Source organism: Ananas comosus, linkage group 4 (genome assembly GCF_001540865.1).
Source record: "Ananas comosus cultivar F153 linkage group 4, ASM154086v1, whole genome shotgun sequence".
Taxonomy (NCBI): domain Eukaryota; kingdom Viridiplantae; phylum Streptophyta; class Magnoliopsida; order Poales; family Bromeliaceae; genus Ananas; species Ananas comosus.
In genome coordinates, this window is record NC_033624.1 from 8,862,711 (window position 1) to 8,934,799 (window position 72,089).

The following is a 72,089-nucleotide window of genomic DNA, read 5'->3' on the forward strand; positions in this document are numbered from 1 at the left end:
AGGGGCGGGCGGCGATGCCCTAGGAGAAGGGAGGCAGCGAGCGACGGCGGCGGCGGCACGCAGCTCAGGCGTGGCCACCCGAGCTTGGCTCGGTCTTAGGGCCGCAGCGGCAACGCCCTAGGCTTGCGGCTGCGCCAATCGCACGGACCGGAAGTGGGGGTGCCGGAGGGCCACGAGGGTGGTTGCCGGTGCAGCTTCGGGCAGTGGCGGTGCTGGGGAAAGAAAGCAGCTTAGCTCGGCCCGAGCTTGTCCAGGGAGACTGCAGGGCTGCAGCAGCGCGGCAGTGGTGATCGGGGTAGCTGAGGCTAGTAGGGGAGATCATCGGGGCTCCGGGGGAGGCGACTTGAGCGACCTCAGGCGGCGGTGGCGCGAGGGGAGGGAGCTGAAGCTCCATCGGCCCGAGCTGCCACAACTTGGCTGCAGAGTGGTTGCAACGCGGCAGTGGCATTCGGGGGCAGCAACGACCGGCCGTGGGAGGTCGCCGGAGCTCAGGGGTGATGCCGTAGTGGGGCTAGAGGGAGGGGAGTGCCGAGCACCACCTTCAGCCAAAGAAGACAAGCAGGAAAGTAGTGGAGGAGACAAAAAAGAAGGAGGAAGTGGCTGAGGCTGCGGCTGCCGGCCGCGGTTCGGTCTGTTGCGGCCGGAAGGCGCGCGGCGCACGAGGTGAGGGGGAAGAGGCGGCTGGGAGTCAGCTGGGGGCTAGGGTTAGAGTTTGCATTGTGCAAATCCCTAGAAAACTATATATACAAAACTCTAAATTGAGCAAAAGCCCCTGAAAATCCGATATTTAACACTAAGTCCCTCACAGCACAAGTAAAACGCGCAAACCCACTCTTACATTCAAATTCACGCAAAACAGTACATAAAATGTAGAGCTTATCGCAAAATTACCGTTTTTCCATCTAAGACCCCTTCTCGATCAATGCACGATATCAAGAGATCCGTCCATCAGATTTGCAAACGGATCGCACCAGTTCGATTAGCATGACAGAGACATCAAACCCCCAATTTTGTTTCGCCTGATTTGGTCGCGGATTCGCAACGAAACCCATTCTTTCTCCGATAGGCAAAGCCACACACAAATACATAAAATATTTGTATATCCAGTTTTCTCGAAATTCGCACGCCAAACCTAAAATCCGTCAGCGCCAATGGTTCCAGGATAGTTGAACCATTGAAAACGAGCTATTGGATCACTATGAATGGAGTCCGATACGCGCCAGAAGCCATCTCTACACCGTGGCCTCTCCGGAAAATCAGGTTACTATTCACTTTAAGTGAAAAGTAAAGTTCACGTAAAATCTCCATTGTAACTCATTTTCCCCCGAAACATGGCGAGTACTTTTGTAATTAAAATACATACAAAAGCATCGTCAACAAAGAGTTTAATTATGTTGCGAAATCTCAGTCCTTACATGTCAGGACCACAGATATTGAGTTTTATCGAGATAAGTTATATCAGCAGAGAGAGTCCCAGGTACATATTAATGCAACCATCTTTTTCAATATTATACAAACGTATTAATGCATCCAGCTGACTATTGGCTTGTTCACATATTATATGGAGGCCGTACACAGATGCTATTATAGTCACGCTACTGGCATTTTGTGTACAGGGCAGTTAGGTCTGCCGATCGAGAACTATGTTGATTTATTTTCATATTGTAGAGATGCATGTACCGAATCGAGTCCTACGACGGTTTGGTCTTCTCTGGCCATCATATACCCATTAACATGGAGACCATCCATTATGTGACTTCTCAGGGGCGGCAAGACGAGGATTGGACAATCTTTCATGCTGCACACATCGAGAGATAGGGAAAGAGATTACAAAAATTTTCGACCACCTGTCGATTGTGTCACACCCCAATAATCCCACATCAGATATGAATGGAGATGTGATTGGGTATATAAGAAACTTAGACGCTAGTAATAATAACTGGACTTAAGCATTTTAGGCCGGTGGTTGGGCCTAACGAGTTATTATTGCTAGTGGGCTGGGTCGTTATATTTGGTATCAAAGCTAGTTTACCAGTCAAAAATGTGTGGCGAGTCTTTGCTGAGTCAAGGTCTAAAAGACAAGGTGATAGGCTATGCCGGAGTCTGAATGACAAGGTAACCAGCTATGCCAGGGTTTGGATGACAAGACTAGCGAGACAAGTCTCACATCGCCTGGTGATCTTGGACAGTGTGTGTGATTGGACTGACGAGGACGTTAGGGCCTTAACGGAGGGGAGTCTATCACACCCCAACAATCCCACATAGGATATGAATAGGGATGCGATTGGATATATAAGAAACTTAGACATTAGTAATAATAACTGGGCTTAAGTATTTTGGGCCGGTGGTTGGGCCCAACGAGTTATTATTGCTAGTGGGCTCGGTCGTTATAGATTGTTGGTAATAATCCAATACAGGCTTCCTCCATTTACATGCAGTGGTATTGGGCGATAACGAGGAGATGGATTTCTCGTCCAATACAGCGTCCTTCGTTGACTTTCCAGCCTCATGGGCAGACCGAGAGAGTTTTGATATAATTAGTCATATATTAATTATTATTTTAATTTTATAATTAATATAAATTAGAAAAAATAAGTTTTTATCTATAATGCACGTGGACGCATTATGATAGACTCACTACAGTATCAGACAGCTAGTTGATGATCCCCCTGCGACCCATACGATGCTAGAGACTCTGACGGGCATCTGTGCCGATATTGAGACGGTACTGGAGTATGTTCTTGCTATACCTATTATTAGGGATACAAGAGGTCGAGATTTTGCTCACGCCTCGACATCCGGTCATCAGATGCGACAGTCTCCGTCTTCTATTGGATCTCATTCGACATTGAGCTAGTGAGTGTCATAGTCTCCATCTCCCACTGACGTTGGAGTTATACCTAACGCCCTTTCGACATTTTTCTTTGACGTTTGACTAGCTTCTGCCACCAGTGTCGCGTATGTATTTTAGATCCATGTATTCTCGTCGTCGTGGCCTGTCATCATCACAGCACCGCCCAGCATCTACATCGGCCCCTATCAAGGGTGATCGACCAGTGCCAGAGGAGACTCAGGCAATTCCAGAGTATCATAAGGGCATCATTATCGCGGATCTTGATCAGATGGCAAGTATTGAGCCACTTGATGACGGACCTCCTGTTGAGCTCGATGTTGATCGTAGGTGTAGATGTGGACGTGGGCGTGCACGCGGATGTGGCCGAGGACGTCGAGGGAGAGGAAGATCTCAAGAATGACATTATATGATTTAGATCGAATACGTTGTATAACATGTCAATATTATATACCTCTTTATTTAGTTCATATTTGTATAACTTTCTATATTTTTGTTGATATTCCTATTCTATTTGTTGTATCTTGTTGTTCTTCTCGTCTTGTTGTTTTTCTTGCTGAAATTTTTTTCCTTGTGAAAATTCTTGCTCCAAACTTGTAAAACTTGTTGTTAAAGACTTTAGAAAAAAAAGGGTGGATCAGTTTGCATTAAAGACGATAAACCATTCACTGCATTCAAGAAGACGGTAAATAGTTCACCGTCTTATCTATGTTTCAATGCCAAGAAATTCTTCTCTGAAATTTGTAGGGTTGTACTAAAGGCAGTGAATGGTTCACCGTCTTAATGAAGGCGGTGAACCATTCACCGTCTTATCTATGTTTCAATGCCAAGATCAAGGACTTAGAAAATCTTTTCCGAATTTGTAGAGTTACACTAAATGCGATGAATGATTCACCGCCTTAGTGAAGGCGGTGAACCATTCACCGTCTTCAGTCTAAATATTACAAAGACGGTGATTCGTTTACCACCTTAGTGAAGACGGCGAACGATTCACCGTCATTCACCGTCTTCAGGGGAAATAGCTGATCTGGTGCCTACGTGGTGAAAAGAGGGTTAACTTTTTAAATATAAATTTTAGAAGATTATTTCACAATTTATAAATTTTAAGAGAATTATTTTGTAAAAAAGTTCCAAATATGTCCCAAAATAGAGGAAAATGAGATTGGCTTCGAAACGCCATGTGGTTAGAAAGCCGTTGGCACATTTTCACATTTTGGTGCCACCTGTCACGGACTTAGTGTTTTTGTTCGCAAAATCCGTGCGGCGCCCACCTTTCCTGCTTGAAGATGGACAAGCCTTTGTCCCTATTGCTAGCCCGGACCTTCGCGTCCTACTACTAAGTATGCAAAGGAATGAAACAAAAGAAAGAGGCAGAGATTCTCTCAAAAAGCTAAGTACTACACTACTTAGAAAATGAGAATTACAGCATACAAACATACTATCTCTTGTGTGTTTTGGCCTTAGCCAACCCTACTATTTCTAGGCTAAATGATATATTGAATCTAGCCACATAACTCACCCACTATCTCATAGTAATAAGCCCTCATAATAGCCAAAAGTCAAAGAGTCACACCATAACTCCCATGAGTTTCATAACTCTTGATGTCACGACTCGAGACCGCTACCAATTTGGCACGGCTCGGGCGCGTCGAACAGACGCCGAACGGACAGCACCTCCCCTGTCCGCCCAAGGCCAACAACCCGATCATGTACAAGAATTTGCCCAGGAAATAGGAATTCATACATACACGATTACGAGGGCACAAACAGTGCCAACAAACAAAGAGCAAGAATCCACAAGCATATACAAGTGAAATAAAGAGAGCTTTTACTAACTATTACATCCATTCGTTCACAATTTAAGGCTCTTTTACATTTACATCACATCGTTCCCAAAATGAATACATAATCATTTTTCCAAATACATAGGTGGCTCTCCCAAAATATAAAGCATCTAGATACATAAGGGTACTCTAATGCAAAAGGAAAGCTACTATGCTACAGCTCGGGCGCTATGCCCTTGCCGCGGTCCTCGCCCGGCGCACTCGTACTAGGCCCTGCAACAAAGTGGGGTGAGAACTATTGTCCATAGTTCCCAGTGGGTTCGGCCGCCGACTCCGCCGATCTCCCCACTAGGTCCGAGTGGGCAAAAGCAGATAGATAGATAGATAGATATCAAAGCTGTAAATGCAATAGTAGGAAAACTATGCTACTATGCCCAATCATATGNTGTCATATATGCATGCATCATATAGTAAAAGGTTTACTAACATGCTACTACGTCCACTATACATGTCCAACAAGCAAATGTTCAAGTAACAATGCTATTCTCATGTTCAATCAATCCTTGGCGATCCACTTGAGTTCGCCCACGACTCACCTCAAACCTCGTATGGTAAGGAGACGCACCTCGCTCTCAAACCCGAGGCCGCCTGCAGGGCATCAACTCTGCTCCTGTCGCACCATACTCCGGAGTGCACGAAGACCCGGGTGGTGCGACCACCACAAGTATGAACAGACTGTGAGCATGATCAATCCTCTCAACTCGAGGATACCCTATCAACTGTAGGGTTACAAGTCACTAGGGAATCCACCTATCCCAAAGTCCAAATACAATGTTTGGCTACATTATATTCTTGTCCAACGAGTCATTTACTAGAGAATTCACCTGTCCCTAAGTTCACATGCCACTAGTGTCATTATACACTACATTATATGCCACTCATTCTTGTTTATTTAACAGTCAATGCCACTCATTACGTCTTTAACAATCATCAAGTTCATCTCTTTTCTCGGCACTATAGAATTCAATGTCAAGATCCAATCCTCATCTAACCATCACCATGCATTCAACTCATACATAGATATCATTAGCAAGCATAAGGAAAGGAATCACATGCAATTCTACAATGCTACATGCAAGAAATGCAAATCGTGAAGTTCTAAGACATAGAGAGGAACCCGGTTGCTTCGGGATGACACCACCCACCTTTCGACGATGTCGGGGTGCTAGAATCACTTCTCGGCACTTGTTACGACGAAATCTCCACCTCCAAGAAGAAAATGAAGCTTGCTCGGCCTTGTTTTGCCGATAACTTTTCACCGGCTCGACGAATGCTCAATCTGTCATCGCCAACGCGTTTAGACACCTAACAATTAGATTTAGATGCCCTTAAATGAGATCAATTTCATAGATTTCCAAAAACCCCAAATTGGAGCCCTAGGTTTGCATCCATGCAAAATGCTCCAACAAAATTCTAAATTCTAGCATTAATCAACTATTTAGCATGCTAGGAGTCCATTTGACCCATTTACAAAGCTAGAAATCCAATCCCTAGGTTCCTACCATTGTTGAGCTCAAAAGCTTACCTCTAAGCTAGCTCCAATGGTGTGAGCAGGAAGAGGAGATGGAGATGATCTCTTCCCAAGCTTGCTTCTCCTTCTTCTCCTTTTTCTTTGCTTCAAGAGAGAAGGGAGAGAGCTAAGAGAGAGAGAGAGTGTGTGTGTTTGGGGTGGAAATGAGAGAGAAAAGAGGGCCCAACCCCTCTATGCCCCTCAACTAATGGCATAATTACAGCCAAGCCCCTCTACTTTGCACTCTGTGCACTGCTTGGATTGGGCAGTTTTCGCGCCCAGGGACCGGTCTGTCCCTTAAGGGACCGGTCCCCGAGAGCAGTCCATGCAGGCAGAGGGCTCTGCCCAACTCCTACGCGCACGGGGAAGGGTCTTCCTCGCCAGGGATCGGTTTCCGAGAGCAACACTCTCAGGCTGCGTTTGGTTCGGGTATAAGTAAGAACTGCTAGTTCCAGGGATAGGTACAAGTTCAGATATAAACAAGAACTAGACCAATTTTGCGTTTGGATGAAAATTGGGTTGTTTCTAGGAATAAGGTAAATAGTGTTTGGATGTTTAGATTGGAAAAAGAGGAATAACAATTATAATTTGAAATTAAAATTATATTATGTAATTAATTAACATCAAAATATTATTTAAAAATAAATAATAAATTAATTATTAATAATTAATTATAAATAATAATAATTATTAGTAATTAATTATAAATAATAAATTAATAATAATATTGATTATCTAATTATTAATAATAATTAATATTAATATTCATTAATAATTATTAATAATTAATTATAAATAATAAATTAATAATAATATTGATTATCATTAAGAATAATAATTATTAATAATTATTAATAAATAATAATAAATAATATTAATTATTAATAATTAATTATAAATAATAATAATTATTAGTAATTAATTATAAATAATAAATTAATAATATCGATTATCTATTTAATTATTATTATTATTATTAATTATTAATAAATAATAATAATTATTAATTATTCTTATTAATTAATTATAAATAATAAATTAATTAATTAATTAATTATTAAAGCAATAAATAATGATTTAAATATATTAATTAGATTAATTAATAATGTACTGCCATTAAAATTAAATTTAGATTTTAATTAACCTTGTTCTCATCAAGGAACAAGCTAGTTCCAGGAAACGGGTGGAACAGCAGTTCCAGCCTTATACCAGCTTGTTCCAGAAACCCGGAAACTACTGTTCCCGGGAACCAAACATACCGTTTGGGAACAAAGGGGGGAACAAGGGCTTATTCCCCTCTTTATTCCTGAACCAAACGCTACCTCAGGACTTAGCCGATTTTCCACTTCTCTTCACTGGCTGCGCGTACGGGGACCGGTCTTCGACTGAGGGACTGGACCTTCAGGGACTGGTCCTCGCCCGAGAGACTGGACCCTGAGAGCAAATATCGCGCGCAGAGTTCTCTGTCTCGTTTTCAGCTTACGGGGACCGGTCTCTCCCGCCAGGGACTGGTCCCAAGAGCAGAATTTGCCAAGTGCAGATTTCGCACTGTTTGCTCTCGCGGATCCAACTCCAATGCACTTTTTGTGTTTTGGACACCTTCGGCTTTTCCGAAGCCTACCCACTCGACAATTAGTTGATTCTGAGCGAAATCTAACTCTTGGATTTCGAAAATTTATTTTCTTACACTTGAGTTTTCCATAATGGATTGGGTTTGGATCTCCTTAATAATCCGATTCAATCTGTTTTCAACCCGTTTCGCTAGCAGCCAGGACCGGGCTGCTTAGAATTTTTTCTAAGTCCCCGACAAGCCGCCGTTTGGGATAGTAATTCTTCTGGTCCACCGCTCATCAGCGTGCGTAAGCAGCTCCAAAGCTAACGTCTGAGAGCGCCGATGACGATCGAGCTCCTACCCTCCATCCGTCTCATCTGCATCCCACTCACATCTCGAGCTTTTCTTCTTCCTCCCCCTCCCTCCTCTCTCCGTCTCCTGTCAAATTTCGTGAGGAACCCTCGAGGCGCGAGAATCCTCCTTACTCCATGGAAGCTGGGTCCGCTCGAACCACCTCGGAGGAGGGTCTCAGTGAGCTGCTCCTCCTCCTCCTCCTCCTCCTCGGCCGAGCACCGAGACGGCGGAGGAATGGCCTGGTGGGCTTCTTGGATTCCTCGCGGAGGCAGCGGCAGCTTTGTCGCCCCCGAGAGGATTCTGAGGCTCATCTCGGGCGCCACTTCGAGCCCCATCTGTCAGTTCGTTGACTCACCTCGCACCTTCCTCCACTTTGTCGACCCACGGATCAAATTGGTATGTGGGCATTTTTGCTCTTGGCTATTTTCCGTTGTTCCCAAGATAAGGTCAAGTGTTTTCTACCATGTATTTTATTTAATTACTTTGTAGGATTACTTCTTAGTGATTGACACAGGCTTAGCATGATAATGCTTAATCAAAGGAAGCAGCTGTGGCTGCATGCATCACTGAAACGAGATATGAGCGTCCAAGCAAGCTCTGATGGGTGTGGTTGGTAGAAAATTTCGCTGGCACACATGGTGCTATCCGAGTTGTCTGCCGACGGGTTTGTCGTTCCATGCTAAAGGCGTGATTTGACTTGAGTTCAGATGCAGACTGGAGAGGGAACTGTTTGCTCGGGTTTGAGCTCAAGGAAAGGCCTCAAGATCTTTGCCAGTGCGAGTCGAAGGTTCAATGCTTTGGCTTCTGAGCTTTGGCTGCTGTTCGGGTTGAAGTGGCGAACCGGACTGCTGTACAGCAACAATCCTGGGGAATCGGTAGGTCGGTGCAGATAGGCGCAGGGGGGTACGTTCGGAGTGGTACGGTCATCGAGGACGATGTCAGTGCGGGACTGAACGGTGGTGGAGACTATGTTAAGGCTACTCCTAGATTACGTAATAGCTACTCCTAAGCTATGTTATGGCTATTCCTAGTCCTTGGATGTGAGATGTAGACTGACGTCTGTGATGTGATGTTCGGATTCCCTGCCATGTTGTTGTCTTCATCCTTTATAGGTGCATCGGCGCAATCGACAAAGTAACTCCCGCAATTCATCACCTTTTTTTCTCAACTGCTCCTCTAACTCCTTGCCTTTGATCGTGGCCATTTGAATTTTGAATCACTAAATTCAAATGAGCCTGCCTTTTGGTTGTTGGAGTAAGTTTGGATGTGACACTGAAGGCCAAATTGGCCACTCGAAATCTTGCTAGGCCCTTATTCTAGCTAGTGCTCATTTTCGGTGTTAACAATTGCCCCCCTTGGCAGTTACTTTTGGGAGAGGGACAAGTGATCATCAAATTTTCTGCTGCTGCCATTTCGGTTTCAAAATGATGTGGGGCAACACACTATCTTAGGTTTTCGTGCGCCTATTAAATTCACCTTCATCATTATGGTGGTGGCGGGAGGCGAACCGTCGCATCATGGGACACGTGGCCTACCTGCTATTGGTTGGGCCATTGTTATAAATGTTGCTGGTGTCTCACGCCTTCTCCTGATTGAAACCCTAGTTTTGTTCACCGAGAAAGCTTATTTTCTTCGTCTTGTTCCTCGGCCCCGCTGCTTTTTTCCTTTCTCGTTCCCTTGCTCTCGTGGCTTCGTCTCCCGTATCGATTCCTTCCGATGACACTTTCCTTGACAACCCCACGGTCAAACGTGAGGTTCTCCATTCGCTCCCAGGCTCGGAGTCTCGAAGTCCCGTTTCATCCTCGGGGTCTTTTATCACCTCCTCATCGTTTTCGAATGGTTTTGCCTTTCTTCTTTCGGTTCACATTCTTTGGGTCCTAGATGATTTCGTACCCGCTGTGTTGTGCCATCATCTTTCCTTGACCCCATGTATTTCCAGTTCGAATTCCAGAATATATAGAAGTTCTTCCTAGTGTCTGCTTGTGATCGCGACAACCTGACTACAAAGTCTAGAGTGATGTTCTCCTATAGTGATGTTCTTCTATTTTCAGATGGGAATACGTACCCGTCAGTAGTTGATGTTATTCCTTCACTTCTTGGCATATTAAAGCACCGAGCCACATATGGCTCAACATCTCTCTTCATTTCGGGCCATCAATAATGAGTCTTCAAGTTCTTATACATGATAATGCCGAGTGGATTATAGCGATCAGTGAGCTTCTCTCAAGGCTTTTTCTTGGATCTCTGTATCATTCGGTACGCATAGTCGGTTTCGGAACCAAAGAATGCCACAATTTTCAATTCAAGCTGTCGCATTTCTTCTAGTAGTGGGAGTCGACAATCATAGCTAAATTCTCCACGGATTTTTGACTCCATGCATCTGCCACCACATTTGGTTTGTTGGGGTGATATAAAATAGTGATGTCGTAATACTTAAACAACTACAACTACTAGCGCTACTTCAAATTTAACTCCTTTTGTGTAAGTATTTGATGCTCTTGTGATTCGTGTAGATCTCACAATGCTTGCCGTAGAGGTAGTGACGCCACAACTTAAGGGCGAAGATCACTACGGCTAACTCTAAATCGTGAGTGGTGTAGTTCTTCTCGTAATCCTTTAATTGACGGAAGGCATAGACTTCCCGTTTTGCATAAGAACACATCCAAACCCACTATGCGATGCATCACTATATGCTACGAAATCCTCTCCCGTGGTGGGCAACACAAGAACTAGAGTTGTTGTTAGCTTATTCTGCAATTCTTCAAAACTCTTCTTACAGTCATTGCTCCCTTTATGTATAAGACTACTAAGCGGAGTGGTATCTTTGCAAATCCTTTAGCAAATCGTTAATAATATCCCGCGGGACCAAGGAAGCTTCGCACTTTGATGATGTTCGTCGGTCGAGGCTAATATTTGATTGCTTCTATCTACTTAAGATCCACATAAATTTTAGCTTTGGATACCACATATCCCAATAAGGCAACTTCGCAAAGCCAAAAGTTGGACTTCTTCAATTTAGCGAATAGCTTTTTCCCCTGAAGAACTTGCAACACTTGCCTCAAATGCTCTTCGTGCTCTTTATCACTTCGGGAGTAAATCAAATTTTGTTGATGAAGATCACGACGAAACGATCCAAAAAGGGCTTGAAGACATGGTTCATCAGATCTATAAATACCGTCGGGGCATTTGTGAGCCCAAACGACATAACTATAAACTCATACTATCCATACCGTGTTCGAAACGTCATCTTTTGCAGATTCTTCGACTTGATCTTCAACTAATGATAGCCCGACTGGAAGTCAATCTTTGAATACACCCGATATCCTTGAGGTTGATCAAAGACATCATCAATTCAGGATAACTAATACTTAATTACTTATTCTTTATTGTGACTTTGTTTAACTCACGATAGTCCACACACAATCATAACGATCCATCTACACCAAAACTCCCTATGGTGACATACATGGTTTTATAAAGTCTTTCTCGAAAAGATTCTGAAGTTCTGCCCAAGGATTTAAGTGCCCATTGGCACGGACCGTATCTACTGTGCTGTATCGTGCCAACAAGATATTGACATGATGTAGCCTCCGTACCGTGGTACAGCTTAAAACCCTTTATTCTTAAAATTAGTAGGTAATTTTCTCAATAAAGTTCAAAAGCTTTAATAAAAATACATAATAAATAGTTAGAATATTTTATTGCTAAAGAAAATAAATATTTCATGCTATTATGTGTCGGCACATGAATTTTTTGTGACCGGCACGGCCCGGCACGCACTTTGCCGTATCGTGCTAGCAAGTTTTCGGCATGACCCCGTGCCACGACACTTAAATCCTTGGTTGTCCTTTTTACTCTTTCAACTCTGCAGATGTCAGTCATCCTATAAGGTGCTTTGGAAATAGGATCTTGTCCTGGTAACCAAGTTTTTGACAAACTTGATCTTTTGGTCTTGCGGCATACCCAGCAACTTTGTTGGAAAACACATTAAGAAACTCTTCTACCACTGTTGCCAAAAAGGCTACGAATCCACTATCCATCAAGCGCTTGGCCCAAAATGTAGAAATCGTTGTGGTGAAGCGAGAACTTCTATAACCTTGGTATACAAACTCTTCTTGACCCAGCTCATGAAAGGTCACAATTCTACTTTCACAATCAATCATAGCCAGTGGCGGATCCACCTTAAGTTCAGTGGGGTCTATTGACCCTACTTAACTAAACCCTATGTTGCACAGATACGGATACGGGGATACGGATACGACACGATACGGATACGGTGATACGGCAATTTCTAAAACTTCTAGGATACGATACGCGGGATACACTTAAATAAAATATTATTTTAAATATATTTAAATGTATGTTGATTATATGTAATGATATATTGAGAACAATTAGAATATCTAGGCTATATTAAGGAATATATTCTAATATGCATTAACTTGTATAATTATTCTACATATGTTCATAAAAAAAGATAATCAATCATATAAAATAATAATTCAAAAAGTATCAAACCAACTATCATTCAACTTGATCAAATGATAACAATAAATATATAGTCGCACAAACTAGATAATTAGCCATTCAATATATATGTCTGATTTGTTAGTTCTATTATTAAAATAGTAATAAAAAAATATGCTAACAATTTAATAGAGAAGGAAAAAAAAATCATATTTTCTATAGCCTTTGTTGCTTAATACTAGGTTGACAAATTAGATGGAAGAGAGTAAATACTGTGTGAAGATAGAACAAGAGGGAGCGCCTTCTACCATTCAAGAACAAAAAGATAGATGAAATGACAAATTGAACAGATATTGGTGTTTTTCTCACTCTTTTCCTTCTTTCCAATAGGTTTGGACGTGAGCTTTTAAAAAAATTTTAAGTTTCAATCATTTTAGACCAAAAAAGAACCGGGCCGTGTCCCCCCCGTATCCCCCCGTATCCCTCACGTATCCGAGCCGTATCCGATATTTTTTTATTTTTTAAAAATGCCAGATACTTCATTCCCGTATCGGACACGTATCGGGCGCGTATCGGGCGCGTATCGGTATCCGATATGTATCCGATACGGATACGGCATGAAATTTGAAGTATCCGTGCTTCATAGACTAAACCAATTTAGAGGCCTTTTATGAGGTTTTTGACTCCACTTTGGGGCAGTTGACCTCAAAGTGAGGTAAAAGAAAAACAATAAATAAATACGTAATACTTGTGGGGCCCACATAGTAGTGGGCCAACAAGAAACTTAAAGGGTTAAAAAGCATTAAATAAATAAATACAAATAAAAATAAAAAAATATTACGGTTTGGATATTTCATCGGGCTGCAATTTTTTTTTTTTTTTTTAATTTAGTTAAGCAACAGCAACAACAACATCATTCTTAATTTAGGAAAAAAAATTTGAACTTCTTTTCATCCTATCTCTCTTTACCATTTCTTTTATTGATATTATTATTAATTATTAATTATGAATATATTATTTTTTTTTAATAAATAGTGGTCATTTTGTGTCGTTATAATGCATAAAATATAATTAGTACACTAAAGCTTCATTTGGTATCACGCTTATTTTAAATTATTTTAAATATTTATTCTATAAAATTTGATATGTTGGAGGAATTTTTTTTTATTGATTAGTTTATAATGTATTCGGCTAAGTAATAGATGATTACTTATTTTAAAAATATTGAAACAAAAAAATATTACTTTTATTTTTTATTTTCATTTATTTGTTAAGTGAGCACTTTGATTGAAATAGTTGCAATCTATCTACTGTCCACTCTTGCATATTTTAATATACAAATTTTATTTTAAAAATAAAAAATAAATGTGATGCCAAACGAGGCCTAATTCCTTTTTTTATCTGTCCTTTTATATATATTGACCTCACTATGAAAAATTTCTGGATCCGCCACTGATCATAGCATAATACTTAGTGAGCTAATCTATACTCGAAACTACATCGAATCCCTTCAATTACCTCAAGGTTAATAGATCTATAGGCATAATGCAATCACCTAACTTAACCAGACAAAGAAGGATAATGTTCACTGCATGCATAGTATAACAAAGACATGTACCTTTCCTATATGTGATAGTTGAACCAATTTAATTTTATGTAATATGGCAAATGTCCGGTTTATGAATGAATGCAACGCCCCAGTATTAAATAATTCTTTAACTCTTATATCATTAATCAAAATGATACCTGCAGCGACGTCGCCTTTTGTCGGTAACTCCTCTGCTTGAGCTGCATACATACTTCCACTCGACGCTTGTCGGGACCCCTTGGGCTCATGCGGTGCAAAGGGGCGTCCAGTAGGAGCATGGGTGGGCGGGGCTCCTATTGTCACTCTCAGAGTCAAAAGGGATGAAATTGAAGATGGAGCTGGAGACACACCCCTTGGACACTTCTTCGCACTCTCAACATCACGTTGTCGGCCGCCAACGTGATTATCAAAAGAAAGAAAGGCTCTACACCTTCGACCGGCCTCCAATATTGATTGAAGACACATGACTAATGACTTAATCATTTAACTTGCCATGTTAACGTGCTACCCTGCTCTCTTACGTTCCTAAGTCTTTACGATCAATCTCATGTATAGGGTCCACCGAATGACATATCCTAGGCTTTGATACCACCTTAATCTGTCAAGTCTTGTGACACAGCGGAAGCCAGCCCAGGCACGTACATAGACCTGCTATGCGAACGGAGTTTCAGCTATACGTAGGAAGCACCAACAATCAATCGATACAATTCACTCAATATCCAACAAGATATATAAGTAAACATACAAGTTGTTGGGTATCAAAAGCAAGTAACTATCTATTACATCCAACATCCATCAATGCTACAATTCCAACCAAAATATGATACATACAACTTGTTCACATAATTAACATAATTCCGTTTATTACATAACTTTGATCCAAAAATCACTTAAGTACATTAGGGGTAACCTCTATGGGCAAGGTACTCACAATAGGATAGGGGTAGGATGAGGGCGTTATCTAGTTCGCAACGCCTTTTCCACGGTCTCGTAGACTTCCGTCGCTAAAGATGGTTCTAGAGAAGGAAAACAAGAAGAATGGGGCGAGAACTTGAAAAAGTTTCCAGTGGGTGCAGTCACCGACAGGGGCGCTCTGCACGCACCAGGTCTAAACTAGGTATAATAATGAAATAAGCAACATCGAGTAGCACCAAGGGTAAAATAATACTATGAGAGTAAATACTACGCAATTACTATGCCTCTACAAGAAATAACTTGCATGTTCAACTTGACCATATATGCATAATTATGCTTATGTTGTCAATATCCAATATTTTACCCAATCTTATTGACCGGCTAGTAGTCCAGTCCTAACGTATGTTGTTGCCTAGTGAGTCGTTGAACAATCGCATAAAGTCACTCATTTGGCCGCCTCATGGCTAGTTGAACAATTGCATACATCTCCTATTTCTACACTCAAAAATAGGGCGAGCGGACTCACGTGGCTATACCTCTGGAGGGCTAAGGCTTGTAAAGTCGTGACCTCCACAAGCGCTTGCTCATTGAGCTCTATTTGGCTCTTGCAAGCTTTAATCATATGCTTATGATAAAAAAGACCAACTCTACAACAAAATAGTCATAAGGGCTCTTTTGCTCAATCATCATATCTAGCCAAAAAGCTATGAAGCACGGATACTTCAAATTTCATGCCGTACCCGTATCGGATACGTATCGGATACCGATACACGCCCGATACGCGCCCGATACGTGTCTGATACGGGAATGAAGTATCTGGCATTTTTAAAAAATAAAAAAATATCGGATACGGCTCGGATACGTGAGGGATACAGGGGGATACGGGGGGGACACGGCCCGGTTCTTTTTTGGTCTAAAATGATTGAAACTTAAAATTTTTTTAAAAGCTCACGTCCAAACCTATTGGAAAGAAGGAAAAGAGTGAGAAAAACACCAATATCTGTTCAATTTGTCATTTCATCTATCTTTTTGTTCTTGAATGGTAGATGGTGCTCCCTCTCGTTCTATCTTCACACAGTATTTACTCTCTTCTATCTAATTTGTCAACCTAGTATTAAACAACAAAGGCTATAAAAAATATGATTTTTTTTTCCTTCTCTATTAAATTGTTAGCATATTTTTTTATTACTATTTTAATAATAGAACTAACAAATCAGACATATATATTGAATGGCTAATTATCTAGTTTGTGCGACTATATATTTATTGTTATCATTTGATCAAGTTGAATGATAGTTGGTTTGATACTTTTTGAATTATTATTTTATATGATTGATTATCTTTTTTTATGAACATATGTAGAATAATTATACAAGTTAATGCATATTAGAATATATTCCTTAATATAGCCTAGATATTCTAATTGTTCTCAATATATCATTACATATAATCAACATACATTTAAATATATTTAAAATAATATTTTATTTAAGTATATCCCGCGTATCGTATCCTAGAAGTTTTAGAAATTGCCGTATCACCGTATCCGTATCGTGTCGTATCCGTATCCCCGTATCCGTATCTGTGCAACATAGCCAAAAAGTCATTCCAAGAATTATTTAACCAACAATCGTGTTCTCAACATGTAGAAAGACGATAACATTATGACATCCTCGAGACCATGCAAAGTATATTCATCAGTTTTAACATGCTTGTTATAAGGCTGATGAAAACTATGAGATCTACAAAGCATGCTTGATAATCATCAACAACTACTCATGCTTAATAATTTTTTATTTAACAATAGTATTATCCTAGCAATTGATGTTTTCGTTATTATGATTTCAATATATGCCAACTCATAAGAATGCGATAACATTGTAATACCCAAAAGCTATGAATCATGGATTGTTACACCCCAAGTAGTCTTGGTAGCTTTTTGATCGCCGCTAGCATACTTTCGGATTATGCTTGTGAGTGTTGTTCTAGACTCTCCCAGAGTCTCTGATTTTGTTCGAGCGCCTGGAAAGATTTTTGGTCCATGTGCTCTATCAGTGCTAGCATCTGTGCCATTATTTTTGACGGCTTAGCAAGAATGGCCGCAGAGGCTTGCTCAGGTATGATTGTGGGTGGAGGTCTGTTATTAGCTTCCAACGGAATACCAAGCATGATTGGCCAACCACATCTATCCTAAGAACCATTTAGTTTTGTAGACGCAAATCATTGGTATTGGCACTGACCATAATAATTTTATCAAAGGATCTCATTGCGCGTGCCAAGAAGGATTGTTGGTGAAAAATTTCGCTGGCACAGGTGGTGCGATTCGGGTTGTCTGCCAACGGGTTTGTCCCTTCGTGCGAAAGACGTGGTCTGATTTGGGTTCAGGTGCGGATCAGAGAGGGGGCCATCCGACCGTGTTCGAGCTCGAGGGAAGGCCTTGAAATCTTCGCGCATGTAGGCCGAAGGCTGGATGCTTTGGTTTTCGAGCTTCGACAATTGCCTCGGCCAAAGTAGCAATGCGGGATCTCCGTATAGCAACGGTCCTTGGGAATCGGTAGGTTCGCCTGGATAGAGGCGCATGGTGCTGGGGACTACGTTGGCCGGTGAGGACAAGGTGCCTGGCTACTGTTAGAGTGGTATGGTCATCGAGGGTGATGTCGTCTGAGGCTGAACGACGGTGAAGATTACTTTAAGGCTACTCCTAAATTACACTATGGTTACTCCTAGGCTATGTTACACTATTTCTCGAATGTGAGGTATGTATTGGCGTCTATGATGTGATGTTCGGATCCTTTGTCTTGTAGCTGTCTTCACTCTTTATAGGTACATCGTTGCAATCGACGGAGTAACTCCCGCGATTCTCTACCTTCTTTTCTCAAGTACCTTCTAATTCCTCGCCCTTGATCGCGGCCGTTTGAATTTTGAATCAATTAATTCAAATGAGCCCGCCTTTTGGTCACCGAAGTGGGTACGTTTGGGTGTGACATTGAAGGCCAAATTGGTCACTCTTCGGCAGAGTTTCCTACCAAAATCCCTTTTGGTACTACTTCTTGCCAATGCTTATTTTTGGTGTCAACAGGTGTTTAGCAGTGTTTACACAGTAGCCGCTATGCCTGTCATAGCGGCCGCTGTAGTGGATTTTATGTACTACCGCTATGCCATAATCTCTAAAGGAGAATTTAGCGGATCGGGTTCATAGCGGCGTTGAAGCGGCTACTATAAAGCAGTTGGAAAGCGGATGCTATGAGTCCAAAACTTCAAAAAGTTTGAGTTGCAGACAAGGAGGAATGCAACAACGTAGACACAGAGAGCAAAAAATAGAACCATTGATGATGTGGTGTTTGAGTCGTCGGAATCGGAAGGGGATGAAGAACAAATGTTGAGATGAATGACCAGAATACCTCTAGGGTGCGTTTGATACCGGGGATATCCCGAAATAACACGGGATATCCCCCGAGTTGTAACCAAACGGTAGAATAACAGAGAGGAACTAAGAACAAAGCGGGTTGTTCTGGGTTGTTCCGGAACAACCCGATAAATATTGTTCCTAGGGGAATTAAGAACAATTATGTTCTTCTCTTTATTTTATTAGATAAATAGAGAGTTGAGCTGGAATACTATTGGTAGCAAACTGGCTCCGTTGCCACCCATTTGTTTTTGATGATAGAGCCTCCAAATCGACGATCGGCACCGTTGAACATGATCTATACCATTTGAAGTATCTAGAAATCAAATTTCATGCTTTTCGATATTGTTCCCTTGTTCATCAAGTGGACGTAAAAATGAACGGTTGAAAATGAAAATCCTCTAAAAAGTGATGATGGGAATTTTGTAATCAAGATCGAGAGTGTAGATCTTGTTCTAAATAGTTTAAAAAATTTTCTAACCAAAATTCAATTGATTTGGATAGCTTTACACCGTTAAACCAGAAAATGCCTTATATCTACCATTAAAATTATAAATTTTGAAACCCTTTGATCATTAGGTTAATGATGTCGAAAAGATTTGAAATTTGGTTTCTAGATAGTTCAAGTGGTATAGATCATGTTCAACGGTGCCGATCGTCGATTTGAAGGCTCCATCATCGAAAACAAATGGGTGGCAACGAAGCCCGTTTGCTACCAATAGCATTCCAGCTTAACTCGATAAATAGATATATAAATAAATATATTAATATAAATATCATTTTTATGATAATATATTTATACTTAAATTTTATTATATAATATAAATTAATTAAATTTGATATATTATTTATTTTATTAAGTTTTATTATTTATATATTAATATTTAATTATTTTATTTTATATTAAGTATTATATATATATATAATTTTCATGCATTAAATATATAAATAATTATTTTATTTTATATTAAGTATTATATATATATAATTTTCATGCATTATATATATATTTTAATTTGTATTGAAATTTATACTATTATTAATTAAAATTTTAAGAATATCTTTACATATATTATGAATAAATTATATAAAATAAATTATTAGTATATATAGTAAAATAAATATACTATTTTAAATTTAATTGTTACATAAAATATTATATTATAAATTACTATAAGAAATAATTTTATAAATAATTTTATATAAAATATACTAATATAAGTTAGTTATTTTATTTTTAAAAATATATTTAGATATTGTTCTACACTTTTTATCTATACGCTACTAAAGATATCCTCTAGAATATCTCCGAATGCATCCAAACATAAATTCACAATTGTTCTATCTGTACTGGAATATCCACTGTTCTCGAGAACAATAAAAGTTGTTCTCCAAAATTTAGTTCTTCAACCAAACGCAACCCTACTGAAGGAGAAGAAGATTGTCTTCCTAATGAATAAGATTGTAATCATTTGCCTAAGATATCCTTTTGACATCCATTTACAAATTGTTTAGATTGTTAATGGATTATAGATTTTCAAGTTTTATATCTTTTTGGTTTGCTAAATCGTAATATTTTAAAATTAATCTTAATAAGTAATGTTAGTAAATATGTATAGGCTTGCAATACAAAAAAAAAGAAGGAATAGTTGTCTTTTTTTCAAAATAATATGTATTTTTTATAAGGAACATAAACATATTATGTAAGTTTTTATGAAACCCGCTATAGGTTCATAGCGCCCGCTAGTCACTTTCCGCTATGAGGCCCTCCAAATGCTATGTACCTGCTATCCGCTATTTACAACCTTGGCATATAGTGTATCATGCTTTTGTTCAAGCAATGATAAATAATTGATGACAGTTATCTAAATTTTTCCAATTTGAAATTTCACAGAGTCTGACCTTTTCCTTCGACAAGACAGGTTTCTCTTTTTCATTTTTGGAGCTCATAGAGGGAAGACAGAATCCGGAGGGAAAGGAATAAGAAATGTGAGAAAGTAGGGGGTTAGCATACAAAGAAAAATTTGGAGAAAACCTTTTTAAGGTTTGAAAACTGACTTATGAAGTGCATCTAACAGCTCTAAGAACCTGCTCAAAGTACTGTATCAGCTAGAACAGAACATATAGTGCATAGAACGGTTTGGAAATGCCATATAAATCGGGAGCTCTATCATTTGAAGTCTCATCAGTGTAGAAGTAAATTGACCGTAATTCATTCACCTCAATCAAAATAAAAATTGTTGTCTTGATAAAAATGTATCTCAGTTTAGAATCAGATGACTCCTATTTCAAATTAAATCCAAACACCGTGAATTATAGGGCGTTCCCGAAAAGTAATGAAATTGTAGGTTTCTGCACCACTTTGTGACATTAAGCATGGTAAACTTCCTATGCCCAATAACAGGGGGCCAAAATTCCCTGTAGTCCCTTTTTTCTTCTCAAGGAAAAAAGAGCACTTTTGAAACTTGAGAGTAGTTTGGCAATAATTGATTAATTTACAGCATGGCCATCAGTTGCAATGAAACCAAGTATTTTGAGTAAAACCCATCAAATCAGTGATAAATAAGGGATAGAGCTTCTTGATTATCCTTTATGTTCTTCTTTCATTCATTTGCATTAAATTTCCAATGAAATTGACATTAATTTGTAGAATTTTGTTTTCTCAAACTTTGATCTTGTAATTATGAAATCTAGTATGCCATTTTCAATAAAATTTTGTTGACATTAGAAGCAGTACATCTGTGGGGTAAGAAAGGCTTTTAAGTACTTATTTGTGAACATTTAGAACAAATTTTGAAGATGAGAAAGCTTAGAAAGCATGTGCCCTTTGCTGAGATGTATTGGGTAGGGAGCAACGCCACAGCGGTATAATTTGCTTGAAACCCTCTTATATTGTAAGTTATTAAGAAGAAATATTTACTATTATTTAACTCTTTATCATATTAATCATTCATTTAAAATGATAGAATTTGATGACATGGACAGTTAATTTGGGGAACTTTTGATTCTTCTATGTGTAACCATTGTTTTCTTTACATCCAAAAAAACTTATGAAAATTTCATGAAATTAGTGATGAATAATCTTGTAATATTACTTATACCCATTATAATCATTATTCAAGTCATTTGTACCAAAAATACAATGAATTGAGAGATTTGCTCCAATTTGTTTTTCCTCCGGTGTTAGTTCTTAATCTAATAAAAATCCTATTATACTTTCGAGATTTTTCTTGATAGTTCTAGTAATTCAATCAATAGAGCACAAACTTGTTGGTTCCTTCTGTAGCCACTTTCTTTTATCCTTTCTTAGTTTTATTAGTTCCATTTGCTTGAACCCTTTTTTCATTTGGAAACGTTCCATCATTACATCGACATTTAATGGCTAGAAATCTCAACTGTTATATTATGCATTCTGCTTTTGCATTCCTTTTACTGAAGCTGTGTTGTATATGAGAAGTTCTTCAATTTTTAGTTACATATACAGTTAGTTGATGAATTCTGACAGAAAGTTATTTAATCTTATGATAATCTTCTAAGCATTTTATTATTCTAGCAATCTTCTTCTGTTAGTCTTTGTGAATGAAGTGAATGAACTTTTAGACTTATTGTTCTTATTGGTTATATATCTATTCATAGGTTCCTTCATTATGAATTATAATAAGTAATTTATTTTATATCATTAAAATAAAAACAAAGTTTATTATTATTATTATTATTATTATTATTATTTTGTTGTGTAATGTTGATAGTTTTATTGTAAAATATTTATCTGATGCATGCAGGTCTGGCTGCTGGCTCTTGTTGTCTTACCAGCTAGGTCACACATTTTCATGCGGTTTGGTTTAGTCTTATACCTCTCTCTGTTGTCAGTATGGATTCTTCCAACTCATATTTGGACAGTAAGTTGAAGTAAATTCTATTTGTAGTTTCTAAGATTCCTCATGGCTAATGTTAAACAAAGTTTGGAGTTATAAATTTGAAACGATAAGTTGAACTGGCTTTGTTCGTTAACTAGAGAAAAATGTTTTAAAGATGTGCAAATTTTGCTCTTTACATGTGATAATATCTTTAATTATTAAAAATGAAGAGAAGGGGTCTGTTAATGGATACAATTTTCAGCTTCTTTTTTCTTTCAATCGAAAGTTTGAGGTAAGTATAATTTTATCCATGCCTTAAATAGAAGAGAAGAATGCATTGGTCAACCCTCTCTTTCTTACCATAAGATGAGGAGGTCATTAGTGCCATTAATGTAGGAGCCAGAAAGAAGTAGCTGGATCGTTAAGAAAATTTGGGACATTGAAGGTTGTTGGTGTTATTGTTGTCCTGTTTGAACCTTTCTCACTCTCTTTTTTGACCTCTCCCTCTCTCTGCCACTTTTTTTACTGAAGTTGCAAAGAGCAAACTTTGTCAAATTGAGGTTGCTGCATTGCCACATAGGTTAATTTTTCTCTCTGAGTTGTGATGGCATCATGGTTCGGCCATCACCAATGGGGATCTTCCCTCTTCCAAGAGATGTAATGCCTTTCCTCTCCTTGTAGGGAAAGAAGAATTCATTAGTTTACATAAATTTCTCTATTTAAGTTTCTTTTCTCTATCAAATTTTTTATATATAAGCTTTCGGGGTGGCGATCATTCTTTTATCAAAAAACACCCTTTGTGGAGTCTTAGGTCATTATAGCTCTAAGTATGGAAAGGAGGATCAACCATAAGAGATAGGCCAGTTGATCAAATTGTGGACTGAATAGATTAGTTGACCTCTTAGGTCCCTGAAAGTAGAATGACACAAGGTAAAATCAGATTACGTTTACTTTTTCCATTTCCAGTAGTTTGGGTGATTGTTCTCATCTTATAAGGGTGGTTGAACATTGTCACGGTTTGTTTAAATTGCTTTGAATTTGATTTCTTGAGTGTTTTTTGTTCTGATGTTGTTGTGCGAATTATAGTTAGAACGAGTATTTTAATCTTCACAGGATCTTTTTATGGTTTTGAAAGGAAATCCCTCAATGTTTTAAAGTCTTTGATTGTTATGTTTAAAACTTGAAAGTGCGAGCTTAATTTTTGGAACTGATTTGGACTTTGTCATTCACTGTTTTAGGTAAGGTTTTCTTCCTTCTGTTAAATAATGTTGATTTTCTTCCATGATTTATTTATCTTCTTCTAAAAATGATAGAATATGAGAAATCACATGATACAGTGGTATCATCCAGCAAGCGTATTGCTTATGGCTTGTCTGGTGGCTTGATATAAAAAGACTTAAAGAGAAATGCCCTATATCGAGTTAACTTTGTGGTACATGGAAGTTGTCTAGCTGGTTTAAGAACTTATGCGAGATGCATATGCTTTTGCTATATCATGATTTTTGGTGACCAAAATCCTAGTTCTTAGGTTTTTGAGCTTTGCTAATTGTGTCACAACCCAATTTTCGATATGGAATAAGAAATATTGTTCTAGTCAGACAGCTAACTTGTTTTCTGCTTGTATTTCTTTGTCATCCGGTAGATCTATTATTTCTTATTCTGCATATTAGCATTGAATCCTTTAGATCATCAACTAAACGTGTCAATAATAAGGTAAGTTACATTTTACTTGTAGGATCAATTAGGCAGGGTTGCTCTGCTTTCTGGGATCTTATTCATCATGCTGGGATTTGGTTCTGATGGTGTACCTCCACTTGTCCAGTTGAGAACGCCGCCCTCATCGATTACAGGATTGCCAAATCTTCCTTCATCCTTGGGAGGTTACTCTTACACAATCATGAAGCTAGGACCATTGCAGTTTACAAGGAAAGGCTTGTCTGTGGCTAGTACTTCAGCCTGCCTATCGTTCACTGTATGTTCGCTTCACCTTTCAATTTTTATTATTTGCTATAAGACTTTTCTTTTGCATTTGTTTTTTCTTCTCTATGTCATGTTTTGTTACCTAAATTCAGAAATGAGTAGCTTCATTAGTCCTTATTCCTTAACCAAAGAAGGTTGCTACCTTATGTATGATAGTTTTTGTAGTGATTGTATTCCCAGAGAGAATTCTTTACATCCTCAAACACTACTGTTAGGTCATCATGAATCAGCATCTTATTTCTGATATCCTATGACCTACATCTCACCACTATTTTATAAAGTTCTAGCCACAATTTTATACACGATAACTCTTCTATTACTGCTGCAACCTTATTTGAAACTAACCTATTCTATTCATAAACTACTTTAAACGTTGATGATGCGGATATATTAACCGTTCGAGCCTTGTTCCATAATGATTTTGCTTGCTTTTGACATAGCTTCACTCCTTAACAAGCAGATTCCTGAAAATTTTATTTTCTCTTTAAATATTTCTTTTTCCTGATGCTAGCTGCTTATTGGAACTACCAAGTGATAGTTCTACTAATTGCGTGCTATGATAAAATTTCCTATCTCTTATATGGATGCTGAGATTTTTCTGCACTCTCCCTCCCTCCACACCCTCCCCCCCCTTCCCCTCCTTGCAGATCTTCCAAAGTGCGAGTCTATGCTTGACAACAACAACGCCCGAGCAGCTTGCTTCTGCATTATGGTGGTTTATGGTTCCTTTGAGGCATATTGGTGTTCCAGTGGCTGAGATAATACTTACTTTGCTACTTTCTTTGAGGTTCATCAATTTAGTGTTTGATGAGGTAAGTTGTAGGCAAGGTTCTAAGTGTTGTGGCATAGGGATCGTCCTGAGAACTAGCTGGCATGGTACAACACGGAGCTTGCCGTGCTGTGCCAATGTGTGCAGATTAAAAAAAATACCGATGTGTGTCAATGTGTAGACACTATCACATAAAATATTTATTTTCTTTGCAACTAGTATATTCTAATTGTTTATTATATATCTTTATCATATCTTTTGCACTTTATTTAGATAACTCCTTGCTAATTTGTAAAAAAAAAGAAGAGAATGTTGAGCTGTGCTTATGGCATAGGGTTGTATCATGTCGATGTTTTGTCGGCGCGGTAGGACACAATTGGCATGGCCAGTGCTGATGGGCACTTAAAACCTTGGTTTTACACTATAGCTATATTTGCTAAGAGTATTCTTGGCCAATTTTCTATTAGATCAATCTTTTGGGTAACATGGTGTTTGAGCCAATCCTAAGCTCTCTCTACTCTGTGAGGTTCTTGAGTTCGATTCCTACATTTGCCATTTTTTGAAAAATATTTTTGCCAATTATTCCTTTGTCTCTTATGTTACCTTTTTTGTTAGTGCGCGTGGTATGGTTCATTTGACATTCAAACATACAAGTGAGCAGGGTTGTTAAGAGGATTTTTTTACAAAATAATCCTCTAAAATTTGATAATTTGCAAAACAACCCTATCCAAATTATATTTGGAAAACTAACCTTCCTTTTGCCATGTAAGCGCCAGGGTGGAGATTTTCTTTGAAGACGGTGAATCATTCACCGCCTTTAGTAAGGCGGTGAATCATTCACTGCCTTCTTAATTTCCCACAAAGGCGGTGAATCATTCACCACCTTTTACTGTTTTTTTTTATATCCTATATATAATCCTAACAACCATATAAAAATTTTAACAAATTACATATAATCTTAACAACTTGAAAATCCTAATAATTTATCCATACAATCATATAATCTTAACAGTTTGAAAATCCTAATAGTCTATCCGTACAATTTCATATAATCTTAACAGCCTGAAAATCCTAATAATCTATCCAGACAATCCTAACAATCAAATAAAAATTCTAATAATCCACATATAATCCTAACAATCTCACATTTTCTATTTCCTATATAATCCACTCACAATTTTAAAGAATGCGACAAACGATTCACCGCCTTTAAAAGAAATAGGAGAAAGCGGTGAACGATTCACCGTCTTTAAAAGAAATTGGAGAATGCGGGGAACGCTTCACTGCCTTTAAAAGACATGGAGAACGTGGTGAACGTTTCGCCGCTTTTTGAAAAATCTCCCACGTGGCTCCTACGTGGCAAAAAGAGGGTTAGTTTGCCAAATATAAATTTGGCAGGGTTATTTTGCAAATTATAAAATTTTAGAGGGTTATTTTATAAAAAAGTCCTTGTTAAGACTATTCCTGGAACCATCTCAGAAGGATTTAAGTGCCATGGCCTGGGCTCATGTTGAGAACTTGTTGGTATGGTGTGGCACGGTGTGTGCCATGCCGTAGTGATGTGAGCCAGCCATAAAAAATACCTAGGTGCTAATGACGTGAAATATTTATTTTTCTTTAGTAGTAATATATTCAAATGTTTATTATATATCATTATCAATTTTTTTGCACTTTATTGAGATAACTGCTTGCTAATTTCAAAGAAAAAAGGGCTTCGAGCCGTGCCATCAGCATAAGGGTTATATTGTGCCAATATCTTGTCAGCATAGTACAACACATAGGTACGGCTTGTGTTGTTGGGCACTTAAATCCTTGCCATATCCTATTACATTGATTTTTTTGGTAACATAATTAGCAAATGGACGTAGTTTTTGTCATCCATGCTTTATCTGTTAGGTAAATATTAGTTGCTTATTTACAAAGGTATAACATGTCATTAATGCTCTACTTCTTGTGAAAACTTTTGATAGGTTAGAAATACAGCGCTGGGAATTGTAGCACGTCGGATACACTGGCATCAATTGACAACTATAGAAACATTAGATGGTAAGTGATTAAGTGCGCTTTTTTTTATTTGTAGCTATTGATTAATTTTGTTTGTGAGGTTAGTCTTGACTAGTTGAAATTTGTTTCAATTTTGCCTCAAAGATTTTGCATCAAAGATTTTGCTTCTATATACATATTTGATTTGATGCCTTGGTGATTGGTCTATTTTGATTTAGCAGCAAGAGAGATTGAAATTTGCCCCGGACCAACAAATCCGATGATTATTGCAAACAAGATGCTTGTGTATTGTCTAAAATTTTTTATCAAACTCATCTACTCATGTAGATTGATCTCTTTCCGTCATTCAATTTCGTGTGGCAATTGGCAAATTTTATTTTTTGATGTTTTATTTCTTCATATTTAAGGCCCTATTAGTATAGCTAGTTAAAAAACTCTATGAAGTTTATTTTCTATGGTTTTAACTTAGATTAAATTCAGGCTTATAGGAATTCCATACTCTATTCTATTTATGTTTGAATGCCAATTGCAAAATTTCGTAAAAATTCTGTCAAATTTGATAAAATTTCTAATAAAAATAATAAATTTGTCAAACAAATAGAGATCAAAATTGCTAACTAAACTAAATCAGATTGAACGACATTTAGACTCTATTTTGTTTCTACTTAAAACATTACTAATCAAAATTACTATCTTAAAAATAACAAATGGAGATCAAATTATTAATCAAATCAAATTAAATATATACTCTATTTTATTTGTAAAAAATAACAAATAAAAATCAAAATAAACAATTAATAATCAAAACTAATAAAAATTTAACTTTATTAGTTTAGTTAATAATTTTGATCTAGTTCAAGGAAGGGGCGAAGGTGGTGGCATGGTAGAGTAGGGTAGCAGAGGAGGAGGAAGCGGCGGCGCAGCGGAGCGGGGGCGACAGAGGAGGAGCAGGAGGGGCGGCGGTGCCGCGGTAGAGGGGGATGGCGGAAGAGGAGTTGGTGACAGCGGAGACGACAATGTTGTTTAGACGGCGGTGGTGACAATGACGGAGGGGGTAGAGGCGGTAGAGTGGCGGAGGGGGCGACGGAGGAGGAGGGGATGGTGGCGGCGTGGGTGGCAGAGGAGGAGGGGCAACGACAGAGGAAGAATGAAGATGGAGAAAATGATTTTTTTGGTTTTGCGAATAAAAGAGAGAGAGGGCCTCGATCTCAGAGACTACCATTTATTTTTCTCTTAATTGGAGTGGAGTGGTACTGTGGTAAAGAACTACATTTTTTATTGTATAGTTTAACTACACCATGATTTATGGACCTGCTTTGAGCCTATCCAAACAGTCATATAGTAAAAAGAAACCTATCGGTGTAGTTAGACTATATCCCATTTTAGAGCCCATCCAAATGGGTCCAAGTTTCTTTCTTATGTATTTGGAGGCTTAGTTTATAACTCAATCTGCAAATGCATTTAAAAGTTTTGATCTACATTACACGGACATAGCTCCAAAGCAGTTGCGTCTGCTTGCGACTCGTGTCGGACTCGGGAAGCATAGCGTACATGAGACGACATGTGTCCGCTGTGCGTCTGGGGTAAAAAATGAATGCGGAGACGACTCATGTGCATCGCACAAGTCCTCTTTGTTAGGAAGAGTTTCCAAGCTTTTAGTAATAGGAAATAGTTTTGCCTGCACCCGATGTATCCTTATCTATAATATACCATAGTTAATTTGGTTAATGCTTTAATTTTAAAATCTAAGTTAACCTATCTGATCTATAATATTTAAGATATATGTATAAAAAAGTAATTTTGGAAATCTAATATTTAGATGTTAAGTAGTTCCAAGAATTAGCAGTGTTAAAAGCACCATTATTTAATTTATAAAAAAATACTATCCAAAAATTCATAATTTTTTATATCTTTCTTTTAATGTCATATAATGCATCTAATAAATTAGATTCGGAATATTGTTGTGCTGTGTGTGGTGAATGAGATATACTTATGAACTTGGTAGAGATAGTATATTTTCAATTCATGCACCAACTTGCAGTGCATATAATTAGAATTTTGTACATAATATATATAAAATATTATACTTAAAAATAATATTTTATTGTTGGTCTTGCCATGTCTGTATCCTAATTTTTTTGAAGTTGCTAAGTCGCCGTGTCCGAGTTGTGTTGTGTGCTGTGTCTGTGTCCGTGTCCGTGTCCGTGTAACATAGGTTTTGATTGAGCAACACTAATCACATGTTGCAGTATAGCATTTTGAATGTTTTTCCCCTTACTATAAAACAGTTTCATTGATTTTCAAGAATGACCTGTGATGACCATTAAACAATTCAACCTATTTTCTAAGTTAATGTGCTTAATTTTCACTATGCAATTGCAAACTGGGAATATTTTTGGCAACAGAGAGGCCAGCCAAAAAGAATACTGCCACCAAATGTTGTATTTAGGACCTAGAATCATCACTTTCAAATTCAATTGAACCACTTTCATGATAACATTGCGTCCTTATGTCTGTATAATGAATGTACACCATACTATTTGTATCATACAGATGATAACCAGACCTTGATTTTTCTGAAGTTCATATGTTATCTGCATCATCACTAATATGCTGAATTCCTCACTTTTAGTTTGTTGTTTGGATTTATACTTAGGATTAAGAGTTTATATCTGCGTGAGCTAGAAAAATTTGACTTAAAATTATGATGACTCTGCAGTTTTCTTTTTGTATGTTCGACGCATATTCAAAAATATCTTTGATCACGCGGTGCAAATTTCCAAGGTTAGTTCTCTTTGAAATTTATTATTTAATGATATCATTATTGCTATGTCAATGTGATAAGCACTTGCAAATCATTCTTTACTAGTTAAGGGGCCCCGCGCGATGCGGCGGGAAGATAGTACAATAGTAAATTATTATAACAATTAATATTATTTTTTTTTTCTATTATGCATTAATTTAAAAATATTTAAACCTAATAAGTAAAATAAATAAATCAGTTTAAAATAAAACAAAAGGCTCATTACAGTATTAAGAAAGATAAATAATATTTTTCTATTATCATCAAAGATAGAATTTACAAAAAAGAAAAAAACTAAGTGGAGTGAAAGTACTATCTTTGGTATTCTTGGCAGCAACGTTTTCAACGTTTTCATTGTGCCCTCATTAACTTTTATCGTTATACATACAACTAATAAAGTATTTGATTCCTAAATTTTAAATTAGTGAAGAAATCAGTACGTAATTATCAGAAGCACAAAAAATAAGACTAATCAAAAGGCATTCGAAATCAAAATAGATATTTTTTACACTGTAAAAAAATTCAACTACCAAATATTATATTATTATATAAATTAATCCTCAAAAAATTGTTTGAAACCTAAAATGAAAAATTTGGAAAGTTTAGGGATTGGGGACCAAAATAAAAAAGCGTGAAAAGAGTGAGGCCCAATGTGCAATTAATCTTTTAAGGCATTTGAAATCAAAATAGATATTTTTTACACTATAAAAAAATTCAACTACCAAATATTATATTATTATATAAATTAATCCTCAAAAAATTGTTTGAAACCTAAAATGAAAAATTTGCAAAGTTTAGGGATTGGGGACCAAAATAAAAAAGCGTGAAAAGATTGAGGCCTAATGTGCAATTAATCTTTTAAAAAAATGTGGGCCCCACAACCTCCAAAATAAGAGGACTTTTTTTGTTCTAAATTTGTATATTTATAAATTATAAATAAATAAATAAATAAAAATAAAGTGAAAAAATAAAAAAAAATGTAAAGTGTGTGAGAGAGAGTGTGAGAGAGAAAAAAAAAAAGTGGACCCCACTGGCCCCTCCAAACCCGGGGAGGCCTGTATTTGGTTCCCAATTAATAAGTTATATAAATATCCTCGAATATGTTTCATTTCATATTTCCATATTCAGCTATTCCAGTCAATTTGTATGGGCACTTTTGTATTTTAAATAGAAAATGTAGTAAAACTTTTTGCTTGGTTTGTTAGATGTATTAGGACAAATTGTGAGTATCACATAAAAAAACCCATGATATAGGACAAGCTGAATACCTCTCTTTGTACAGAACTAGTAAGCTTGCTGATGTTAGTAACATAACTGGATTAACTAGATGGGTCTTTAACCATGTGGCCTAAAATAATTAAGTCCAAATTATAGCACCAGTAGACTATTTCTTACATGAGAACTTCTCAACATGTTCTGATTTCTCTGATTTTAAATCCTAATGTCCTCGTGAATCACACTTAAGCAAGTCTAAGTCTTCCCTTGGTATATATCTACGCCTTACATTAAACCGGTTACATTCTCATCGCCCTACTCTCTTCACTAGGATCAAGATCGTTAAATTAATGTTAAACGACTGTTGTTCTCTAAAAGCTTAAGCGACCATAGAACGGTGTCTATATATTTGCTATTCAACACTTTGCCTCACGTTTGAGCTTGAGATTTTTTTATAGGCCCATGACGTGGAATAACTAAATAGGACGAAATCAAATAAAGTTAGTAACAAGGATTTAAGTGCCATGACACGGGATCGTGCCGGAAACATGCCGGCACAGTATGGCACGGTGCGTGCCGAGCCGTGTCAATGCATGCGGGTCACAAAAAATACATATGTGCTGACACATAATGGTATGAAATATTTTTTTTCTTTAGTAACAAAATATTCTAACTGTTTATTATGTATTTTTATCAAATCTTTTCAACTTTATTAAGAAAATTACTTTCTAATTTAAAGAATAGAGGGTTTTGAGCTGTGCCACGGCACAGGGGCTGAATCGTGTTGAAATCTTGTTGGCACGAAACAATACTGTATATACGGCTCATGCCGATGGGCACTTAAATCTTTGGCTAGTAGCCTACTGGGACTCGAATTTAGGAACTCTTGCTCTGATACCATATTAAATTAATATAAAACAACCGTTGTTCTTTAAAAGTTTCATCTACTAGAGAGCTGCATTTTTAATATTTTATTGGGTTAATTGCATACAGTTCCTTGTAAACATATTGAATAGTAGATATATCCCTACAAAGTTCAACTTTTTATTTTCATTCCTGCAAAAGTCCTAACGTTTTCAAATATACCACTGTCGTTAGGATCCGTTAGAAATATGTAGTTAACCACGAGTAAAATACTTAACCCTGGTTAGTGAATGAGTTAAATTGGTCTTTTTACTCCTGTTATATTACCGAGTAAAATTCTTTTTCGGGAGGACATATCTGCATAATTCTAACAGTTGGGGATTTTGGAAGGATATATTTGTAAGGGCAAAAATACCATTTTACTTATTTGCTGTTAAAAAATAAACAATGCTCTAACGGTAATAAACCAGATGGGCAAATATGAATATCACTGGATTTTTGCAGGGATAAAAATAAAAAGTTGAACTTTGTACGGATAAAGTTGATATTCGATATGTTTACAGGGAGCTGTATGCAATTAACCCTATTTTATATACAACAAAAATGACGTGCAATATGTGAATTAAGGTGGTCCTATGAACATTAACCTAATGAACATATGCATGTTAAGGTGGTCCTACGAAGGTTAACCTGAGTCTAGCAATGCCCACCGGTTAATCGAAACCAAAAACGAAAAAAAGAAGCCAGACTTTGGCTATAGATAGGAATCAGTAGATACTAGTAGTGCCGAAGCCAGAATTTTTTTTCAAGCAGGAGCAAAAATATATGATTAAGAAATTCAATCAATGAATTAATCTTATTCAATATAAAAATTATGACTTAAAGTAAAAAATTTGTTTTCATATCATATAAATCATATTGATATGTATAGTCTCTGAAACATGAAAATGCACAATTTTTCATGGATAAGAAATAAGAACTCAGGAGCTGTTTGGTGAGAAATTTTCAAGCATGGTTAGAGTAAATGAATTGATGAATATTGTTGGCATATCTAATTCATTTACTCAAGCATTCAGTAATTCAGTGACGAGATGCATCAAAGCCTATATCAATGGTCCTAATCATTATTTTACCAGAATATGATATATCGTTTTAGAACTGGATGTTGGGATAAAAGAAATTTAAATTTCAAATTGAAAATATAGAAGGCAATAAAATAAGTGGGGAATGATTATGCTTGCCTTAGATGACCAACCATTAAAAGGAAAAGAAATAAAATTATATTGTTACCTTATTTTCAAATTCTTTTGAATTATTTCCCTAAATGAAGAGGGCCTAGAATCACTATAGATTGGACTATGGGATTCAAAAATGGATCTTTTTTGAAAGGGGAGAAGAAAAAGAGAAAAAAGAAGAAAGAGCTTAGGCCCTTTCATGCGACGACGGCGATGACGACGACGATGACTTCGGCGACGACGATGACGACGACGACTTCGGCGACGACGACGACTTCAACTACACGCGAGGAGGCCATATAACCTCTTTTTCCTTTTCTTTTCTACGATGACGACGGGTTGGTGTATATGCGCAAATCGTGTAGTTGCGATTTTCCTGTCAGTTTGATCAACACGACTGTCTTTGTGATGGGTCGACCCGATCAAATTTGGCGGTGAATCGTTACTACATCATGCACGCGTATTCATTAAGNACCTATAAAAAAAGGTGAGATTAATGGTGGATGGTGGCTATGGATCGATATCCCCACATTAGGGTTCCCGCTCTGATACCATGAAAGAAGGGCTAAAGTGCATACCCTCTTGAGTTGTATTAATGAATATATATAGTACAAGAGATTGTCTTACTATAGTAACAATGACTACTATAGTAAGAGTATAACTAGGATTACATACTATATAATTCTCCTCTATAGAAGGCAATGATACTACTCTATATAAGGCAATAAAACACAATATCCTAATATATCGTAACATCCTAATATAGATAAAATATATCGTAACAGTCTCCCTCAACATTGCCTTCGCTATGATGACAACAAAAGGACAATATGTGTGCACAAGCGATGGTGGCGATCCATGTGTTGGGTTGATCGAGCGGCCGTCTTCGCAATAGGCTCGACACTTTCAATACTGACATTGGATCGTTATCCTCATTAGACCTATGATCATACCGAGCGGCCGTCTTCACGATAGACTTAACATGGTTGAACCCCGATTCGGACCACAATGATAATAATAATAATAAAATAATAATAACAATAATAAATATTTTCCTTGGGTCGCCGTTTTCGTGATAGGCTTGACCCGAGTTTGGTTCATTTAACCGGATCGCCGTCTTCGTGATAGGCTTGACCTGGGTTCGGATCGTTAAGCCGGTCGCCGTCTTCGTGACAGGCTTGACCTCGGTCAGGTTCATTTAATCGGGTTGCCGTCTTCCTGATAGGCTTCACCCAAGTCCGGTTCGTTAAGTCGGGTCACCGTCTTCGTGATAGGCTTGACTCGAGTTAGGTTCATTTAACCGGGTCGCTGTCTTCGTGATAGGCTTGACCCAAGTCCGGTTCGTTAAGCCGGGTCGCTGTCTTCGTGAGAGGCTTGACCTGAGTTTGGTTCATTTAACCGGGTCGCCATCTTCGTAATAGCCTTGACTCGAGTCTGGTTCATTAAACCGGATCGCCGTCTTCGTGATAGGCTTGACCCCTGTTCAGTTCATTAAACCTGGTCGCCGTCCTCGTAATAGGCTTGACTCGGGTTCGGTTCGTTAAACCAGATCGCCATCCTCATGATAGGCTTAATCTGGGTGAGCCAAACCATAATGATGAATCAAATCGGACGATAGGCTGGTCCAGTCTAATCAAAGGGCCTAATTTAAATTGAACCATAGGCTGGTCAATCTAAATTGAACCATTGAAGGTATTAATCGAACCAAACCGAACCGAATTACAAGCCGGTGTAACGCAAACCGAACCATAAAGGATTCAACTTGAACCTAAGTGGATCCAATCTGAATCGAGCCATAAAGGATTCAACTTGAACCTAAGTGGATCCGATCTGAACCGAGCCATAAAGGATTCAACATGAACCTAAGTAGATTCGATCTGAATTGAACCAAAAAAGATGCAACTAACCAAATCATGAAGTGCGAGCTAAGCCAAGTTGAACCGTGCTACAAGCCGGTTCAACCCAACCTGAACCATAAAAGGATTCAATCTAAACCGAAGTGGTTTCAATCTGAACATAAGCATAGGAGGTTCGATCCAAGTTGAACCGAACTACAAGCCGGTTTGACTTGAACCAAATCATAAAGGATTTAACTTGAACCGAAACCGATTCAACCTGAATGGAACCACATGAGATCCGAGCCAAGCCGAATCGAACCATGAACCAGTTCAACTTGAACTGAACCACAAAAGGGTTCCAAGTTAAGCCGAACCAAATCATAAGCCGGGTTCAACTCAAACAGAAGCACAGACTGTTCGAGCCGAGCCATGTTGAACCAATTACAAGCCGGTTCAGCCTATATCGAACCATAAAATGATTCAACTTGAACCAAAGTGGTTTCAACCTGAACTAAATCGCAGGAGGTCTGAGCCAAGTTGAACCAAACTACAAGCCGGTTTGACTAAACCAAATTATGAAGGATTCAATTTGAACCGAAGTCGGTTCAACCCAAATAGAACTACTATAGTTCCAAACCGAGCAAAATCGGGCTGCAAGCCAACTTAATCTGAACTGAGCAACGGAAGGTCTGAGCCAAGCCGAACCAATCTACAAGTCAGTTCAACCTGAACGGAACCATAAGAGGATCGAGCCAAATCGAACCAAGCATAAATTGGTTCAATCTAAATCGAACTTGGAGAGAGCAATAAGTCGATTCGGCCCAAACCAAATGCAAAAAGGTTTCAAGCCAAGGTGGACCACAAGAACTCAACCCGAATCAAATACAGACCAACCTCAAACCAAATCATAAAGGTTCGATCCGAACCAAACTGAAGTATAAGAGGGTTGAAGTTGAGCTGAACCATAAGGGCTTGACCAAATTAAATTCAAAGGGATCTTGAACTACATCTTAAGGGTTTGATCTAAACCAAGTCTCAGCGGGTCTTGAACAAAAGCATAACGGTCGACCCAAGCTCGAAAGAGATAAACCAAGTGAAAGCCTAGGGCGGCTCAACCCAAGTCAAATACAAAAGGTTCGAATTAACTCAAACCTGAATCCAACCTAAACAAAGGTTCAGAGTCCTTGTTGTTGAAAGAGATAAGGTCCCCCCTGTGACCCCTCTTTTATTGGATGGTGCCGGTTCACTAGTTTCGGCTTGGCTTGTTAGACTAAGCAATGAAACGAGAAACGTTATACAAGCCCGATTTGAGCGCTTAGACCAAACTTCATAGATGATCCAAATTAATCTAACCAGCTCCACCGTAATTGAAGCTGATCAAGGGTTCTAACTGAGCTGAATCGGCTGAGTCAACTTAATCGACTCACAATCCAAAATCAAATGACCATAAAGTCATTAAATTAAACAACCTAGAATCAAACAACCGCAAAGTCATTAAACTAAGCAACTCGGAATCAAATGACTGCAAGGTCGTTAAACTAAGCAACCAAATTCAAGCCGACCGCCATGTCGCTAAACTGAGCACGTCAACTTCAAGCCGACTGACCGCCGTGTCGTTAAACTGAGCTGCTTAACTTCCAATCGACCGCCATGTCGGTAATTTGAGCACCACAACTCAAACCGACCGCTATATCGTTAAACTGAGTACCTCAGTTTCAAACTGATCGCCATGTCGCTAAACTGAGTATATCAAATTCAGACCACCAAGTCGTTAAACTGAGCAGATCAAGTCAAAATCAATTGACCGCCAAGTCGTTAAACCGTGCAAATCAAGTTCAAACCAATCGATCGCCAAGTTGCTAAATTGAGCAAACCAATTTCAAGTCAACCGACCGCCATGTCGCTAAACTAAGTACATCAAATTCGACAGCCAAATCGCTAAACGGAGCAAATCGACTTCAAATCAATCGACCGCCAAGTCGCTAAACTAAGCGGATCAAGTTCAAATCAATCGACCGCTTTTGACCGCCAAGTCGCTAAACTAAGTGGATCAAGTTCAAATCAATCGACTGCCAAGTCACTAAATTGAACAGATCATGAACAAATCAAATGACCGTCAAGTCCTGAACAAATGACCGTCAAGTCGTTAAACTGAACAATTGACCGTCAAGTCGTTAAACTGAGCAAGCCAACATCAAGCTCTGTTTGATCTGACCGCCAAGTCTTTAAGCTGAGCAAATCAAATGAAGCTCAACTCAAACCGACTGCCAAGTCAACATAACTCAAATCGACTGCTATATCGCTAAAACTGAGTACATCGAGTTCATACTGCCAAATCGCTAAACTAAGCAAATCAATTTTAAATCAATCGACTGCCAAGTCGCTAAAATGATAAAATCAAGTCAAATCATTTGACCGCCAAGTCGCTAAATTGAGCAAATCTGATCGCTAAGTCGTTAATGTAAGAATTTATCCGGCACAAAAAAAAAATCGCAGCGGAAAATAATATCATATTTTGAAAACAAAAATTCATATCACATATGAATCAAAACAAAACAAATCAATCCAGTACCGGCGGATCATTCTCATGTTACAATGTAAAATAATAATCTAACCTAAGCAGATTTGAAGTTTAGGTTATATCACCTCGGACCAGTTAAGGTCTTTTGATCTACTGTAAGGTTGAAACTGAGATTCCAATTAGCCGCGCACGTGCCCGGCCTCTACGCGTATCCACACGGAATTGATCCAGATCCAACGCCTTCCGTCGCACGGAACAGATGAGTCGCAGATTACAAAGACAGTGCTAGCAGTCTTCTCTTATCCACGTTCCCTTTTAGTAAAATATTTGACGAAAGGTTGAGAGAGAATAATGTGAATCTCTTCACATTAATTTTCGTGTGTCGCCTATTAATGAAGCCGCGTCTTTTTATGTACAGCTCCAATTAATTGAGCGGTACGGATCGACACTCCTCAACATTCTGTTGTAACTAATTGGATCATATCCAATTAGTTGCATACATTGTGTTGTAATTAATTTGGATCATATCCAATTAGTTGCAATACTAATTTGTTGTAACTAATCTGAATCAAATCCAATTAGTTGCAATACTAATTTGATCATATCCAATTAGTTGCCATATAGGATAAGTAAAAGTAAATTTATGCTCATCCTTTATGGATATTTTATCATTATCTCTCTCTTTAATTTAATTAGATCTTATGTCACGCCCCGGGACCCAGCGGAAGCTCGCCCGGCGCGTGCCCAGACCCGCCATACGTCTAAAACATATAAGGCGTCTAANGGAACTACCAACATGGCCATGTCTTAAACATGGCCATGCGGAACTACCAACATGGCCATGTGTCATCTAAAAGACGGTTGGTCTCCGAGTCCAACCCGTCAAAGCGTCCTCCACATGGCCATGTGAAAGGGCACATGGCCATGTGTTACGTCTTAGACCCGACAAAGCACCCCCGACAAAAACGTTAACAACGTTGGAGATAAATTCGTGTGGGGTCGGGGGAACACTCGAGAAAACTCGGGATTTAGTCACCTCTTGTCCACTCTTGAGGAGGGGAAACCGAAGAAGAGGTAAAAACAACCCAAAAACGATCAAAACTAGAGAAAAGAGAAGAGGAAGAACGAAAAACACCCAAAAAGTGGTAACCTCTTCACACTCTAGAACCAACCTCGAACAAACTCCTAGTTGGAAGTTGGGATCTCCTGAAACCTCGAACCCAACCTCGAAGATTCTCCAAACATCGATAAAGAGAGGAGATCTAAGCCTAAAACACCTTATAGTGATCTAGTTTGGGATCTAAATCGTAAAATCCCGAATTTTACCCAGCCTGTACCGGTACACAGCCTGGCTGAGGCTAATCCGAGAGTACTCCAACAATCCAACCTTTTGGGATTTTGGTACAGGTTTAAACCCTCAATTCTCGGGATGCGAGCCATAGATCGGAACACTGTCTACGACCCTTCAGAAAGTCTGAGATGGCTCGACACACAGATCAAACACTCGAACCTCGCAATTTGCAAAGGTCCAGTGTGCTACATCTTATCCATTAAATTATAACTAAATATTCATATTTAAATCTAATCTAATTAGAATATTATCTTATAATAATCTATGAATATTTAATTATTCTCTAATCTAATTAGAGATTAAATATTTCGTAACATTCAAATTCAAATTACTATTTCCACTAAACTGTTTAGTGTATTATACTCATATTGTCATGTTGGATGCATACAATTCCTATTGTGTGTGACCCGCATAGGTTCATTATCGTTCGGCAGTGAGGTCCAATATCAAACCCTTCAATATTGAATTAGAACTCTTCTAATTTGTAAAATAATTTATTTAAATTATTTTTACTTCTCTCACTGTCCGCGAGTGACACCTAGCAGTATATCACGGTAATCCAGAATGATGATGAAAAACGAACCTTTCCGCTAACCGTTACCGTGTGATTAATTCCTTCCAACGCACAACGCCCCGATCGAACTAAAATTATGGTTACTCGCCAAATCTTATTATTCGATCATATGACTAGAATATCTAAAACTGACTCAATATGGTATCACAGCTGGAAACTCTTTCCACATACCACATGCCCTGGCCAAGGATTTTCCGAGTTGAGTTCGATAGTCTACATAGGACGTTCTCTCTCACTATTGAGGGTGTTGAATTACTTATTGCGCATTCACATGCCTCCCCATATAAACTACTACAGCCAATCAGTACCAGACGTAGACCAATGATTAGAGTCTAAGTATTAGTACAGTCAAACAGTAGCAATCTACATGTGAAGCAACCATGATGCCTCAGGTCCAAGGAGTACTTCACACAACTGTAGCAAAGAACTAATCACTGGCGAATATTGAACCATTTGTTCAACTGAATGGTCACGCTCAGTGTACTTGTTCGCTAACAAGCACCTGCATGCTTACTCTAGTGTCCCTACACTAATGACTTGAGAATCGTCACCTCAATATAAAAGTGTAGCATGCACCGGTCTATTCTGAAATATCATCGTCCTTATGATATTCCTATGGCTAGGAGCGTTTAAGAATCTTGTACAAAGAAATATATATATCAAATTCCTACTCTTAGGAATATATTTTCTTAATGAAGATTCAATAGACGATTCATATAAATATATTGTACTGCTAACAATAAATATGAATAAAACTTGCCCTTATTAAATAAGAAAAATACTTAATATGTTCACAAGCCTATGTCACCGATTGGCTTTAGGATATATCACTAACAGTTAAACTAAGCAACCTAATTCCAAATGATCGCCAAATCCATAAACTGAGTATTTCACTAATGTACAGTGGGCGTATGCGCCTGCTTAAGCCATGTACTTGAAAATTATATCAATACAAGTTCATCTTTATACTATGGTCTCTTTCTATCATCGGTATTAAATTTGATCTCTTAATCGAGAGTTCCTTAACACTGAAAGTGTGGGGTAATTAATAGCAGATTCTTGAGTTTGCTGGAAGCCATGAACCTATAATCCTAATTTCAAAATAAAATTTAAATAGATTTAATCTCTACTATGAATGATCACTCGTCGAAGAAAAGCTTGCAGCGGGGCCAGTTTGTTTGTGGTGGCAGACATTGGAATGTACTATCCTCAAAGATAATGAATAATTATGAAAAGAAAATAGCTAAACACCAAACTCCTAAGTTGTAATCTTGAAACATAAATCTCCAACACACCCCTCCACACCTCCCCGTTCTAACATCCAAATAGGCCTTAAATGGTTCCAGTCATCACAAGAGATTTTTATTTTTTTTTAAAAAAGAGCATTTTTAAAATTTTTCATTTGAAAAAAAATGTTCAGAAATATATAAAGAGACAGAGAGGATAAGCCAACAATTATTAAAGAACAATCTACACTCGAATATTAAAGAAAAAAAAAAAAGAATGAATGATTTGGGACTTGAACTCATGATCTCTCATAACATAGAAACTGCAACAACCACTTGGGTGTACTCTTTTTTAGTTTTATGTAACTCATATTCTTTCACTTACAATGTGGATCTAGCCCTCCACTTTCTCCATATTAAGGGATTGCTTGCATTTCAGTCTGTTTTGTAAGTGCAACTACAGACAAGTCCAAAAGTTCCTTTTGGTTGTTGTAGTTGCATCTATATGGTGTAGTTTGACCTGCTTAAGAAGGCCCAATTGTTGCATTTCAACCTACACCAGACTGGACAGAGTTGACGATGCAACAGTTGGATAGAATAATTCTTTACAAGCGTAATCGTACTACCCGCCTCTTAAAAATATAAAAAAATTATGAACTTCTATTGTTTAGGGTAATCTCACCATTTCACATATAAAATGACAAAATCTATAAATACAACTTCTAACTACAAGCAATCAAACAGAAAATTTGTAGCTGTATCACTTTCTGCTTTCAGCTATATCCCACTAAATGGGCCAGATGCAAATACAAGTACTGCATCTTCAATTACATGCATCTCTAATTTCATCGTATTTGCAGCACCATCAAACTAAATGGCCCCCAAGGGCTACTAAACTTAAAGAGAATTGGTCCATCTCATGCCTTCATATAGCTCTGCTCCTAGATATTAATTGTAAGGTAATTTGCACCTAGTCAATCATCAGAATAGAGTGGCCCGGAAAAATTTCTGCAGAATCCTTGTTAAGCCCATTTAATTGTCGGTATCTTAGTTGTGATTGATGATGCACAAATACTTCATTTTACTTGTTGTATCGTATCGGATATGTATCAAATACTCATACTCATGTGATACATCTCCGATGTGTCGGATACTTCATAAGAGTGTCCAACATTTTTGAAATATTAGAGAATTGCTAAATACTAGATAGATACTTGACGGATAGACTTAGGATTCTTGCAAGATAGGGGAAGTTATTTTGCAGTTAGATGACACCTGCAGCATGAATTCGTCGTTGAGAAAATCTAAAGATTACATTTGGTCTGATTAATTTTGTTCTTTGATGAACAAAAGTCGACTATGTTTATATCTTTAAGCTAGTCAACCAGTTTATTGTTTTACCTTAACTAATCATCCAAAGATTCTAAACTTTTTTAATGTATATTATCATATATAATGATAATATAAAAATCACCATATCTTCTAAGTATCATATCCTAAGATTCTTAGAATTTGCTGTATCGTTGTATCCACGTTGTGTCATATCTGTATCTAGTGTCCGTGTCTGCACAACATAGCTTGTGATTAAAGGCATCATTTTCTTGCTTTAACTTCGCATCAGAAACCAATATAGGCCTAGGAGTGGGATTATTTGATGTGTATTGACAAGGGAACCAACAAAATGTGCTACATACGAATAAATTGGAGTAAGCCTGTCCTATTTTGGAGCCTGGGAGCCCATAGGAGTGCTTTCACTAAGTGGGCTAACAGGAAGGAGAATCAAGAAAGAAATTATTTAGGCATAGGTAGTTCAGTGAAGAGATTAGAATCTAAAAGAAAATGGTAAAGAAACTTTAACCCTTAGGAAGTGTTAAAAAAAGAACATTACAAGTTTGATATTAAGCTTTTAACAGTGCTAAGTAGTTGGTTAAACTTAGCATGATGAAAGTAGGATACGGAAAGAGCTAAGCTGGTGGTGATCCTTAGTCACACATTTACGGTATAGTTAGTTGGACTTATATATGGATGATGACTCTATAGAGATACTGGTAAATTAAAAAGCTGTTCTCTAGCTTTGCATGATTTACTCTAATCATAATGCTTGGGTCTCCTAATGTGACTTTGGCAGGCGATGATTGCTAGAGGTTTCCGTGGTGACAGCAACACTCACAAAATTTACTTCTTTTCCAAGTCTTCACTTGGTTTTACAGACTTCCTTTCCCTGGTGTGCCTTTTCGCTCTGATAGGTGCTGCTGTCCTATCAGAAAGACTCATATAATTCTAACCAGCAAGGGTATGGTGAGTTGCTTGATGATAATGTACTCTCTAAACATTTCCTGCTGATCTTCTTCAGGTTCTTTTCAAAGACACTTATCTGAGAGAGAGTTTATTAAGTTCATTCTGCAGGTTGGCTTGATGCTGGTGCACATTCACCATCAGTATGGAAAACATTCAGCTATTGCACATAGGAACTCCACTTTAGGCCTCGTTTGGTATCACTGCCCTTTTTTTTGTTTTCCAAATGCAATTTCTGTGTGATAGGATGCTTTGGTGGACGAATTTCTCCCTTTTCGTCTTTGTTGGTAAGCTTGCTACGCACCGCAACATTGGTTGTGTTCGTAATGGCATCTTCTTTTTCAATGCCAAAATAAAAGAGTGAAAAACAAAGGTTACTGCTGAATTTTATTTTTGTTACCAAACAAAGACCGCTAGTTATATAGATTGAGTACATTAGAAACTTGTATTTGAAAAAGAAAATCCTCCCTCCCTTTTTAAAATAAAGCCCTTCTCGCCATTGCATGGAATTTGTATTTCCAAAAAGAAACTAAACAATGGTGAGGAAACCAAACGAGGTCTTGGTTTTGCATGCCTAACCTTCTGAAGAGAGTAAGTTGAAGTCGAACATATGGTGCATCAGGAGACCATTCGATCAACTCTTTCCACAGAAGCAATCAAATATTTTCTCTGCTTTGTCTTAATGAATTGTCATGTCCTTAGCAGGTGACGGCTGAGTATATTAGCCGCCGCCTAACGTGCCTGATATTTTTCAAGATTCCGCATTGTAAATTATGAGTTCAGTTTGTTCATATTCCGCAGAGTATCTTCTTCTTCAAGCAAAGAAAGGGTGGAGCGCCAAGGCATTCAGTGACGGAACACATTTGTGTGCAAAGAAAGGGTCTTGATGCTGGCTCGTCTGGGTCTGCAACTCCTAATTTTTTTTAGGTAATGAAAGCAAGGGAGAGATCACCTAAGTACGAAGTAGTAAATTATTATTTACTATTTGTTGAAGTTGGGGTTTATGTATCATTGGCTTCTTTATAATATCGTAGTTTTTGTGATGTATTATTTTCCGAAATGTGGCTTATGATGAGTGTTCGTTTTGTGTTGACTTACTAGTTTCCGTAATGTATGTTCTCCCTGCTAAAGAGAGGTCAGATATATTGTTACGTGCACTTCGGGGACCAGGTCATCATTCTATCCCTTCATTCATCCTCTCTAAAATCTCAACAACTACCAACGATCGTGATTTAAATAGGGCATTGAATGGGCAGCTATGTAGTGCACACTGCACAGGTTGTACGAATGTGACTAGTGCAGGCAATAATTCCTTCATCAGAGTTTGATTGCTCGTCTTCTCAGACTGATCGCACTTCTGCACTGTAATCTCCGGAGGCCTTCTTGAGTTCTTCTTCGAATGGTCAACGCCCGTCCTCGTTTATTGTGTTTATTTGTCTCAGCATTAGCAACATTAACTTCTTATTCTTGAGATAAGGAACAAAACAATACAAGGGAAAAGAATATAAGAAATTGGGTATCTCGGCATTGAAGGAAGGAATAAAACTGTTAAAACCAAGCTTTAGCTTGAAGAGCTAACAAATTTTCAAAGTTAAAAAGAGTGTTAGACTCTTAACTTGAAAACCAGTGAGTGCCTCACAGGAGAGCAGAGACCGGATAGTGTGATTTGGCGGTGGAGTACTAGTAGTAGGTACACTGTGAAATCAACTTATTCAGCACTGAATGATGAGGGCATGAGGGACATTCGTGCACCTAAGGTGTGGAGATTCGAAATACCCCTCAAAGTGAAAGTGTTCATCTGGCTAATACTTATGAAAAGGACACCTACAATAGCCAATCTTCAGAAGAGAGAGTGGACGGGAAATATAGGTTTTGTGCTATGCGGGTCAAAGAGGAGACGGTGGACTACTTATTTACGCAGTACATGGTGTGTAGATTTTTGATCATGATGGCTGTGGAAGGGGTTCGGTCAAATGATTTGGGGGACGACGTGAGATCAGTATGGGATAAGTGAAATAGTGCTCTGGCATCTCAATCCAGATTAATTGGTCAGTCAGCTTACTGGTGGGTCATCTGGGACGCAAGGAACTGTCTCATCTTTCGAAAGGTTAACACTGATCCATTGTTGGCAATGGATAAGGTCGAGCAATTGGTGACCCAGTGGAAGGAATCTATCACGCCCAAACGACTATTTTTGTAATGTAGTGTGTGTTGTTGTTGTTGTTGTTGTTGTTTTTTTTTTTTTTTTTTTTTTTTTTTTTTTTTTTTTTTTTTTTTGACTTTGAGGTATACTTCCTCACCCCTTATTGTTAATTCATCATTCTTATAAATGAAGCAGATAGTATGTTATATTTTTCTCTTAAAAAAGAAGAAGAAGAAAGAGTGTTAGACTCGACCAAAATCTAATTAGCCCGTAAATTGCCTGTGAGCAGCTGCCCCCATCTGAATGGCTTATGAAACCGGACCTCCGAAGTGTCGATTTACCAAAGGCCACAAGTAGAGTAGCAACCCGGTAGAGCATAGAAAAATCAATGCTTACAATAATCCACGAATATAACCCATTCTTAGAAGAATCAATGCTTACAATAATTCACGAATATATAATCCACTCTACGTAGCATTTTATTTTGCCTCATTAACAAGCCTTAAATTTATCAAAGTAGCTTCCGCCTGAGCTTACTGGAGTATGAATTGATTCACTTTGAAAGTTTGCGCAATGCGAGCTTGACAACTTGATAAGCAAGCTGGCTTCGATATTTATTGGCTCATTTTCAGTTTGAATATTGTTGAAAAGTTAAACGAGTAAATACGGTAATGCGTATCTTAAGAGAAATTCGATTCGTTAATATAGAAAGTAGTTTAACCCATATAAATAATCGAGAGCCTTCCCTTTGCATGGTTTCGGATATTGATCTTTCAAATTCAACTAATTCTGTCCTTTCCTTTTGGAGTCCCACAGTGCTGCCTGTGTTAGGAAAAAGCTGCACTAAAATTCCGATCGTGATTAAAATTTAATTTATTTTGTGATAAAGATAAAATCGAACTTACAGATAAATACAAATATTCAAATAAAGATTTGATATGTTAAATATAAAAATGTTTAAACACCGTTCTCTAACAGCTTAAGCTTTTAGAGTACAACGGTGTTTAAATATTTTTATATTTAACAACCGTTGTACTCTAATACTATGTGAAACAATCGTTGTACTCTAAAAGCTTTAAAGTTTAAAACTTTTAGAGTACAACGGTTGTTTCACATGATATATTTGGAAGCATGTGAGGCATGACAAGCGTATTCCTGTTCTTATGTATGGGATTAACTGAAAAAATCACTCCAAGGAACCATCGGAATTCCTCCTCCTGCAATCACGATTCTGCAAGCACGAGGTTGACGGAGATTCTTTTAACGCTCAGTAGATAAGGAAAATATTAGAATAATAAAAGATAAAAGAATGAATAGATAATAATTAATATATTATCTAATATCTTTCTATTTATCCTGTCAGATCATAGGAGGAAAGAAAGATTAAATAAAAAGAAAGAAAATTTCATGCTCTTTCTCATTACAAGAAAGAAGTGGAAGTGCGCAACAGAATGGGATTCCATTTGGCGGAAGAAATATTTCATTAGGCTTCTTTCTTACTAAGAAAAAAAAAATTAAATAATAACAAATATTAAATAAAAAAATTTAAAATTCAAATAGAACAAATTCAAATTTAAAATTTTGAGTTTCTCCAATAGTCCCCCACAAAACTTAAAATTTTTACAATACAAATTAAAGTCAAAAAAGAAAAATTACTGGGTGTTTATATTATGCAATGCGTGAGGTGTCTTTAAGAGACTTAACCCACAGTTAGTTAATTCGCGATTAATACGCAAATTATTCGTGTACTTTTTAAGATACGAATTAAACGGGGCGTTCCGTATTTTTTCGAAAAGTTCGAAAAAAAACGCGATTTCTTCGTCAAAAATAATTATTCGCGAATTATTTGCGATTCACGAATAATTCGCACAAAAAACCGTCGATCGCTGTTGCAGACTCGCGGCCGAGGGTCGCATCGTCGCCCCTCTCGTCCCTGCTCGCTTCGTCGTCGTCCTCCGCCGCCCTCGCCGGCGCCGGGAGCAAGGGCCGCGGCTGCAGATCCCGTCTCGCCTCCGCGGAAAAGTAAAAGTTAAACAGGGAAAAAATTGGGGCTCATAGGAGGCATGGATGGTGCGCGGTCCACGAGGCCATTTCCACCTCGTGGACCGCATGAGGGGAGGTCCACAGTGGACCTCCCTCTCTTTTATATATATATATNTTTTATTTATAAATATATATTCATTTATTATATATATTATTTTATTTTTATATATAAATATTTATATAATATTTTATTTATAAATTTATAATTATTTATTACTATTTTTAAATATATAAATTTCATATATTATTAATATATGTTTATTATTAATATATGAATATATTTAATCTATATATAAAAATTATAATAATAATATATATAGTATATTAATTATTATATATTTAATATATAGCCGAATTTTTTATCCCGAATTTTTAATTGGTGCACGTATAATATCCGTATAAATCACGTATCCGAATAATTACCGAATCCGTTTTTTAGCCGTATTTTTTAACGAATTTAAAAATTAAAAGACAAATTTTATCCGAATTATACCCGTACCGAATTTTTGACGAATCCTAATTAACTAACTATGACTTAACCCCACTTAAGAGCCGTTTGGTTAGATGTAAATACAAATGTAGTTGAATATGTATGCAGTTGAAAATGCAGCAGTTGCAACTGCATGTATCCTGTTTGGTTGGATGTCGTAGAAAGTGCTGCAACTATAAATAATTTATTTGGTTATATACAGTTGAGAAATAATTTTTAATAGTTTATCATTTTATATATATGATGGTGAGATTACTTCTAATATAAGAAAGAAAAATATTTTTTATTTAAAAAATAATTAAGGAGGTAAGCATACCTTTGTTTAAAGTCACTTTCTCCAACTGCTGTAGTTGGAACTGTGACTAATTTGGACATAGTTCCAACTGTTGTACTTGGGCCTCCTCTTTGGTTCCTATTGCCACAGTTAGAGTAAACACGTCAAACCAAATAGTAAATTTGTATTTGAATGCAGTTACAATTGCAGTGCAGTTGCAATTACATGCAACCAAACGACCAAACGACCCCTTAGTATAAGCAGTTTCCATTAGAAGGAATAGAAGTGAACAAGGTCTTAAACTACATGTTTCTTTGATCCTGACTTCCAACTACCACACATACAGTATAGAATTTTTTATCGCGGGTTTGTGCGTTAATGGCCATGGTATCTTTATTTTTTATAAAAGTTTTTATAAATAGCCCATATCTCATAGTCGCGGCCATTTACGGATACTCTTATATAAGTGGTCTCCTCTAGGGATGTGTAACATACTAGACTTTTGCAAATTGTGAGGTTCGAGTGTTTGATCTGAGTTTTTCCAGTTATTCTAGAGGGTCGTAGACAGTGTTCCGACCTATGGTTCGCATCCCGAGAATTGATGTTTTTATCGTAGCACCAAAACCCAAAAAGATTGGATTTTGGTCTACTCTCGGGTTGGCCTCAGCAAGGCTGTGTACCGGTACAGATTGATGGCTGTACCGGTACAGGTTGATGGTTGTACCGGTACAGAATATGTGTACCGGTACACAGTGTGTTTTCCAGCCAACCTGAGGCTCGGGTCTCCGTGTTCGGGGGAGCTGTATCGGTACACTTCCCCGTGTACTGGTACACAGTCCAGACTGCAGTCTGGCGATTCTGCAGGGGTGTATTTGCTTTTGTTGCTTCTCTATACATACCCCACGCCTCTTAGGGCCTCCCCTGAGCTGAGAGCTTTGGAGAAGAAGGTAGGGGAGTCTCTCTTTTCCCCTCTTTGGATTTGATCTCTATTTTGCTTGGATTTTGATGGTTTTATCTTGTCTTTTTGCTTCTTGGTGCAACCTACACCATTGGAGAAGCCTTGAGCTCGTGGTTGGAGCTCGTGGAGGGAAAGAACATCAATCCTAGCTGATTTTGGACCTTGATTTGAAGCTTCTAAAAGGTTAGTAACATATTTCTCTCATTAGATTCATGTTTTACATGATTCTTGTTTAGAAACCCTAGAAATGAGGATTTAGGGTTTGATTTGGGAATTTTTGATCTAGGACTTTTGGAGCTCAATCGATCGGTTTAGAACCTTCCCTGGGTTTGATTGGAAGGGATCTAGCTCCTATTTGGAGCTTGGGAAGGGTTTGTTTCACTATAGGTGAGTTTTGCCCTTATCTTGAGTTTGTTATTGTTTTAGCTTATTGTTGTTCGTTTCGTTCGTGTAACTTCCCTAGTTTAACCTATAAGGAGCTAGGAGGCTAGTGGGCACCTTTCTTCGGTGAAACGAAAGGTTTCAAGAGGACTTGGTGGGTTTGGCCTCACCAAAATGAGATAAAATTCTCATATAATGATTTTTACTTATCGTAAAATGAAAATGCATGCATATTCATGCTAGATAGAATATTTGAGAATTTTAGAATGCTTAAAATACATAGGCTATGTATAATGCATTTTTGGACCTCTATGTAGTAGAGAGTTGCATGTTGGGTAAGCATGAGAATAACGTTCTTGATTGTGAATGAAAATCATGTTTCAGTTAGTGAAAATGATTAGTGCAATGCACTCTTGGAGCTCATGCTCGGCATAGATGATTATTTAACGTCATAAAGCGGCGTTAGATTCGAGAGATGTAAAGGCTTGGACTAGATATGGACTTAGCAAGCTAATGTCATAAAGGGGCATTAGACTTGAAGGATAAGTGAATTGCATGTGCATGTTAATATTATGAGAGTTATGCTATGTTGGTAGTTGCATTGGAAAGTGTATGCATGTAGCATTATGAGAACTATGCTAAGTTGATAATTGCATACGGACGCATTAAAACCTTACGCTAGTGGATAGATACATGTTAACCTTTATATGCATTGTGGAATGCATGCTAGGCACATATTAGCAATATGAGATCACGCTAGGGAGCATGCGTACTAACCTATTATTAATAAGATAAGTTAATGTCATAAAGAGGCATTGGGCTTGGAATTGATATATTAAGCTAATGTCATAAAGCGTCATTGAGCTTGGGACATGTTTGAATCTAGTAAAGTAGTGCCATAAAGAGGCATCGAATGTGAAATATGCTTGGGATATAGCAATGTTTAAGTATAATAAAGAGGCACTAAACATAGTGAATGTTGGAACTTCATCTTGAGATTTGGAACTAGACTATTGGGTTGCTAGTGACTATTACCATGTTAGAAACATGATGATTTGGTACCTGAGACGATGACTATGCTTCCTTGCCATTTGTGCTCATTCGCACATGTTTGTGAGGATCGCTCCCTACAAGCCGGCACTCCGGAGTTGACCTACGCGACTTATGCTCGCGCGTGCGGTATCGAGAAGCCTACGGGGTCGGGAGGGATAGACTCATTCCTAGAGTGGGAATGTTGGAGCTACCACCGGCACTTAGGCGGCACAAGCCGGATTACACCTGTGTAGGTTCTAAATAAGATTAAACAAGAATATTAAAGAACAAGTCAATAATCACTACTAGACAGGTTATAGTAGTTGGATTCGTGACATGCTATGGCATAGGGTTAAACATTTGGATATATATAGTATACTTGACAGTTTCGCATATTGCATTGTAGTATACTTGTTGCCATGATAGTACATATTAGATATGTAGTGGACTTTGGGACATATAGCATACTTCATAGTATTACTTGTTGTATCATAGTATATATGTTTAAGTATTGGTAGATTGGCTCGTGTAGAGTAGATGTACTCCATATCGACATTCTGAATACTTGTAGCATGGTAGAGTAACATTTATTATATGCTTCATTTATCGCAGTTAGCTTCTGTTATCTTTATCTGCTTATACTTTTGGGCATAGTGGTGCAGTTGGTGCAGGTCAGTAATTGCCCACTGAGAATTATAAATTATAGTTCTCATGCCCCCTGTTTTATGTTTTCTTTCAGAGCTTTCCACTTCGGGAGGGGCTCGGGATCGCGGGAAAGGTTTCGCCTCGGGTTAGCTATCGAGGGACTTGGCGATAGGTGGTCCACCTCTCTTTTGTTTTCTTTTGGAGAGGTCGTGAGAGTTTTGTACCTTGTTATAGAGACCACCTTACTTTTGTATCTTGAGATTTTTGATGTATTAGTTTACATTATGCTTTAGTGGTTTAGTTCTCTTTGACTCTACTTGTTGATAGAACTTAGCTATAAATTTGCTCTGATATCGTTAGTTATTGTTTATTTTTTTTAATCTTTCATATCCTTTTGTTGTAGACGCCTTATATGTGCAGACATATGGCGGGTTTGGGCGCGCACCGGGCAGGGCCTATGCCGGGTCCCGGATCGTGACTGATTAATTTGGTATCAGAGTCTAGGGTTGAGTCTTAGTGGACCTAGTAAATCTTAGGCCGGTTGGACTATAGGAATTAGACTCGTGAGAGACGATGTCTATTTGATTTGTAAGCGAAAGTACCATGATTGGGTTTTCTTGATAACTCTAAAATGTTGGAGTTGAATCGAAGTGTATGGCTTCTAACTTCGCGGAGGGTTACGTTGGTGGCCGACAACGTAACATCGGGAGTTAGTAATATAGGACACTTCCTTACTTTCGCATTATTTGGGGTATTGGTATTTGAGCGGGGCTGCGATAGCATGGGTTTTATTAACTTGCGCTTTTATGATGTTGTAGTGTCGATGCCGACTACACGCTCTAAGTCTGTTGGAGCGGATGACGCGGCAACTTTTGAGGAAGCAGAGACATCCGCTACCTCCGGATCCGGCGAGGTCTGTGAGTTGAGGAGCCAGTTGGCGGCCCTCACTGACTTGGTGATGCAGCAGGCGGCGGCGGCTCGGCAGCAGGCCGATGCGGTGCACCGGCAGGAGGCATGGATGCAGCGCTTGGAGGATCTTCTACTACAGCAGGCAGTTGCTAGGGAGGCTTAGGTCCCTGTACCACCCGCGCTGGTAGAGACAGATAGTTGCACCCAGGGCGTCGTCCCCTGCACTCGACACTTCGCGGGCGGCACCTACGGTAGCACCTCGGGAGAAAGTATTAGCGGCACCACCAGCTCAGGTGCCTGTGGCAGCGATGGTTTTTTCCTTGATGGTAGAAGGAGCGGAGCGGCAGCGGCTCATGGATCGCCGCAACGAGTTCAGGAGGTGCGATCCCAGGATCTTTGATGGAGAGAAAGCCGACCACTAGATCGTTGAAAGTGGTTGATGCACATGGAGAAGTTATTCCGCGACACCTTCGTGGAAGAGAGAGACAGAGTTTGGCTCGCCACTCACCATTTGGACGGCGAGGCCTATAGCTGGTGGTTGGGCGTCCAGGATAATCCCAACACTGACCTAGCAGCTATTTCTTGGAAGAGGTTCAAGGAGCTCTTATCGGAGCACACTTCTTCGTCTGTGTTAAGAGGAAGATGGAGCAGGATCTGCGCGAGATGCGCCAGGGGGATCGGACCGTGGCTGAGTTCGAGAGGGAGTTCTCTCGGCTTCTACACTATGCGCCCTTTGTTGTGCGGGACGACGAGGATAAGGCTCGCATCTTCGAGTGAGGACTTCGGCCGTCGATCTTTCGGTTGGTGCAATCCTCCAACCCTCAGACTTACCGAGATGTGGTGAACTGTGCGCTCATCGTGGAGAGCAGCGTGGCAGACTTGCAGGAGCTTCGAGAAGGCTCAGACAAAGGAAAAGGCAAGAGGCCCGCGGCTGAGGGTGCAAGTCAGACGCACTCTGGGAGGCCGCCGAGATATCGTAGGAACAGGAGCCAGTCGCGAGGACGTGACGCATCAGCACAGCGTGGAGGATCTGAGCGTCGTCAGACTCTGAGCTGCGTCATCTGCGGTAGTCGTCATTACCCACGGCAATGCTCACAGAGGCAGGGCAGGTGCTACTCGTGTGGCCAGGAGGGTCACTTCCAGTCAGATTGTCCGAGCGGTTCAGTATCAGCGCCATCTTCAGCATTGGCACCAGTATTACCGGGTCCCAGCCAGGGGACGCCTTCTGCTCACTATCAGGCTGGGAGGCCACCTGTCCAGAGACAGACGGAGGGGTCACGACAGGCCCCGAGCGGGCGCATGTACGCGGCCCAGACCGAGGAGGCGGCAGCAGCCGAGTTTGTGGCTACAGGTATCAGTTTTTTTGTGGCATTCGAGTTGTGCATTGTTCGTTACCGGTGCATTGCATCCATATTCTGATCTGCTATTTGCCGAGTTGCATGGCATTTCGTTAGTTCGCTGTTTGCGACATTGAGTAGCCCCCTCGAGCTAGGGGGTTGATTTGAGGGTTGTGGGAAGCATATTTTGTTATGCTTGTAGATCTCACGAGGATTGCATTAGTTGCATCCCTGGGTCGGCTGTTCGGTGGTTGGTGCTTGGGGATGACCGTGCCTGGACCGTTTGTGGACTGTGGAGCCTGAGCTCTTTGGGTAGGCGCAGTAGCTGTGTGTGACAGTGGCCCGGTACCTACGGGTAGGGCAGAGTTTTGGTCGGGACGGTAGTCCGAGCGTAGACCCTGGAGCGTGGAAAGCCACGTGTTGGATCGTAAGATCGAGGACACACCGAGTGTGTAGTGACCCAACCAGAGGATTTGTTAGCGTTGAACTTTTTCGACGCATGTAGGACGATCGGTTGATCGGGTGTGTCATTTCGAACACCTTACCATGTGAGATGGTTTGTGTGCTAACGAATGGATTGGCCTTCCTTGGTGTGAAGTTGTTGTGGGCACCTGGTACCCTTAGATTGCGAGCTGACTTGACTCGCTTTGAGGATTTTGAGCACGAAATAGTACGATTTGAGGATTTATTTCCACTAGTTGCGTTGACTGTCTCCCTTACCTAAAATTGGGTAAGTGTTGGAGAGGATTTGGGGCCTAATTGGCCATTAGTTTCTCGTGATCAAGGATCCTCGGAATGAAGGATGTCTTTGATCTGTCGTTGTGTCCCCGACCAAGTCACAAACCGTGAACTCGATTGGTAGGGAGGTTTTATAGTTAGTGTTTTGCTTTATGGAGGAGCACTCTCACTTGTTGTGGGACCAGTTGGGCCGTTTCGACTATATGTCGACTATCGTGATTCAAACTGAACCACGATTGGATGTTTGGACCGTGCTGAGGCTTATTGACCTTGTCAAATGGCCTCGAGTTGTTGGTGTACTCGATAAGATTGTAAGCAATCTGAGTAGTACTGTTTGATGTTCGAGTTTGAGGTCGTATCTCAAACGGATTGTGTTGCTAGGTGGGGACATCACGAGGATGATGTTGCCTAAGCCTGTGGTACTCCACTAGTGTTAGGGACTTGCTGAATGATAATCCCATGCCCTCTGGATGGATTTGTGGAACCAGCCGCGGATGACCTGGGGTATTTTTATAGGATGTGCGAGGTTGGACTGCGTAGGTAGGTTTGAAGTGATCGAGTTGTGGAACTCTCACTGATGGATGGAAAACTCGCGAGAGGGAAGGTACCAAGTTACTAATTTCCCTTGTCAGGAGCGTGTACAAGGATTTGAGATCTTCGGGATAGAACTGCATATGAGGACTTATGGGATTGACTTTGGCTTGACAGTCGCATCAGGATGACTTTGATAGAGAGTTGTTACTGAACTGTGGATTGATCCCTCTCTATCGCGTGAATTGAGTTCGGTAGCTATGGACACCTGGAGCATCCAATGCTAGGGAAAGCATTAAGATCGAAAATTTCTAAGTGATTGTGTTGTGAACCTTCTGTCGAAGCTAGGCCCTTGGCTTAGGCTTGCAAAGAGTTTACTTGGACTTGAGTTGGGACTAAGATGATGATCTTAGTGGAATGATGAAGCCTCTGAGCTTAGTCCCTGACCATGTATTGCAGAGGATTTGAGGGTACTCCCGAGTGGTGCCATGCTTAACCTTGGAATGGATTGCACTCAGTTGTGCCATTTCGAGAAGAGACTTGATCTTGGACCTAAAGGATTATCGTTGGGGTATGAGCCAATGAGTGGACGTTGCATCACCTCTCCTTGGTGAGTGATGATCTGATGAGCACTCCGATGGAGTTTTGACGGTTGAGTAAAGGATGTAACCCCCTGACGCTTGCTTTGGACAGTACCATTAAATCCACCCTTGAAGGGTATTTGGAGGGAATCCCGTATACTAGAGTAATTGAAGCAGAGCAAGGCCTACCCTCGACTTGGATGAGGAAGGTGAGAACGGGAATTCAGCTTTTAGGAATACTTGGTTTCGTGAGAACCGACTGATGGACTTGGTGATCATGCATGGAATAGAGATGGAACTTCCGGTAAAGCCTTGAGTTCAAAGAACTTCGGTGGAAGCTTTACTTGAGTTATGCCTAGTCTTGGCATCGCGGGATCTGGTTGTGTTTTGCCGTGGGACTTTCCGGCATGCTTGAGACCTTCGTGGTCTAGCTTGTACGTTGTTGAAGCGTTCCTCCATCCTCTTTGGATGAGTCTGTGTTGTAGTTGATCCGTATTTTTGCGAACGAAACTCTTTTTTAGGAGGGGAGAATGTAACACACTGGACTTTTGCAAATTGCGAGGTTCGAGTGTTTGATCTGAGTTTTTCCAGTTATTCTGGAGGGTAGATAGTGTTTCGACCTATAGTTCGCATCCCAAGAATTGATGTTTTTATCGTAGCACCAAAACTCAAAAAGATTGGATTTTGGTCTACTCTCGGGTTGGCCTCAGCAAGATTGTGTACCGGTACAGGTTGATGGCTGTACCGGTACAGGTTGATGGTTGTACCGGTACAGAATATGTGTACCGGTACACAGTGTGTTTTCCAGCCAACCCGAGGCTCTGGTCTGCGTGTTCGGGGGAGCTGTACCGGTACACTTCCCCGTGTACCGGTACACAGTCGAGACTGCAGTCTGGCGATTCTGCAGGGGTGTATTTGCTATTGTTGCTTCTCTATACATACCCCACGCCCCTTAGGGCCTCCCCTGAGCTGAGAGCTTTCGAGAAGAAGGTAGGGGAGCCTCTCTTTTCCCCTCTTTGGATTTGATCTCTATTTTGCTTGGATTTTGATGGTTTTATCTTGTCTTTTTGCTTCTTGGTGCAACCTACACCATTGGAGAAGCCTTGAGCTCGTGGTTGGAGCTCGTGGAGGGAAAGAACATCAACCCTAGATGATTTTGGACCTTGATTTGAAGCTTCTAAAAGGTTAGTAACATATTTCTCTCATTAAATTCATGTTTTACATTATTCTTGTTTAGAAACCCTAGAAATGAGGATTTAGGGTTTGATTTGGGAATTTTTGATCTAGGGCTTTTGGAGCTCAATCGATCGGTTTAGAACCTTCCACTAGGTTTGATTGGGAGGGATCTAGCTCCCATTTGGAGCTTGGGAAGGGTTTGCTTCACTATAGGTGAGTTTTGCTCCTATCTTGAGTTTGTTATTATTTTTGCTTGTTGTAGTTCGTTTCGTTTGTGTAACTCCCCTAGTTTAACCTATAGGGAGCTAGGAGGTTAGTGGGCACCTTCCTTCGGTGAAACGAAAGGCTTCAAGAGGACTTGGTGGATTTGGCCTCACCAAAATGAGATAAAATTCTCATATGATGGTTTTTACTTATCGTAAAATGAAAATGCATGCATATTCATGCTAGATAGAATATTGAGAATTTTAGAATGCTTAAAATACATAGGATATGTATAATGCATTTTTGGACCTCTATGTAGTAGAGAGTTGCATGTTGGGTAAGCATGAGAATAACGTTCTTGATTGTGGATGAAAATTATGTTTCAGTTAGTGAAAATGATTAGTGCAATGCACTCTTGGAGCTCATGCTCGGCATAGATGATTATTTAACGTCATAAAGCGGCGTTAGATTCGAGAGATGTAAAGGCTTGGACTAGATATGGACTTAGCAAGCTAATATCATAAAGGGGCATTAGACTTGGAGGATAAGTGAATTGCATGTGCATGTTAATATTATGAGAGTTATGCTATGTTGGTAGTTGCATTGGAAGTGTATGCATGTAGCATTATAAGAACTATGCTAAGTTATAGTTGCATACGGACGCATTGAAACCTTACGCTAGTGGATAGATACATGTTAACCTTTATATGTATTGTGGAATGCATGCTAGGCACATATTAGCAATATGAGATCACGCTAGGGAGCATGCGTATTAACCTATTATTGATAGAATAAGCTAATGTCATAAAGAGGCATTGGGCTTAAAATTGGTATATTAAGCTAATGTCATAAAGCGTCATTGAGTTTGGAACATGTTTGAATCTAGTAAAGTAGTGCCATAAAGAGGCATAGAATGTGAAATGTGCTTGGGATATAGCAATGTTTAAGTGTCATAAAGAGGCACTAAACATAGTGAATGTTGGAACTTCACCTTGAGATTTGGAACTAGACTATTGGGTTGCTAGTGGCTATTACCATGTTAGAGACATGATGATTTGGTACCTGAGATGATGACTATACTTGCTTGCCATTTATGCTCGTTCGCACATGCTTGTGAGGGTCGCTCCCTACAAACCGGCACTCCGGAGTTGACCTACGCGACTTATGCTCGCACGTGCGGTATCGAGAAGCCTACGGGGTCGGGAGGGATAGACTCATTCCTAGAGTAGGAATGTTGGAGCTACCACCGGCACTTAGGCGGCACAAGCCGGACTACACCTGTGTAGGTCCTAAATGAGATTAAATCAGAATATTAAACAACAAGTTGATAATCACTACTAGACAGGTTATAGTAGTTGGATTCGTGACATGCTATGGCATAGGGTTGAACATTTGGATATGTAGTATACTTGACAGTTTCGCATATTGCATTGTAGTATACTTTTTGCCATGATAGTACATACTAGATATGTAGTGGACTTTGGGACATATAGCATACTTCATAGTATTACTTGTTGTATCATAGCATATGTGTTTAGGTATTGGTAGATTGGCTCGTGTAGAGTAGATGTACTCCATATCGACATTCTGAATACTTGTAGCATGGTAGAGTAACATTTATTATATGCTTCATTTACCGCAGTTAGTTTCTGTTATCTTTATCTGCTTATACTTTTGGGCCTAGTGGTGCAGTTGGTGCAGGTTAGTAATTTCCCACTAGGAACTATAAATTATAGTTCTCATGCCCCCTGTTTTATGTTTTCTTTCAGAGCCTTCCACTTCGGGATGGGCTCGGGATCGCGGGAACGGTTTCGCCTCGAGTTAGCTATCGAGGGACTTGGCGATAGGTGGTCCACCTCTCTTTGTTTTCTTTTGGAGAGGTTGTGAGAGTTTTGTACTTTGTTATAGAGACCACCCTATTTTTGTATCTTGAGGATTTTGATGTATTAGTTTACATTATGTTTTAGTGGTTTAGTTCTCTTTGACTCTACTTGTTGATAGAACTTAGCTGTAAATTTGCTCTGATATCGTTAGTTATTATTTATTTTTTTTTATTTTTCATATCTCTTTGTTGTAGACGCCTTATATGTGCAGGCATATGGCGGGTCTGGGCGCGCACCGGGCAGGGCCTATGCCGGGTCCTGGGGCGTGACAGGATGTGTGTAGAATCACATCTTGCGAAAATTGCCATCTTGGATCCCATTAAGAGCATGTTTGGTTCAAGTTACATAATATTAAGGGTGCGTTTGGTTCGCACTATCTTTTTATGTTGTCCCTGATTGGTGGACCAATATGATACTCATCATCGCTAATCAAACGTGATCGAGAAGATGACGCGATATCACCTCGATACCAATAATCAATCCAGTGATTATAATATACCGGACCCCTTGGTTTATGATAGTAAGCCACTCATATACTGTAAGCAAAGAAATAAGACTAGCATTATAGATATCAAGATCACAGTTCTTTGGTATGAACTCTTCACCCCCTAATACCCTGATATCCTAAAGAGAAATACCAATCTCACCATAAGGAAAATGAAAAATATTAGTCTCGGAACACCAATCATCTACTAAACCCTTAAATATTCTTAAGTCTAATTCATATTTGCCCCCAAAAGTGATAATTCCTCCTAAGACATCAGCTGAATGTAATGTGGACTTAAATCGTCGAATTATGTCATCCCTTCATTCTATAAGACCATTTAATTAAGATGGCCCCATCGCCCAGAGCTCGAAAGCCTCGCCAACTAGGGCGACCTTGTAGGATGCACAGGCCCAAACAATGCATATCCTCTGCCCCACTTGTACTCCCAATGGGCTCTAATAAAATGGCATTATCCGATCTAGCATCGATAAAATAGCCTTCGGTAAAACTGGCCATCGCAAGAGCACGCATGATTGCCCACTGATTCAATCGAATCCCTTCACAAAAGATTTTCGGGCCACAGTCAACAAGCGGCCAAGTACGAGAAGTGAGAGCTCCGACATAGGTGTATCACTCTTGAGCGCCCTCCATATACGCCTAAAAAAAAAAGGATTAAATTCTATGGTTATAAAAAAAAAGGAGAATGAAAAAAAAGAGAAAGAAAAAAAGAACAAGAGAGGTTAGGACTTTCTCTCACACAAGTCCAAAAAAAGAAAAAAAAGGATTACATTTCATGATTATAAAAAACAAAAAGAGAAAGCAAAAAAAAAAAAGAAAAAAAAAGGAATGAGAGAGGTTAGGACTTTCTCTCACACAAGTCCAAAAATACAATAGAAAGGCGGAGAGCATTTTGTTTGAGTAAAAAAAAAAATAAGAAGGAGAAAATGCCTATATAAAAGAAGAATAGATTAGTTAGAATAGAAGTCCTAATTTGCTTAGGTTTAAATTCTTTAAAAAAATAAAAAAAAAAGAAGAAAGAAATAAAAAAAAAAAGGAAAGCGAAGGGGAGGTGACTCACCTCCCCAGATCCATACAGGGGAGGTGAGCCCACCTCCCCTTTTTTTTCAGATTGAAAAAAAAAAAAAAAAAAGAAACAAAAGGATCTTGTTTACTAATTCTTATTTTGTTTCATTTTTTCCAACTTAAGTGAATGCAGACTTAAGCCGTGTTGAGAGAGAAGAAACATAAGGATGAAAAAAGATGATACACGAAAATTAAATTCTTCGACAAAGACAAAATATTATTATTCAAATCATAAAAAAAAAAAAAATCTAATTATATTAACCCAATGTCACCCCTATNAAGAAGGAGAAAATGCCTATATAAAAGAAGAATAGATTAGTTAGAATAGAAGTCCTAATTTGCTTAGGTTTAAATTCTTTAAAAAAATAAAAAAAAAAGAAGAAAGAAATAAAAAAAAAAAGGAAAGCGAAGGGGAGGTGACTCACCTCCCCAAAAAAAAAAAAAGAGAGAAGGAACCCCCCACCTTTTTCTTTTAAAAAAAGAAAAAAGAAAAAAAGGAAAAATATTCAAAAATTAAAAAAAAGAGTTGATTTATATTTCGTTCATCAATAGGTTGATTTTTTGAATTATTCCCAAAAGGAAGTCACTTTTGAATCCTATATAAAATATAATCCAAATTTGCAAAGGAGGTCTGAATAATATTTTTCTTTTAGCAGAAGAAAGAAAGAGAATTCGAGAGCAAAAAAAAAAAAAAAAGAAAAAAGAAAAAAGAAAAAAAAAGAGAGAAAAACCTGAAAGAAAAAAATGTGAGAAAATAATTCTATTTTACTCTCCCTCTCTCTTTTTCTCGTGTACATGCACGAGGGGGAGGTTTTTTTTTTTCTCCTTGGCACGTTGGCAGAGGGGGTGCCATGTGCACCCCCCCCTCTCCATTGTCTGTACCACAACAAAAAAAAGAGCTTTGGCTCCGGCGACGACGATGGTCATGACGACTTCCACGACAACAAGGGATATGTATGCATACAAATCGTGTAAGTGCGATTTTCTTGTCGGCTTGATCAATCCGACCATCTTCGTGATAGACTCGAATCAATCAAACTTGATCAAATCGTAACTTTTACCGTGCGTATGCATCGCTAATCCCTATGCCGAGTGGCCATCTTTGTGATAGGCTCGACACGGTTGAAGGGTTAATCGAGCGGCTATCTTCGTGATAGATTTGACGAGATCAAACCCGGCCCGCCTATTTTCTGTTCCATATACCGAGGGGTCATCTTTGCGATAGGCTCGACACAGTCGAAGGGTTAATCGAGCGGCCATCTTCGCGATAGGCTAGACACGATTAAACCCCCCGTACTTAGACAAAATATGATAAAAAGAATAATAATAAAAAAAATGAATGAGCATTACTTTGATTCGCCATCTTCGTGATAGACATTGCTCGAATTATTCGTCATCTTCGTGATAGGCACGATTCGACTTGGTCAACTAACCATTTTTGTGATAGGCAATATTCCAACCATATGCTATCTTCGTGATAGGCACGGTTCGATTTGATCGTATCGCCATCTTCGTGATAGGCATGTACTTGATTAAATTATCATCTTCGTGATAGGCGTAATTTAACTCAATCGAATTTCGTGTTTGGAACAAGTTGTTGTAGCATTGCCTCAAAAAAAAAAAAAAATGATGATTCACGAATTTGGTATTGATTTTTAATCGGGCCAAATTAATTCAAATCGAACCCAATAATAAGAGGGGAAATGATTTGGGTTTATTAATTCGAAAGAGCCCAACCTATAATTTATTTAAGGGCTCAATCCCACATGCAGTCCATCAAGGAGATTAAAACCGATCTAGTCCAAAATTCAGCTCACATGCAAATGCAGGCCCGATTTTTTATAAGGCCCAGAATCTAACCCGCAATCTAGTCCACATACGGGTTTTAATTTCAGCTCACATGCAGATTTGGATCCAACACTAATAGAAATGCAAGCCCAGTCTCTATATGAATAAATTCAGCCCACATGCAGATTCGGGCCCACAACCTCACTACAACAGAATTTGGTTATAGGGACACATGTTTGGGATACTTTTGAGTAAGTGTCCCATTTATGCTAAAACTTAAAAAAACATCTACTAATGCCTAAATATAAAGCACAATCCAACCAACAATAAAAGATTACTCTACTCAACCCATCACACCTAGTCTATTTAGCCCGATTACAAATAGAAAAGAAAAAAAAAAAAGAAAAATCAATTACTATCTTTTCTTCTCTCTTTACTCTATCCATTGAAATTCTAGACGAAGAGCCTTTCCTGTCGTCCTCCTCCGCCACCGCAGCCAACGAGATAGAGTTTCGACGGTTGCTAAATGCTTAAATAAGTGTTGGTAAATTAGCAGCACTTTTTTAGGTTATAGCGACACTCTTTAACTGTCACTATATAACTAGCGACCCCACATATAGCAACACTTTTTAAAAGTGTCGGTAATTTTAGCTAGCAGCACTTTTTTGACATGTACCTATATTTAAAAGTGTCGCTATAGACCGTTTTTGTTATAGTGCCTGCAGAGCCCGAAACCTAGATTCGAGAGAGAGGGGTGATGCGATTATCGAGCAGTTCGGGTGGACAGTCGAGTTCTAAGCGACACTCGAAGTCATCCTCTACCCGATCCCCGCCTGGGTGTGCTATTTGTGGCGGTCCCCATTGGGCACGACGCTGCGTGCAGCGGGAAGCAAGATGCATTCGATGTGGGCAACCAGGCCATATGCGGGATGAGTGCCCGCAGGGGGATAGCCGGACACTGATACTAGCGACGGCCTTCTCCTCTTTGAGACAGTTTGCGGGTACGCCACCCGCGGCATGGTCTGGAGAGCGAGTGAGGACGGTGAGACAACCGGAGGGTTTGCGACGTGTGCTAAGTGGCCACGGATACGCGACCCAGATTGAGGAGCCTGAGACTACCGACGACGTCGTGGCAGGTATGATTTAATTAAAGAATGTAAGTTTGAAATATTGCATGCATTTGTTATGTGGCAATTGCTACTATTTATGCATAAGTATAGTAGGGACCAAGATGTCTGTAAGTGTAGATACCTGGGCATGCTTGTGTTGTGGGAGTGTAACACCTGCCGGAGCAGGTAGAGAGTTAGATGGTACTAGCGAATTGCTGGTAATAGTCTAAGGCTTCGTTTGGGATTGCGGGAAGATTGCGTTACGTGCGGTGAGAAAGTACGTTGGAAAAATACCCTGTTTGTTTCTGTACGTAATATTGCGTTCCGCATATCGCGATGAGTCGGTTACGATATATTTTCTCCGGTCCCACCGGAGAACGCAGAAGCATATCCCTATATGCTTTTTCCTCAACTCCATTTTATCTAATAGCGTTAGATAGACCTCAATACCAAACTAAGTCTGTCACGCCCCGGGACCAGCGGAAGCCCTCCCGGTAGCGTGCCCAGACCTGCCATATGTCTACACATATAAGGCGTCTACAATACAAGCGGAAGTAAAAGCAAGAGATAGAACAAATAGGATAAATAGCAACTAATGATATCAGAGCGAGTAAAGTTCTATCATCTAAACCAGAGTAAAAGAAACATAACTAGACAATAAAAGAAAATATAAGTAGTACAATATCAGTGTCTAGTACAAAAATGGTGGTCTCTAGTACACGGGTAAACTCTCAACCTCTCACAAAATAAAATGTCGAGAGGTAGAACACCTATCGAATCGTCCTCGAAGCTAGCTCGAAGCAACTCCCTTCCCGCGGTCCCTAGCCTCTCCCGACGTGGAAGGCTCTGAAAACATCAAGAAAACGAGGGCGTGAGAACTATAATTTATAGTTCCCAGTGGGCAATTACTGACCTCAGCTCAATGCACCACTAGGCCCCAAAAGAAAAGGGTAGGTCGAAAGCAATAGTAATAACGAGTAATTTGCATTTATGAAAGCATGATGAAAATGCTAATCTATTACTTGTAATTAAACATGGCATTTATGTAATGCACAATTATCTTGTTATGAAGAATATGTCTCTACTTAGCCATAAATAATGTCATGGTTTGCTTAATGAAATTATGAGGATTATCCTTTATCATAGCAACAATTTTTATATGAATGCAAGTAAGCAATGTCTCCTAACATACTACATGTATGTATATATACCCAAAGTCCAAATCTATGCTAGAAGCAAGTCCGAGTAATCCAACTACTACTCTCTATTTAGTAGTGTTTATAACAAACTCATCCCGTGTCGATTTTCATTTCCAATTAAGGACCTACCCAAGGTAGTCCAGCTTGTGCCGCCTAAGTGCCTGTGGTAGCCCAACATCCCTACTCTTGGAATATGTCTGTCCCACTCGACCCCGTAGGCTTCTCAATACCGCACGAGCGAACATATATCGCGTAGGCTAACTCCGGAGTGCCGGCTTGTAGGGAGCGACCCTCACAAGCATGTGCGAATGAGCACAAATGGCAAGCAAGTATAGTCCAAATCTCAAGTATCCAGTCCTCATGTCTCTAACATGGTATAGTCACTAGCATCTCGAAGATCTAGTTTAAGTCACAAAGCGAAGTTCCAAACACTCACTACGCCTAGTGCCTCCTGATGACACTTAGGCAATTTGAAGTTCAACATAAGCCAAGTCCCGCAATGGCTCTAGCCACTAGGTTCACACATGTCCTGAGCTCGATGCCGCTTGATGACATTAGCTCTCTAATTCGCATACATCCTAGTTCAATACGTCTATATGGCAATCTTGTCATCTTTCATGTCATAATTAAATCTAACTTTAAATACATGAATCAAGGCTCATTTACGCTATAGAAGTATGGAACCAAGTATCGTATAGAATGCCAAATGCAAACCAAAGCTCTTTCAAGCAACTCTCTACTACATAGAGGTCCGAAATTTTACTATATGCAATGTAGGCATTTTAAGCATTCTAAAATTCACAATAAATACATATAATAAGAATATGCATGCCTTTTCAATTAACGATACTTAATTCATCACAAATGAGAATTTCTCATTGTGTGGCTAGGTCAAACCCACCGAACCGTCGCGTGCTCTTTCGATTCGCCGAACGGAGTTATCCACGAGTCTCAAAATACCCTAAAAGTATTGAGCGAAGAGATACACGGGAATTACGATCAATTATAAGATCAAACATTAACCTAGAAGCAAAAAGGGCCAAAAACCCACCTCAAGAGTAAAAATCATCTCCTAAGCTCCAAAGGAGAGCTANTGCTAAATGAAATCATAGATCTCTCAAGCAACCCTCTACTACATAGAGGTCCAAAATTTCATCACATGTAACACAAGCATTTTAAGCATTCTAAAAATCACAATAAATGCATCTAACATGAATATGCATGCCTTTTCAATTAACGATACTTAATTCATCACAAATGAGAATTTCTCATTGTGTGGCTAGGTCAAACCCACCGAACCGTCGCGTGCTCTTTCGATTCGCCGAACGGAGTTATCCACGAGTCTCAAAATACCCTAAAAGTATTGAGCGAAGAGATACACGGGAATTACGATCAATTATAAGATCAAACATTAACCTAGAAGCAAAAAGGGCCAAAAACCCACCTCAAGAGTAAAAATCATCTCCTAAGCTCCAAAGGAGAGCTAGAATCCTTCCAATCCAAGCCCAAGGAAGGTTCTAAACCAAAGAATCTAGCTCCAAAGGCCCTAGATCAAAAAGCCCCAAAATCAACCATAAAATCCCATTCTAGGGTTCCAAAAGGCAAAATCTACCAAAACAAGAATCAAAGGGTAGAATCAAAGTACTAACCTCTTTAGATGCCTCAAAACAAGCTCCAAATCTTCTAAGGTTGAAGATTGGTCCACCACCAAGCCCTACAAGCAAGCTCCAAGCCTTGCAAGGGTGGAAAGGAGAGAAAGGGGTTGAGCTCCAAGCTCCCTCAAGCAAGCTCCTCTTCTTATTCTCCTCCTTCTTCTTCTTCTCTCTCTAGAAGGTGTAGGGAGAGGGTGTGAGGAGAGAAATGAGAAGGGAAGAGGGTGGATGGGTCATATAGACCCTCTATTGCAACAAAATCCAGCTAGGTCCCTCAAAAATTCAATATTACAACAGCCCGGTCTGGGCAGTTTTCACCCAGAGGGACCGGTCTCTCCTCAGCAGGGACCGGTCTCTCGCTGCGAACCCGAAAAATAAACGTTCGGGAACCGGTCTTTCCCTGCGCGGGACCGGTCTCTCATGCGTAGACGCGCTCGGGGACCGGTCTCGCATGCCAGGGACCGGTTGCCTCAGGGCTGCCACAACACTACTCACTGGGGGACCGGTCTTTCCTTCCAGGGACCGGTCCCCGAGAGTAAAAACTCTCAGGACTTGTCCAGAATTCCAGTTTTTGAACTTCTTAGGTCAGAAAACATTCTACGACCCTCCACCAAGTGTGGAAAAGCTCGAAACACATCCAATCACTCGAACCTCGCAATTTGCAAAGGTCCAGTGTGTTACAAAGTCTAAGAATAAAGGATAAGACTCATGGTAAGGATGGAAATGGTGGACTGACTTTCCAGACAATAAGAGTAATTGATTGGGAGAGTTGAGTCATGACACTAAGGACATCCAGGTAGTCTGAAAGTTCTGGACGTCGATCGGACGGACCGATTAGTGATGGAGGAATCACTGATGTGGATGTAGTTGGACGATCGCCAAGTTCTAGCGAGTCGGTCTAGTAGTACCTCAACCGAGGTGAGGGAAATTCATGTTTGTGAGTTTGTGGGCATAGGCAAGATTGCTTAGTGCTCGACATGTCATGGAGAGTGTAGTAGCGTAGGACGCTTGAGTATAGGTATCCGTGAGGTGTGGAATTTGGCTCAGTCGAGAGGGTTTGTTGGCAGTAGCACTTGAGCAGTGCTAAGTGTGAAGCGGGGCATGGATTGCTCGTAAGGCTGGTGGCTAGCACTAGGTGCTTAGGAGCCAATCAAGGTAAGTGTGGCTCGGTAGAGTGTGTTGTGTGTGACAACGGAGGCGAGTATTGCTTGGGGACGATCCCTTCTTGGACTACTTGTGGACTGCGGAGCCTGGGGCCATACAGATAGGCGCAGTCAGCTGTGTGTGACAGCGACTTGATACCTACGGATAGGGCGGAGGTTTTGGTCGGGCCAGTAGTCCGAGCTTAGACCCGGGAACGTAGGATGCCACGTATTGGACCGTGTGATAGTTAGTACACCGAGGGTGTAGTGGACCCAACCCGAAAACTTGTAGTGGTTTGGGGTCTTGGTTGCTACTCGTTGGAGTGTGTTCGAAGTCCGGAATGAGGACTCCGCCCAGTGATGATTGGGTCTGCACTTGCGAGCGAGAGACGCTGCATATTATCGAAACAGGTTTAGGCAGTAGGCCCACATAAGATTGGTGGCCTGTGATCCACCCATGGTAAACTGAGGTAAGTGGTTTGGTTGATAGCTCTATCAATGAATTTGGCTTGGGTTCACGAATGAAATGTTCGTGTGGGATCGTTGTGAGAGTGAATTGATATTGGCCGTGGCATATGGTATTGAAAAGTGAAGTGCTCTTTGTGAGACAATGAGCTAGTGAAAAGCCATATGAGGTTTGGGGACTATGCTCTTAAGTGAACTAGAATGTGTAGATGTGCCGAAATGTGCCATCTCACTGCAGAGCTAAAAGTCCACGTGTGATCGGAGCACTTATGATCAAGTGATGCACCAATGATATTGCTTTTTAAGCAATGCCGGTGGTCCAATTAGAGTGAGTTCCACAATGGAGCGGTGAGTGTAAAAGAGAGTTGTACAAGGTAGTGTAGACTCTTGAATGACTGGGGTGCAAGAGTGCCTCTCTATGGACTCTTGTGTGAATCGAGGAGGTCTGCCCGCATGTAATTCGTTGTGGTGGTGGACCATTCGACTAGTTGGTTTGTTCTGGACCGATCCACACCATAGGAATGTAGGGTAGCCTTGATCTCGAAGGAAAGTGGTATCCAGTGCCATTAATGTGGTTTGTCCTCCATGGATAACGGTTGGTGATGGCACGTGCCTGATAAGCATAGTAGGCGTGCCGTTGTCGATTATGTAGAAAAGAGCAGTAAGTCACTACCATCTTTGGGAAGTGCCACCCGAGAGAGGGGTGAAGTAATTTGGCATACGAGGCAAGGTAAATCCTTCGCATGCCTGATTGTGAGAGGTGTGGAGCGTGTAGAGTCATTGAATATCGACTCGCGCTGCCACCGGAACTAGCAAGAACCATAATGCACTTTATGTGCTAAGTTTTGCAATTGTGGTTGTGTTTGATCCCACGCCCTTCGGTGTGAGCCGCTTGAGCAACCATGAAAGCATGAAGCCGCTCTGGAGTGGGAGAATGTGTTGGTGCCCTCGTTGATTCAATAAGTTGAAGTAAGGTGTGATTTGAGTTTCGGGGACGAAACTCTTTTTGAGTGGTAGAGAGTGTGATATCCCAAACTCTTTTTGAATGGTGGAGGGTGTGATATCCCGAACTTCCCTAATTATGAAGTTTCGGTAGAAAATAGCTTAAAAAGCTATTAAATAAGTTTCAGCGAAAATAAATTTCAGCGAAGTTTGGAGAGCAATTCGAGTGTTTTGGACGCAAATCGGGCGCAAAAACGGGCTCCAAAAGCTGAAATCTGCCTAAGTTGCAGAATTTGTGCTGAGCACCGGTACTGGAATCGAGTACCGATACTGGATTGGCTAGGTACCGGTACTGGAATCGGGTACCGGTACGCAGTGGTAAAAATGAGAAATCTAGCTTTCGGGTTTTGAGGTGCTGGAGTTGGGTACCGGTATGCGAACCCCAGTACCGTTACTCAACCTCCCAGAGTGCTGTTTTTGAGGGATAAAAGTGTAATTTTTGGTGGGGGGGCTTATATAAGGGGTGCCCATCCCTTTCCCTTAGCCGAACACACACACACACACACACACACACACACACACACACACACTGTAGGAGAGGGAGTGGAGCTCATCTCCCTCATACTCTTCTTTTTCCTCTCCGACTCGGCGAGTGGTGGAGATTGGACTTGGGAAGCTTGGAGGAGTGTTGGTTTAAGCTCTCGGGCGCTTGGTGTCTCGGAATGCTTCCGACTCAAGGTTCGTTTTTAGGGTTTGAGCTAGGATTTTGGGTTTAGACCTTCTAAATGGATTTCTAGCAAACCTTAGGTTAATCTAAGCTACAAATTGTAGAGGTTAGCATATGATTTTGGGTTTGCCATTATTTATGGGAAACCCTAGGTTAGAAAAGGGGTTTGCTAATGGAGGGTTTAAAAGTTGTTTTAACTTTTTGGAACCCTAATTGAGGGTTAGAAAATCATGTGAGGCCACTTGATTTCAAAAACAAAAATCATTTAGTGGTTCGAAAATGATAACGAGTAGATCTCTTGTATAGGGTAAGAAAAGCTTGGAAGCAAGCTTGGAGATCCAAGAGATTGGCCTAATTGCAAGTGTCTACAAGCAATTAGGAGGCTTGAAAGATGGGTTGTGCTTCACCGAAGTGACTAGGTCGCTTTAATGCCAAAGTGAAGTATGGTTTTTTTATTGATGCAGGCATGTAATGATAGATTAATTGGTTAAATAAGTAGACATAGATGACATGCTACTTAGGGTAAATTATCTATCATTGGACAAGAATATAGGCATGTGGAACATATAGGATATATATATGTATGCCTAGATGTGGTTAGTAAACATAGGTCGATGAACTCTAGGAAAATTAGAGAACTCGACAGTTGGAAAATAAGGACTAGATGTCATGAATCCTAGGTAAGGACAACTAGGATAACGAGTGGCATGGATGGAGATTGAACCTAGTATTATTGAATATAGGTTGGACATTGGACCTAGTGTTGTAGAACCTAGGTTATGAAACAAAGTAGTAGGATAACCACTAGGGTATGAATGACTTGAACCTTGAAAGTTTGACAACTTAGGGTAAGAGATAAACCCTTAAGTCTTAGAAAGTGGATTCCGGAATCCCTAGGATTGGTGCCGGCGAATATGTGTGGTTCTTCTCACTCAGCAGCAGTATATACTTGCGGGTATGTGTGGTTCTCCTTGTCCGGCAAGTGAATCTTAACTGCGGATATGTGTGGTTCTCCTCGCCCGCCAGTGATTTAACGCATATGTGTGGTTCTCCTCGCCCGGTATGGGACTTGTGGTCAAGGGTATATATGTTGATATTTCCTTGTGAAAGTTTTGAGAAGCCCAAGGATCTATCTAGATTGTATCTATCACCTAGAGGGGGGTGAATAGGTGAACGGCCAAAAACCACAAATCTCGATGCAATAAAAATAAATGCGAAAAATAAAAAGCACACCGAGATTTACGTGGGAAAACTCTAATTTGGAGAAAAAAAAACACACGGGNGAGAATGCGAAACGATATCTCGATTTGATCTAAAAGAGGCTTTATGTAGAAAATAGGTTTAGAATGAAATCCAAGCCTCTAGAGTTTCTCAAACGTGTATTCTTATGATGCTTGATAAGTTAGAGAACCCCAATAGCTTATTTATAGACTTTAGAATCAAAACGGAGTCGGATTAGAAAGTTTTCACGGTTTTACACTGTGTACCGGTACACGAAAGGCTGTCACCGGTAAATAATGACGGAACGAAAATACATTGCCAATGTTGATGGCTGTACCGGTACGGGGCACTTGCTGTACCGGTACACAATGCATTTTTTCCAGATTTTGCATTGTTTCGGGTTTTCAACGTTCCGAGGCACTTTCCAATCCATTAAACTTTGAGTTTATGATTCTAATGCCTATAACTAAGTATGAATCACCATAACATGATTTTAAAACATTACCTGAGCGTCGTGATTCACATTGTGAGGTATTTTCTGATTTCTTCGAAATCTTGGATTTTTCGATCTTTGTCAATCCGCTTCGATCCTTCAAGACTCCGACTTACTTCACGAAACTTGCCAACACACAATCCCTAACACCTTGCCCGACGGATGACCTATAGTTGAGTGGATTTAAGGCTGAGGTGCATGTGAGACGTCCTTCACCTCGAGTCTTGACAATGAGCGGTGGTCTGCTAGTAATTGACTCAAGACCGAGTCGGATGGTATAGCTTGGCTAAGGTAAATGAACCTTAGAAGTAGATTGTAAAGAATATGAGTAGAGAAATAGAAAGTAGAAATGGTAGATCTACTTGTGTTGCATTTATGTTGCATTATCGCATGTTGTGAGGCATAAGTATGTTAGTTGTTAGTTGCATATATATATATATATATATATATATATATATATATATATATACCTGTTGGACTAACTTGCTTATTTTGCCTCCTTTGGACTTTTGGGTCAAGCTTTTCCCTTGGGTGGCCGTACCCGCTGGGAACTATGTGTATAGTTCTCACCCCACATTTTTCAGGTCCACCCGTGAGCGGCGTGGCGGCGCGAGGAAAGGACGTAGCTGGGTAGCTAGCGCCCTACCACTTGAGACCAGAGATAGAAGTACCCGGAGTCCGCTTAGCTTAGGGGTGTAGAAAAGAAAAGAAAGAAACTATTTGTATTAAGCTAATTGTATTTGGAAGCAAGTGATTGTAAACTTAATGTAAATGTGATGTAAAATTGAGATGAATGCTTGTAATAGCTTAGTAATTATATTGTTGATACCTTATGTAATCTATGTATGAATTCTATTCATGTCTGGAACCTCGTGAATTGTACTGTTGTTATGCCTTGGACGTACAAGGAAGACTATGTCTGTTCGGCAGTCTGTCGCGCGCTCGAATCCGACTAAAGTGGCGGGTCCCGGGCCGTGACAAACCTCAAAGTCGTTAAACTAAGCAAATTAAAATTAAACTCAACCTCAACCTATTTCAAACGTCCGCCATGTGATTAAACTGAGTAATCTGATCCCAATCGACCATCAACTCTATAAACTAAGTATTTAGTTTTATAAAACCTATGTATAGTGGGGGAATGCCCCTGCTTAAGCCATGTACACGGCAAATCATATTAATAAAATTTTATTTGCCTGTTTGCTTTCTTTTATTATTAGCATTTACATTCGGTCTCTTAATCGAGGGTTCCTTAACACTGAAAGTGTGCGCTAATTAATAGCAGATTATTAAGTCTGTTGGATGGCATGAACCTGCAATCTTGATTTCAAAACAAAATTTAAATAAATTTAATCTGTATCATGAATGACCACTCGCCTTGGAAATACCTACGGCGGGGCCGGTTCCTTTGCGGCAGACACAAGCAACGAAGCTGACTGC

At 39.4% G+C, this 72,089-nt stretch overlaps 1 protein-coding gene across 4 annotated transcripts; it reads left to right on the plus strand.

Annotated features, from left to right (window-relative positions):
• Positions 8,037 to 44,112, plus strand: LOC109708797 (protein ABCI12, chloroplastic). 4 transcript variants are annotated; one of them, XR_002215819.1, is made up of 9 exons: positions 8,037 to 8,507; positions 22,270 to 22,386; positions 24,080 to 24,316; positions 24,972 to 25,136; positions 27,064 to 27,139; positions 29,817 to 29,881; positions 42,853 to 43,022; positions 43,119 to 43,306; positions 43,821 to 44,112. XR_002215819.1 is itself a non-coding variant. In XM_020230625.1 (8 exons), the coding sequence occupies exons 1-7, from the start codon at positions 8,100 to 8,102 to the stop codon at positions 43,000 to 43,002; spliced, it is 1,218 nt and encodes a 405-aa protein (XP_020086214.1). In that variant the 5' UTR covers positions 8,037 to 8,099; the 3' UTR covers positions 43,003 to 43,022; positions 43,119 to 44,112. The 4 variants fall into 4 exon arrangements, 2 of the variants coding, with proteins under 2 accessions (XP_020086214.1, XP_020086216.1); XR_002215820.1 differs by having other exon boundaries at positions 43,131 to 43,216; XM_020230625.1 differs by having other exon boundaries at positions 43,119 to 44,112.

What these genes read in the sequence shown, in the direction of transcription:
- LOC109708797 (XM_020230625.1), top strand. Translation starts at nt 8,100, where the DNA reads ATGACGATCGAGCTCCTACCCTCCATCCGTCTCATCTGCATCCCACTC. An exon ending in CAGCCTGCCTATCGTTCACT is followed by an intron (nt 24,317 to 24,971) that starts GTATGTTCGCTT and finishes CCCTCCTTGCAG; the next exon opens with ATCTTCCAAAGTGCGAGTCT. An exon ending in ACGCGGTGCAAATTTCCAAG is followed by an intron (nt 29,882 to 42,852) that starts GTTAGTTCTCTT and finishes TGACTTTGGCAG; the next exon opens with GCGATGATTGCTAGAGGTTT.